Source organism: Mustela lutreola, chromosome 2 (genome assembly GCF_030435805.1).
Source record: "Mustela lutreola isolate mMusLut2 chromosome 2, mMusLut2.pri, whole genome shotgun sequence".
Classification (NCBI taxonomy): domain Eukaryota; kingdom Metazoa; phylum Chordata; class Mammalia; order Carnivora; family Mustelidae; genus Mustela; species Mustela lutreola.
The window spans coordinates 62,243,679-62,304,626 of record NC_081291.1 but is presented as its reverse complement, the minus strand read 5'-3'; the positions used below and the strand labels follow the sequence as shown (position 1 = coordinate 62,304,626).

General features: G+C 40.8%; 2 pseudogenes; both read left to right on the top strand.

Annotated features, from left to right (window-relative positions):
• Window positions 1-6,066: 6,066 nt before the first annotated feature.
• LOC131826184 (U6 spliceosomal RNA) lies at window positions 6,067-6,158 on the top strand (annotated as a pseudogene).
• A 21,085-nt stretch (window positions 6,159-27,243) lies between these two features.
• On the top strand, window positions 27,244-27,335 carry LOC131826183 (U6 spliceosomal RNA; annotated as a pseudogene).
• The last annotated feature ends 33,613 nt before the right edge of the window (window positions 27,336-60,948 follow it).

The following is a 60,948-nucleotide window of genomic DNA, read 5'->3' as shown; positions in this document are numbered from 1 at the left end:
CCCGGAGAAGAGAAGGAGCCGTTGGCCTTACGGTCGGGAAACGCTCAGGAAGCAGGATAGCCTGCCCTGCCACGAACAGCAGGCCGGTGGCAAGACAAGAGTCACCCGCTCCCTGTGCGGTGAGATAGAAGTCTGGCTGCTAAGGAGACATGAGGGGACGACTAGGGCAGAGGCGCGTGCTCCACTCTTAGGAAGGAGTCTGGGCAGTAAGCATGCCTGTCCTGAGCCTCTCGGCCCAAGGAGACAGCAGCTCCTTGGCCACCTGTCTCTTGGGCAGACTTGCGCTAGCCACCAGTTGCCTACGCTGAACTCGCAGAAACAGCTCCCAAAATTACGGGCAGTCAGATGCCATCTTCCTCCAGGATGTGGAAGCTTGGAGGAGGGACGGGGTTTAAGGGGAAGGAGTGGGCACAGTCCCCCAAATCTCCCTAATCTGTGCACGGGCCGTGTGCAGGGATCCTGTCTCCTCCTCTCTCCTGTGGTGAAGGCACTGGCCTGGACGCCGAGTCTGCCTGAGAGCCGGAGCAAAAAGGAAAGCCTAACCTAGCCCAGGAGATGGTAATAGGCAGAGAGTGCCATGCTAGGCCAAGCACGCTGCTGCAGGGTTGTGACTGTGTCTGCTTAGTTCTGAATAGCAAGGTGAATCCACGGCGTAAACTCGGAGACCAGGATAGCAAGTCCCGCGGCTCTTCTTCCCTGTCGCGCAGAGTGAACACCCAAAGCCTTTCTGAGGAAGCAGCAGCGAAGTGCGGTTCGTGCCAAGCTGAAAACATCTGCGAAAGCATAGCAGTCGCTGGGAAATCAGAGTCGGTTCTGAGGGCTGCTGTTGCTGCTTGCCTTAGCCTAGTATTGGCAGCACAATGGGAGAAACCCGCATAGAGCGAAAGCCTCTTTGCCCTGGCATCCCCTCTGGGAAATCACAGCATTCTTTGGGAAATCAGAGTCCGGTATGAGGGATGCTCCTGTTTGCCTGAGCTAGTCCCCTCAGCACGGTGTAAAAAACCCGCATGGAGCGAAATCCTCTATGCCTGGGCATCTCCTCTGCCTGAGAGAGAAGCGCTGTGGCGCTTTTGAAAAGAGCCTTAAAAAAAGGGACACGTTTTCACTGCGGTCCCCAGGAGCATGTCTGTGGAAGGTGCAGCTCGCTGCCGGGGGTGGGGGGGAAGGTGAGCAGGAGCCGTTGGCCTTCTGGTCTGGAAACGGTTGCGAAGCAGGAGAGCCGGCAATACAAGTATCACCCGCTCCCTGTGCAGAGAGACAGAAGCCTGGCTGCTAAGGAGACAGGAGGGGATGAGTAGGGCAGGCCTCGTGCTCCACTCTTAAACATGCCTGTCCTGAGTCTCTGGGCCCAAAGAGACAGCAGCTCCTTGGCCACCTGTCCCTGGGGCAGACATGCGCTAGCCACCAGGCGCCTACGCTTACCTCGCGGAAACAGCTCCCTGAAATAACGGGGAGTCAGATGCCATCTTCCTCCAGGATGTGGAAGCTTGGGGGAGGCATGGAGTTTAAGGGGAAGGAGTGGGGACAGTCCCCCAAAGCTCCCTATTCAGTTCACGGGCGGTGTGCAGGGATCCTGTCACCTCTCCTTTCCTGTGGGGAAAGCACTGGCCTAGTCTGAGAATCCGCCTGAGCGCCAGAGTAAAAGGCCAAGCGATGCCTACACTGGGAGATGGTAGTGTGCATAGAGTGCCATCCTAGGCTACACACGCTACTGCAGGGTTGTGGCTATGTCTGCTTAGTTCGGCCTGGCAGGGTGAACCCAGGACGCGAACATGGAGCCCGGGAAAGCAAGGCCCAAGAGGCACCAGCTCTCCCGCAGCTCTTCTTCCCTGACGCTACTGAAGCCTTGCTGAGGAAGCGGCAGCGAAGTGCTGTTGGCTCCCAGCCAAAGCCTCTGCGAAAGCACAGCATTCGCTGAGAAATGTTCTGCGGGCTGCTGCTGCTTGCCTGAGCCCAGTCTCGCGGTGGTGGAAACCCGCATACATCGAAGGCCTCTTTGCCTGTGCATCTCTCCTGGGAAAGCACAGCGTTCCTTGGGAAATCAGAGTTGGGTTTGGGGATGCTGCTGTTGCTTGCCTGAGCTAGTCTCCGCAGCTCGGTGGAAGATACCCGCATGGAGCTAGCTAGCTAGCTAGATAGATGATAGATAGACAGATATCCCAGAAGCTGCAATGCTAGGCTAAGACCAGGCTTTAAAGGCTTTTCTATGCTCTACTAAATACTTTAAACCGTTCATTATATCATAGCTAAGTGTTCAAATCTCCATTTGTTTCCTCAGTTTCCTAATATTTATCTTAAGGTGACCTGATCTAGACTTTTGATCACCTTTGTCTAAATATTTCTATTTTAACAAAGTCCTTTGGAACACTCAGAGACTAAAACTTAGAAAAATACTCTGATTGTTATCTCATTCGCGTGGAAAATATATAGTTACCCATTAACTAATGATATCCATGACATTTTTAATTCTTGGGAGCTTTTGGTTAAATGAATTTTTTAAGCTACCTTTAAATGAAGCTTTAAGCCATCACCACATGAATAAAATTAAAGAACTAAATGAAAACAAGCCAAGTATTTACAGAGGAATAGAATGTGCAGTGGAAAGAGTACAATTCTGAAATCATAAAGCCTAAATTAGTGTGATGCATCTTTACTAGCCATGTAATCATAAACCAGTTATCTAAATGTGTTAGCCTCAGTTTTTTCACCCATGAAATGGTGATGATAATACTTATTATGCAGAGTTGTTGTGTGGATGTAATGAAGCATGGAGCATGAGAGTCTCATATTCCATGCGAAAATGATAGCTATTTTTATACTTATAATAATTCTAATAGTAGAAATTAAATTGTTCAAAATGATAATATTCATTTATATTGAGGCATTGTATTGACTATTCATAGACACATTTACCAAAATAAATTTCATTTTACTTTACCCTCTCTGAGGATATATATTTCCTAATTCAATATGAATCTCATTATGAATAATAATTATCATAATAAATATGCTGATTTTTCTTCTTTTGAGGGAAGTATCCTTTACTGTTGAACATAAAGAAACTTAAGCAAGTCTGTCTCATTCAAAATTTGCATGCTGCTTTCTTATGAAACTAGACTTTAGAGTTGTATGAAATAAATTCATGCAGTTAAGACATTTATGTTTGGAAAAATGGGTGGTCAGTTTAGTATTTCAAAAGAAGATTTTAAATTTAAACCTTAAAACTGAGCTCTTTCAGCCTTATTTATAGACCATCCTTCATGCTTCCTAAGTACTCCTTCATTGTAAACTAAGTAATAGTTTTTGTCACAGTGTCGATAACTAAAATGGATTTTATATTCTATTATTTCAGAGTTAGTTGCAGTTTCTACTTCCTTACTTCCTTTTTTGAAAAATAGATTAATTCTACAAAAAGCTTTTGTTATCTTTATTGAAAAATAATCGACACATTATAATTTGTAAATATAAGAAATGATTTCTTATAACATTGCAAACTTTTAACATTGTGTAAATTTTGTACAATTTGATAAATTGGCATACATCTGTATTGCAATATAATCTACATAAAAATGTGAATACATCTACTATCTCATATAGTTGCCACTGTTTTTTATGCATGTATGGTAAGGGATTTTAAGAACTACTCTCTTTGCAACTTTTATGTATATAGTACAGTAGAGATGAACTTCAGAGGTCTTGTGGGTTTTGTTCCAGACCGCCTCAATAACGTGATTATCTCCATAAACTAAGTCAAATTATTATTATTTTTTTTGGTTTCGCAGTGCAAATAAAAAATTATGTTTCCCAGTGCATATAAAAAATAAACACTATACTGTACTGTTCAAAAGCATTATGCCTTTAAGGAAAAACAATGTATATACCTTAAGTAAACGAGTTCTGAGTTTTCAGTGGGTCATAATTACTGATCACAGATCACCATAACAAATACAATAATAATGAAAAAACTTGAAATATTGCAAGAATTACCAACATGTGACAGAGAGACACAAAATGAACAAATGTTGTTAGAAAAATGGTGGCAGCAGACCTCTTTTATACAAGATTGCTATAAACTTTCAACTTGTAAGAATGTGATATATGCAAAGTTTAATAAAGGGAAGCACAATAAAAATGGATGTATATATTATTAACTATGATCATCATGCTGTACATTAGATCCCCAGAACTTTTTCATATTGAGGTTGCAAATTTGTACCCTTTGACCACCTTATTCCACCCCCGGTTCACCTCTTGTCAACTCAACTCTAAGTTTCCATTAGTTTGCTTTTTCTTCAGATTCTGTATGTAAGGGATATCATAATACATAAATTAAAATATATATAAAATCTTTGAAATATTTCACTCAGTATAATACCTTCAAGATCCATCCATGCTGTTGTAAATGGCAGTATTTCTTAATTTTTCATGGTTCAGTAGTATTCCATAGTGTATATTTACCATACTTATTTTATCCATTCATCCATTAATGGATACTGAAGTTATTTCCATCTCTTGCTTAGAGTTAATAATTTTATAATGAACATAAGAGTGGAGATATGTCTTTGAATAGTGACTGCGTTTCCTTTAGATATATACCTAGAGGTGGGATTACTGAATCATATGGTAATTTTACTTTCAATAATATGAATAATCTCCATACTGTTTTCCATACAAATTTATATCCCTATCACAGTGCATAAGTTCCCCATTTTCCACAATATTTAACAAAATTTGTTAGTTTTAATTTTTTGGTAGTATATATTCTAATAGGTAGTAATATCTTGTTGTGTTTTTCAGAGGTAAACAACAACAACAACATAATGACTTTGCCCTGAGTTTCTACGTTGAGCACTTTTTAATGCTCCTGTTGGTCATTTATATAACTTTTTTGAAAAAAACGTCTATTGAGATCCTTTTGCTATTTTTTAAATTATATATATTTTTCTATTTGTATCTGTTGGTTATTAACCTCTTTTCAGATATAAGATTTGTAAGTATTTTCTTCCATTCTGTGAATTGTGTTTTCATTCCCTTTTTTTTTTGGCAATGCAGAAACTTTAGTTTGATGTAATACCATTTATTTATTTTTGCTTCTTTTGCTTGTGTTTTTGGCCTGGTATCCAAAAAACTATTGGCAAACCAATGTCAAGGAGAATTTTTCCTATGTTTTCCTTTAGGAAATTTAGTTTCATGCATCACATTTATGTCTTTAATCTATTTCAAGTTAAGATTTATGAGTGATATAAGGTTCCAGTTTCATGCTGGTTTATGTGACTATTCAGTTTTAAATATCATTTATTGAACAGACTATCTACCCATTATATATGTTGGCCCCTGTCAAATATTAGGTGACTGTATCAAAGGATTTATTTCTGGACTCTCAATTCTGTTCAACTTGTTTATTGGTCTGTTTTTATGCCAGTATACTTTATTGTTTTGAGCACGAGGGCTTTGTAGTATAGTTTCAAATCAAGAAGTGTAATTTCGCTTCTTCATTCTTTCTCAGAACTGCTTTAATTATTTGTTGTCTTTTATGGTCTCATATAAATTTTAGGATTCTTTACTTACTTCTGTAAAAAAAAATATTGGATTTTTAAAAAATATTTTTTATTTATTTATTTGACAGAGAGAGATGACAAGCAGGCAGAGAGGCAGGCAGAGAGAGAAGAGTTAGCAGCTTCCTGCTGAGCTGAGAGCCTGATGCAGTTCTCGATCCCAGGACCCTGGGATCATGACCTGAGCCGAAGGCAGCGGCTTAACCCACTGAGCCACCCAGGCGCCCCTAACATTGGATTTTTGATAGGAATTGAATTTACAGATGGTTTTCGGTAGTATGGACATTTTAACAATGTTAATTCTTACCATTCATAAATATGAGCTATCTTTCCATTTATGTCTCCTTCAAATTCTTTATCAATGTCATAGTTTATGGGGTACAGATCTTTCATCTTGTTAGTTAAATCTTTTCCGAAGTATTTTATTATTTTTGATGCTATTGAGAATTAGATTGTTCTCTTTATTTTTTTCAGATAGTTCATCATTACAGTGTTAAAATGCTCCTGTCTTGTGCTTACTTTGGCAGCACATATACTAAAATTGGAATGATGCAGAGAAGATTAGCATGATCACTGAGCAAGGATGACATGAAAAACTATTTTAAAAAAACGAAACAAAACAAAATTCCTGTCTTTTATATATTGATCTTGTATTTGGCAGCTATATTAAATTTGTTTATTCAAAATTTTCTGTGAAGTTTTTAGGATTTTTTTTACATGTAAGTTCATGTTATCCAAAAAAAGAAAATTTTACTTCTTCCTTTTTTTTTTTTTTTGTTTTTGGAGTCTTTTATTTCTTTGTGTTCCTTGTTTCTCTGGCTAGGACATCCAGTACTATGTCAAATGAGAGTAGTGAAAGTGGACACACTTGTCTTTTTTCTGATCTTTAAGGGGAAAACTTTCAAACTTTTTTGATTGAATATGAGATTAGCTCTGGGCTTGCAATATGTGTTTTTTCTTTAATGGACTTTTTAAATTATTTTTTAAAATTTTTTATAAACATATAATGTGTTTTTATCCCTGGGGGTACAGGTCTGTGAATCACCAGGTTTACACATTTCACAGCACTCACCATCACTCACCATAGCACCTGCCCTCCCCAATGTCCATACCCCCACCATCCTCTCCCAACACACCTCCCCCCAGCAACCCTCAGTCTGTTTTGTGAGATTCAGTCTTTGTTGGTTTGTCTCCCTCCCAATCCTATCTTCTTTTATTTTTCTTTTCGTACGCCCGAAAGCTCCTGTGTTGCATCTCCACTTCATCATAGCAGGGAGATCATATGATAGTTGTCTTTCTCAGATTGATTTATTTTGCCAAGCATAATACCCTCTAGTTCCATCCATGTCATCACAAATAGCAGGATTTCATTTCTTTTGATGGCTGCACAGTATCCCATTGTACATATATACCATATCTTATTTATTGATTGATCCGTTGAAGGACATTTAGGTTCTTTCCATAGTTTAACTATTGTGGACATTGCTGCTATAAACATTTGGGTGCATGTGCCCCTTCAGAATGCCCCGTTTGTATCTTCAGGGTATATATCCAGTACTACGATCACTGGGTCATAGGGTAGTTCTATTTTCAGCTTTTTGAGGCACCTCCACGCTGTTTTCCAGAGTGGTTGCACCAGCTTGCATTCCCACGTACAGTGTAGGAGGGTTGCCCTTTCTCCACATCCTCGCCAGCATCTGTCATTGACTGACTTGTTCATTTTAGCCATTCTGAAAGGTGTGAGGTGGTATCTCATTCTGGTTTTGATTTGTATTTCCCTGATGCCGAGTGATGTGGAGCATTTTTTCATGTGTCTGTTGGCCATTTGGATGTATTCTTTTCAGAAATGTCTGTTCATGTCCTCTGCCCATTTTTTCATTCGATTATTTGTTCTTAGGGTGTTGAGTTTGATAAGCTCTTTATAGATTTTGGATAGATACTGGCCCTTTATCTGGTATGTCATTTGCAAATATCTTCTCCCAGATAACTTCTGACAGTCATCTTTTGGCTTTGTTAACTGTTTCCTTTGCTGTGCAAAAGCTTTTTGATCTGATGAAATCCCAGGAGTTCATTCTTGCCCTTGCTTCCCTTGCCTTTGGCGATGTTCCTAGGAAGAAGTTGCTGCTGCTGAGGTCAAAGAGGTTGCTACCTGTTCTCTCCTCAAGGATTTTGATGGATTCCTTTCTCACATTATGCTTCTTCATCCATTTCCAGTCTATTTTCATGTGTGGTGTAAGGAAACGGCCCAATTTCATTTTTCTGCATGTGGCTGTTCAATTTTCCCAACACCATTTGTTGAAGAGGCTGTCTTTTTTCCATAGGACATTCCTTCCTGCTTTGTTGAAGATTAGTTGACCATAGAGTTGAGGGTGTATTTCTGGGCTCTCTATTCTGTTCCATTGATCTATGTCTGTTTTGGGGACAGTTCCCTACTATCTTGATGATGACAACTTTGTAATAGAGCTTGAAGTCTGGAATTGTGATGCCAACAACTTTGGCTTTCTTTTTCAATATTCCTCTGGATATTCGAGGTATTTTCTGGTTCCTTATATATATAAGGATGATTTGTCCCATTTCTTTGAAAAAAAAAATGGATGGGATTTTGATAGGGATTGCATTAAATGTGTAGATTGCTTTAGGTAGCATAGACATTTTCACAATATTTGTTCTTCCAATACAGGAGCATGGAACATTTTTCCATTTCTTTGTGTCTTCTTCAATTTCTTTCATGAGTACTTTAGAGTTTTCTGAGTATAGATTCTTTGTTAGGTTTATTCCTAGGTATCTTAGGGTTTTGGGTGCAATTGTAAATGGGATTCACTCCTTAGTTTCTATTTCTTCAGTTTTGTTGGTATAAAAAAAAATGCAACCAATTTCTGTTCATTGATTTATATCCTGACACTTTACAGAATTTCTATACAAGTTATAGCAGATTTGGAGTGGAGTCCTTTAAGTTTTCCACATACAGTATCATATCATCTGCAAACAGGGATAGTTTGACTTCTCTTCTGCCAATTTGGCAAAATTTGGGTGCCTTTAATTTCTTTTTGTTGTCTGATTGCTGAGGCTAGGACTTCTAGTACAATGTTGAATAGCAGTGGTGATAACGGACATCCCTGCCATGTTCCTGACCTCAGCGGAAAAGTATTCAGTTTTTTTCCATTGAGAATGATATTTGCAGTGGGTTTTTCATAGATGGCTTTGATAATATTGATAATATGTGCCCTCTATCGCTACACTTTGAAGAGTTTTTTTTTAAAGATTTTATTTATTTATTTGACAGAGAGAGAGATCACAAATAGGCAGAGAGACAGACAGAGAGAGAGATGAGGAGAAGCAGGCTCCCTGCTGAGCAGAAAGCCCAATGCAGGACTCGATCCCAGGCCCCTGGGATCATGACCTGAGCCGAAGGTAGAGGCTTAACCCACTGAGCCACCCAGGCGCCCCACTTTGAAGAGTTTTAAGCAGGAAGGGATACTGCACTTTGCCAAATGCTTTTTCAGCATCTATGGGGAGTATCATATGGTTCTTGTTCTTTCTTTTATTGATGTGTTGTATCACATTGATTGATTTGCAGATGTTGAACCAGCCTTGTAGCCCTGGAATAAATCCCAGTTGGTCGTGGTGAATAATCCTTTTAATTTACTGTTGAATCTTATTGGCTAGTATTTTGGTGAGAATTTTCGCATCTGTGTTCATCAAGGATATTGGTCTGTAGTTCTCTTTTTTGATGGGATCCTTGTCTGGTTTTGGGATCAAGGTGATGCTGGCCTCAGAAAAAAAAAGAGATTGGGAGTTTTCCTTCCATTTCTATTTTTTTGGAACAGTATCATGAGAATAGGAATTAATTCTTCTTTAAATGTTTGGTAGAATTCCCCTGGGAAGCCATCTGGCCCGGGGCTTTTGTTTGTTTGGAGATTTTTGATGACTGTTTCAATCTCCGTACTGGTTATGGGTCTGTTCAGGTTTTCTATTTCTTCCTGGTTCAGTTGTGGTAGTTTATATGTCTCTAGGAATGTATCCATTTCTTCCAGATTGCTGAATTTGTTGGCGTAGAGTTGCTCATAGTATGTTCTTATAATTGTTTGTATTTCTTTGGTGTTGGTTGTGATCTCTCCTCTTGCATTCATGATTTTATTTATTTGGGTTCTTTCTCTTTTCTTTTTGATAAGTCTGGAAAGGGGTTTATCAATCTTATTAATTCTTTCAAAGAACCAGCTCCTAGTTTCGTTGATTTGTTCTATTGTTTTGTTGTTGTTGTTGTTGTTGTTTTGTGGTTTTTGTTTATTTGTTTCTATTTCATTGATTTCTGCTCTGATCTTTATTATTCCTCTTCTCCTGCTGGGTTTAGGCTTCCTTTGTTGTTCTTTCTCCAACTCCTTTAGGTGTAGGGTTATGTTGTGTATTTGAGATCTGAGAGAGAAGCGTGATTGCACACGTCTGTCACTGCACTCCCCAGGAGCAAGTCTGGGGAAGGCGCAGCACGCCGCCCCCAGAGAAGAGAAGGAGCCGTTGGCCTTGTGGTCGGGAAAAGGACGGGAAGCAGGGTAGCCTGCCATGGCAGGAAGAGCAGGCCGGTGGCAAGACAAGTGTCACCCGCCCTCTGTGCGGAGAGACAAAGCCTGGTTCCTAAGTAGACATGAGGGGACGATTAAGGCAGGGACGCGTGCTCCACACTGAGGAAGGAGTGTGGGCAGAAGGCAGGCCTGTCCTGTGCCTCTGGTCCCAAGGGGACAGCATCTCCTTCACCATCTGTCCATAGGGCAGACTTGGGCTAGCTACCAGGCGCCATACCCGGAACTCGCAGAAACAGCTCCCTCGAGAAACGGGCAGTCAGATGCCATCTTCCTCCAATATGTGACAGCGTTTTAGGTTGCAGGGGGTTTGCAGGGCAAGGAGTGGGGACAATCCCCCAAAGCTCCCCATTCCAGTGAACGGGCGGTGTTCAGGGAACCTGTCGCCTCTCCTCTCCTGTGGGGAAGGCACTGGCCTTGTCCGCGAATCCGCCTGAGGTCCAGTGCCAAAGGCCAAGCGTTGCCTACACCGGGAGATGGTAGTGTGCATAGAGTGCCATCTTAGGCCACGCACGCTGCTGCAGGGTTGTGACTGTGTCTGCTTAGTTCGGCCTGGCAGGGTGAACCCAGGGCGCCATCACGGAGCCCGGGAAAGCCAGGTCCAAGAGACACCAGCTCTCACGCGACTCTCCTTCCCTGATGCGACAGAGCGAACACCCAAAGCCTGGCTGAGAAAGCAGCAGAGAAGTGCGCTTCCCGCCAAGCTGAAAACCTCTTCAAAAGCATCGCAGTCGCTGGGAAATCAGAGTCAGTCCTGGGGAATGCTTTTGTTGCTTGCTTTAGCCTAGTATTCGCAACACTATGGGAGAAACCCGCATAGAGAGAAAGCCTCTTTGCCCCTCAGTAAAAGCACAGCATTCTTTGGGAAATCAGAGTCCAGTCTGAGGGATGCTCCTGTTGCCTGAGCTGGTCTTCGCAGCACGGTGTAATAAACACGCATGGAGCTAAATCCTCTATTCCTGGGCATCCCCTCTGCCTGAGAGAGAAGCGCGGTGGCGCCTGTGGAAAGAGCCTTAAGGAAAGGGAAATGATTTTCACTGCACTCCCCAGGAGCATGTCAGTGGACGGTGCAGCCCGCTGCCCGGGGAGAAGAGCAGGAGCCGTTGGCCTTCTGGTCTGGAAACGGTTGCGATAAAGGAGAGCTGGCAATACAAGTATCACCCGCTCCCAGTGCAGAGAGACAAAAGCCTTGTTGCTAAGGAGACAGGAGAGGATGAGTAGGGCAGGGCGCATGCTCCCCTCTTAGGAAGGAGTCTGGGCCGAAAGCATGCCTGTCCTGAGCCTCTGGGCCCAAGGAGACAGCAGCTCCTTGGCCACCTGTCCCTGGGGCAGACATGCGCTAGCCACCAGGCGCCTACGCTGACCTCGCGGAAACAGCTCCCTGAAATAACGTGGTGTCAGATGCCATCTTCCTCCATGATGTGGAAGCTTGGTAGAGGCACGGGGTTTAAGGGGAAGAAGTGGGCACAGTCCCCCTTCGCTCCCTATTCAGTTCACGGGCGGTGTGCAGGGATCCTGTCACCTCTTCTTTCCTGTGGGGAAAGCACTGGCCTAGTCTGAGAATCCGCCTGAGCGCCAGAGCAAAAGGCCAAGCGATGCCTACACTGGGAGATGGTAGTGTGCATAGAGTGCCATCCTAGGCTACGCACGCTACACAGGGTTGTGGCTGTGTCTGCTTAGTTCGGCCTGGCAGGGTGAACCCAGGGCGCCAACATGGAGCTCGGGAAAGCAAGGTCCAAGAGATACCAGCACTCCCGCGACTCTCCTTCCCTGATGCGACAGAGCGAACACCTCCCGCAGCTCTTCTTCCCTGTCGCGACTGAAGCCTTGCTGAGGAAGCAGCAGCAAAGTGCACTTTGCTCCAAGCCAAAGCCTCTGGGAAAGCACAGCATTCGCTGAGAAATGTTCTGCGGGCTGCTGCTGCTTGCCTGAGCCCAGTCTCGCGGTGGGAGAAACCCGCATACAGCGAAAGCCTCTTTGCCTGGGCAACTCCCCTGGGAAAGCACAGCGTTCCTTGGGAAATCAGAGTTGGTTTTGGGGCTGCTGCGGCTGCTTGGCTGAGCTAGTCTCCGCAGCTCGGTGGAAGATACGCGCATGGAGCGAAATACTCTTTGGCCTAGCATCCTCTCTGCCTGAGAGAGAAGCCAAGGGTGGGGAAGGCGCAGCACACCGCACCCGGAGAAGAGAAGGAGCCGTTGGCCTTACGGTCGGGAAACGCTCAGGAAGCAGGATAGCCTGCCCTGCCACGAACAGCAGGCCGGTGGCAAGACAAGAGTCACCCGCTCCCTGTGCGGTGAGATAGAAGTCTGGCTGCTAAGGAGACATGAGGGGACGACTAGGGCAGAGGCGCGTGCTCCACTCTTAGGAAGGAGTCTGGGCAGTAAGCATGCCTGTCCTGAGCCTCTCGGCCCAAGGAGACAGCAGCTCCTTGGCCACCTGTCTCTTGGGCAGACTTGCGCTAGCCACCAGTTGCCTACGCTGAACTCGCAGAAACAGCTCCCAAAATTACGGGCAGTCAGATGCCATCTTCCTCCAGGATGTGGAAGCTTGGAGGAGGGACGGGGTTTAAGGGGAAGGAGTGGGCACAGTCCCCCAAATCTCCCTAATCTGTGCACGGGCCGTGTGCAGGGATCCTGTCTCCTCCTCTCTCCTGTGGTGAAGGCACTGGCCTGGACGCCGAGTCTGCCTGAGAGCCGGAGCAAAAAGGAAAGCCTAACCTAGCCCAGGAGATGGTAATAGGCAGAGAGTGCCATGCTAGGCCAAGCACGCTGCTGCAGGGTTGTGACTGTGTCTGCTTAGTTCTGAATAGCAAGGTGAATCCACGGCGTAAACTCGGAGACCAGGATAGCAAGTCCCGCGGCTCTTCTTCCCTGTCGCGCAGAGTGAACACCCAAAGCCTTTCTGAGGAAGCAGCAGCGAAGTGCGGTTCGTGCCAAGCTGAAAACATCTGCGAAAGCATAGCAGTCGCTGGGAAATCAGAGTCGGTTCTGAGGGCTGCTGTTGCTGCTTGCCTTAGCCTAGTATTGGCAGCACAATGGGAGAAACCCGCATAGAGCGAAAGCCTCTTTGCCCTGGCATCCCCTCTGGGAAATCACAGCATTCTTTGGGAAATCAGAGTCCGGTATGAGGGATGCTCCTGTTTGCCTGAGCTAGTCCCCTCAGCACGGTGTAAAAAACCCGCATGGAGCGAAATCCTCTATGCCTGGGCATCTCCTCTGCCTGAGAGAGAAGCGCTGTGGCGCTTTTGAAAAGAGCCTTAAAAAAAGGGACACGTTTTCACTGCGGTCCCCAGGAGCATGTCTGTGGAAGGTGCAGCTCGCTGCCGGGGGTGGGGGGGAAGGTGAGCAGGAGCCGTTGGCCTTCTGGTCTGGAAACGGTTGCGAAGCAGGAGAGCCGGCAATACAAGTATCACCCGCTCCCTGTGCAGAGAGACAGAAGCCTGGCTGCTAAGGAGACAGGAGGGGATGAGTAGGGCAGGCCTCGTGCTCCACTCTTAAACATGCCTGTCCTGAGTCTCTGGGCCCAAAGAGACAGCAGCTCCTTGGCCACCTGTCCCTGGGGCAGACATGCGCTAGCCACCAGGCGCCTACGCTTACCTCGCGGAAACAGCTCCCTGAAATAACGGGGAGTCAGATGCCATCTTCCTCCAGGATGTGGAAGCTTGGGGGAGGCATGGAGTTTAAGGGGAAGGAGTGGGGACAGTCCCCCAAAGCTCCCTATTCAGTTCACGGGCGGTGTGCAGGGATCCTGTCACCTCTCCTTTCCTGTGGGGAAAGCACTGGCCTAGTCTGAGAATCCGCCTGAGCGCCAGAGTAAAAGGCCAAGCGATGCCTACACTGGGAGATGGTAGTGTGCATAGAGTGCCATCCTAGGCTACACACGCTACTGCAGGGTTGTGGCTATGTCTGCTTAGTTCGGCCTGGCAGGGTGAACCCAGGACGCGAACATGGAGCCCGGGAAAGCAAGGCCCAAGAGGCACCAGCTCTCCCGCAGCTCTTCTTCCCTGACGCTACTGAAGCCTTGCTGAGGAAGCAGCAGCGAAGTGCTGTTGGCTCCCAGCCAAAGCCTCTGCGAAAGCACAGCATTCGCTGAGAAATGTTCTGCGGGCTGCTGCTGCTTGCCTGAGCCCAGTCTCGCGGTGGTGGAAACCCGCATACATCGAAGGCCTCTTTGCCTGTGCATCTCTCCTGGGAAAGCACAGCGTTCCTTGGGAAATCAGAGTTGGGTTTGGGGATGCTGCTGTTGCTTGCCTGAGCTAGTCTCCGCAGCTCGGTGGAAGATACCCGCATGGAGCTAGATAGATAGATAGATGATAGATAGACAGATATCCCAGAAGCTGCAATGCTAGGCTAAGACCAGGCTTTAAAGGCTTTTCTATGCTCTACTAAATACTTTAAACCGTTCATTATATCATAGCTAAGTGTTCAAATCTCCATTTGTTTCCTCAGTTTCCTAATATTTATCTTAAGGTGACCTGATCTAGACTTTTGATCACCTTTGTCTAAATATTTCTATTTTAACAAAGTCCTTTGGAACACTCAGAGACTAAAACTTAGAAAAATACTCTGATTGTTATCTCATTCGCGTGGAAAATATATAGTTACCCATTAACTAATGATATCCATGACATTTTTAATTCTTGGGAGCTTTTGGTTAAATGAATTTTTTAAGCTACCTTTAAATGAAGCTTTAAGCCATCACCACATGAATAAAATTAAAGAACTAAATGAAAACAAGCCAAGTATTTACAGAGGAATAGAATGTGCAGTGGAAAGAGTACAATTCTGAAATCATAAACCCTAAATTAGTGTGATGCATCTTTACTAGCCATGTAATCATAAACCAGTTATCTAAATGTGTTAGCCTCAGTTTTTTCACCCATGAAATGGTGATGATAATACTTATTATGCAGAGTTGTTGTGTGGATGTAATGAAGCATGGAGCATGAGAGTCTCATATTCCATGCGAAAATGATAGCTATTTTTATACTTATAATAATTCTAATAGTAGAAATTAAATTGTTCAAAATGATAATATTCATTTATATTGAGGCATTGTATTGACTATTCATAGACACATTTACCAAAATAAATTTCATTTTACTTTACCTTCTCTGAGGATATATATTTCCTAATTCAATATGAATCTCATTATGAATAATAATTATCATAATAAATATGCTGATTTTTCTTCTTTTGAGGGACGTATCCTTTACTGTTGAACATAAAGAAACTTAAGCAAGTCTGTCTTATTCAAAATTTGCATGCTGCTTTCTTATGAAACTAGACTTTAGAGTTGTATGAAATAAATTCATGCAGTTAAGACATTTATGTTTGGAAAAATGGGTGGTCAGTTTAGTATTTCAAAAGAAGATTTTAAATTTAAACCTTAAAACTGAGCTCTTTCAGCCTTATTTATAGACCATCCTTCATGCTTCCTAAGTACTCCTTCATTGTAAACTAAGTAATAGTTTTTGTCACAGTGTCGATAACTAAAATGGATTTTATATTCTATTATTTCAGAGTTAGTTGCAGTTTCTACTTCCTTACTTCCTTTTTTGAAAAATAGATTAATTCTACAAAAAGCTTTTGTTATCTTTATTGAAAAATAATCGACACATTATAATTTGTAAATATAAGAAATGATTTCTTATAACATTGCAAACTTTTAACATTGTGTAAATTTTGTACAATTTGATAAATTGGCATACATCTGTATTGCAATATAATCTACATAAAAATGTGAATACATCTACTATCTCATATAGTTGCCACTGTTTTTTATGCATGTATGGTAAGGGATTTTAAGAACTACTCTCTTTGCAACTTTTATGTATATAGTACAGTAGAGATGAACTTCAGAGGTCTTGTGGGTTTTGTTCCAGACCGCCTCAATAACGTGATTATCTCCATAAACTAAGTCAAATTATTATTATTTTTTTTGGTTTCGCAGTGCAAATAAAAAATTATGTTTCCCAGTGCATATAAAAAATAAACACTATACTGTACTGTTCAAAAGCATTATGCCTTTAAGGAAAAACAATGTATATACCTTAAGTAAACTAGTTCTGAGTTTTCAGTGGGTCATAGTTACTGATCACAGATCACCATAACAAATACAATAATAATGAAAAAACTTGAAATATTGCAAGAATTACCAACATGTGACAGAGAGACACAAAATGAACAAATGTTGTTAGAAAAATGGTGGCAGCAGACCTCTTTTATACAAGATTGCTATAAACTTTCAACTTGTAAGAATGTGATATATGCAAAGTTTAATAAAGGGAAGCACAATAAAAATGGATGTATATATTATTAACTATGATCATCATGCTGTACATTAGATCCCCAGAACTTTTTCATATTGAGGTTGCAAATTTGTACCCTTTGACCACCTTATTCCACCCCCGGTTCACCTCTTGTCAACTCAACTCTAAGTTTCCATTAGTTTGCTTTTTCTTCAGATTCTGTATGTAAGGGATATCATAATACATAAATTAAAATATATATAAAATCTTTGAAATATTTCACTCAGTATAATACCTTCAAGATCCATCCATGCTGTTGTAAATGGCAGTATTTCTTAATTTTTCATGGTTCAGTAGTATTCCATAGTGTATATTTACCATACTTATTTTATCCATTCATCCATTAATGGATACTGAAGTTATTTCCATCTCTTGCTTAGAGTTAATAATTTTATAATGAACATAAGAGTGGAGATATGTCTTCGAATAGTGACTGCGTTTCCTTTAGATATATACCTAGAGGTGGGATTACTGAATCATATGGTAATTTTACTTTCAATAATATGAATAATCTCCATACTGTTTTCCATACAAATTTATATCCCTATCACAGTGCATAAGTTCCCCATTTTCCACAATATTTAACAAAATTTGTTAGTTTTAATTTTTTGCTAGTATATATTCTAATAGGTAGTAATATCTTGTTGTGTTTTTCAGAGGTAAACAACAACAACAACATAATGACTTTGCCCTGAGTTTCTACGTTGAGCACTTTTTAATGCTCCTGTTGGTCATTTATATAACTTTTTTGAAAAAAACGTCTATTGAGATCCTTTTGCTATTTTTTAAATTATATATATTTTTCTATTTGTATCTGTTGGTTATTAACCTCTTTTCAGATATAAGATTTGTAAGTATTTTCTTCCATTCTGTGAATTGTGTTTTCATTCCCTTTTTTTTTTGGCAATGCAGAAACTTTAGTTTGATGTAATACCATTTATTTATTTTTGCTTCTTTTGCTTGTGTTTTTGGCCTGGTATCCAAAAAACTATTGGTAAACCAATGTCAAGGAGAATTTTTCCTATGTTTTCCTTTAGGAAATTTAGTTTCATGCATCACATTTATGTCTTTAATCTATTTCAAGTTAAGATTTATGAGTGATATAAGGTTCCAGTTTCATGCTGGTTTATGTGACTATTCAGTTTTAAATATCATTTATTGAACAGACTATCTACCCATTATATATGTTGGCCCCTGTCAAATATTAGGTGACTGTATCAAAGGATTTATTTCTGGACTCTCAATTCTGTTCAACTTGTTTATTGGTCTGTTTTTATGCCAGTATACTTTATTGTTTTGAGCACGAGGGCTTTGTAGTATAGTTTCAAATCAAGAAGTGTAATTTCGCTTCTTCATTCTTTCTCAGAACTGCTTTAATTATTTGTTGTCTTTTATGGTCTCATATAAATTTTAGGATTCTTTACTTACTTCTGTAAAAAAAAATATTGGATTTTTTAAAAATATTTTTTATTTATTTATTTGACAGACAGAGATCACAAGTAGGCAGAGAGGCAGGCAGAGAGAGAGGAGGAAGCAGGCCCCCTGCTGAGCAGAGAGCCCGATGCGGGGCTCGATCCCAGGACCCTGGGATCATGATCTGAGCCGAAGGCAGAGGCTTTAACCCACTGAGCCACCCAGGCGCCCCAATTATTGGCTAGTATTTTGGTGAGAATTTTCGCATCTGTGTTCATCAAGGATATTGGTCTGTAGTTCTCTTTTTTGATGGGATCCTTGTCTGGTTTTGGGATCAAGGTGATGCTGGCCTCAGAAAAAAAAGAGAGTGGGAGTTTTCCTTCCATTTCTATTTTTTTGGAACAGTATCATGAGAATAGGAATTAATTCTTCTTTAAATGTTTGGTAGAATTCCCCTGGGAAGCCATCTGGCCCGGGGCTTTTGTTTGTTTGGAGATTTTTGATGACTGTTTCAATCTCCGTACTGGTTATGGGTCTGTTCAGGTTTTCTATTTCTTCCTGGTTCAGTTGTGGTAGTTTATATGTCTCTAGGAATGTATCCATTTCTTCCAGATTGTTGAATTTGTTGGCGTAGAGTTGCTCATAGTATGTTCTTATAATTGTTTGTATTTCTTTGGTGTTGGTTGTGATCTCTCCTCTTGCATTCATGATTTTATTTATTTGGGTTCTTTCTCTTTTCTTTTTGATAAGTCTGGATAGGGGTTTATCAATCTTATTAATTCTTTGAAAGAACCAGCTCCTAGTTTCGTTGATTTGTTCTATTGTTTTGTTGTTGTTGTTGTTGTTGTTTTGTGGTTGTTGTTTATTTGTTTCTATTTCATTGATTTCTGCTCTGATCTTTATTATTCCTCTTCTCCTGCTGGGTTTAGGCTTCCTTTGTTGTTCTTTCTCCAACTCCTTTAGGTGTAGGGTTATGTTGTGTATTTGAGATCTGAGAGAGAAGCGTGATTGCACACGTCTGTCACTGCACTCCCCAGGAGCAAGTCTGGGGAAGGCGCAGCACGCCGCCCCCAGAGAAGAGAAGGAGCCGTTGGCCTTGTGGTCGGGAAAAGGACGGGAAGCAGGGTAGCCTGCCATGGCAGGAAGAGCAGGCCGGTGGCAAGACAAGTGTCACCCGCCCTCTGTGCGGAGAGACAAAGCCTGGTTCCTAAGTAGACATGAGGGGACGATTAAGGCAGGGACGCGTGCTCCACACTGAGGAAGGAGTGTGGGCAGAAGGCAGGCCTGTCCTGTGCCTCTGGTCCCAAGGGGACAGCATCTCCTTCACCATCTGTCCATAGGGCAGACTTGGGCTAGCTACCAGGCGCCATACCCGGAACTCGCAGAAACAGCTCCCTCGAGAAACGGGCAGTCAGATGCCATCTTCCTCCAATATGTGACAGCGTTTTAGGTTGCAGGGGGTTTGCAGGGCAAGGAGTGGGGACAATCCCCCAAAGCTCCCCATTCCAGTGAACGGGCGGTGTTCAGGGAACCTGTCGCCTCTCCTCTCCTGTGGGGAAGGCACTGGCCTTGTCCGCGAATCCGCCTGAGGTCCAGTGCCAAAGGCCAAGCGTTGCCTACACCGGGAGATGGTAGTGTGCATAGAGTGCCATCTTAGGCCACGCACGCTGCTGCAGGGTTGTGACTGTGTCTGCTTAGTTCGGCCTGGCAGGGTGAACCCAGGGCGCCATCACGGAGCCCGGGAAAGCCAGGTCCAAGAGACACCAGCTCTCACGCGACTCTCCTTCCCTGATGCGACAGAGCGAACACCCAAAGCCTGGCTGAGAAAGCAGCAGAGAAGTGCGCTTCCCGCCAAGCTGAAAACCTCTTCAAAAGCATCGCAGTCGCTGGGAAATCAGAGTCAGTCCTGGGGAATGCTTTTGTTGCTTGCTTTAGCCTAGTATTCGCAACACTATGGGAGAAACCCGCATAGAGAGAAAGCCTCTTTGCCCCTCAGTAAAAGCACAGCATTCTTTGGGAAATCAGAGTCCAGTCTGAGGGATGCTCCTGTTGCCTGAGCTGGTCTTCGCAGCACGGTGTAATAAACACGCATGGAGCTAAATCCTCTATTCCTGGGCATCCCCTCTGCCTGAGAGAGAAGCGCGGTGGCGCCTGTGGAAAGAGCCTTAAGGAAAGGGAAATGATTTTCACTGCACTCCCCAGGAGCATGTCAGTGGACGGTGCAGCCCGCTGCCCGGGGAGAAGAGCAGGAGCCGTTGGCCTTCTGGTCTGGAAACGGTTGCGATAAAGGAGAGCTGGCAATACAAGTATCACCCGCTCCCAGTGCAGAGAGACAAAAGCCTTGTTGCTAAGGAGACAGGAGAGGATGAGTAGGGCAGGGCGCATGCTCCCCTCTTAGGAAGGAGTCTGGGCCGAAAGCATGCCTGTCCTGAGCCTCTGGGCCCAAGGAGACAGCAGCTCCTTGGCCACCTGTCCCTGGGGCAGACATGCGCTAGCCACCAGGCGCCTACGCTGACCTCGCGGAAACAGCTCCCTGAAATAACGTGGTGTCAGATGCCATCTTCCTCCATGATGTGGAAGCTTGGTAGAGGCACGGGGTTTAAGGGGAAGAAGTGGGCACAGTCCCCCTTCGCTCCCTATTCAGTTCACGGGCGGTGTGCAGGGATCCTGTCACCTCTTCTTTCCTGTGGGGAAAGCACTGGCCTAGTCTGAGAATCCGCCTGAGCGCCAGAGCAAAAGGCCAAGCGATGCCTACACTGGGAGATGGTAGTGTGCATAGAGTGCCATCCTAGGCTACGCACGCTACACAGGGTTGTGGCTGTGTCTGCTTAGTTCGGCCTGGCAGGGTGAACCCAGGGCGCCAACATGGAGCTCGGGAAAGCAAGGTCCAAGAGATACCAGCACTCCCGCGACTCTCCTTCCCTGATGCGACAGAGCGAACACCTCCCGCAGCTCTTCTTCCCTGTCGCGACTGAAGCCTTGCTGAGGAAGCAGCAGCAAAGTGCACTTCGCTCCAAGCCAAAGCCTCTGGGAAAGCACAGCATTCGCTGAGAAATGTTCTGCGGGCTGCTGCTGCTTGCCTGAGCCCAGTCTCGCGGTGGGAGAAACCCGCATACAGCGAAAGCCTCTTTGCCTGGGCAACTCCCCTGGGAAAGCACAGCGTTCCTTGGGAAATCAGAGTTGGTTTTGGGGCTGCTGCGGCTGCTTGGCTGAGCTAGTCTCCGCAGCTCGGTGGAAGATACGCGCATGGAGCGAAATACTCTTTGGCCTAGCATCCTCTCTGCCTGAGAGAGAAGCCAAGGGTGGGGAAGGCGCAGCACACCGCACCCGGAGAAGAGAAGGAGCCGTTGGCCTTACGGTCGGGAAACGCTCAGGAAGCAGGATAGCCTGCCCTGCCACGAACAGCAGGCCGGTGGCAAGACAAGAGTCACCCGCTCCCTGTGCGGTGAGATAGAAGTCTGGCTGCTAAGGAGACATGAGGGGACGACTAGGGCAGAGGCGCGTGCTCCACTCTTAGGAAGGAGTCTGGGCAGTAAGCATGCCTGTCCTGAGCCTCTCGGCCCAAGGAGACAGCAGCTCCTTGGCCACCTGTCTCTTGGGCAGACTTGCGCTAGCCACCAGTTGCCTACGCTGAACTCGCAGAAACAGCTCCCAAAATAACGGGCAGTCAGATGCCATCTTCCTCCAGGATGTGGAAGCTTGGAGGAGGGACGGGGTTTAAGGGGAAGGAGTGGGCACAGTCCCCCAAATCTCCCTAATCTGTGCACGGGCCGTGTGCAGGGATCCTGTCTCCTCCTCTCTCCTGTGGTGAAGGCACTGGCCTGGACGCCGAGTCTGCCTGAGAGCCGGAGCAAAAAGGAAAGCCTAACCTAGCCCAGGAGATGGTAATAGGCAGAGAGTGCCATGCTAGGCCAAGCACGCTGCTGCAGGGTTGTGACTGTGTCTGCTTAGTTCTGAATAGCAAGGTGAATCCACGGCGTAAACTCGGAGACCAGGATAGCAAGTCCCGCGGCTCTTCTTCCCTGTCGCGCAGAGTGAACACCCAAAGCCTTTCTGAGGAAGCAGCAGCGAAGTGCGGTTCGTGCCAAGCTGAAAACATCTGCGAAAGCATAGCAGTCGCTGGGAAATCAGAGTCGGTTCTGAGGGCTGCTGTTGCTGCTTGCCTTAGCCTAGTATTGGCAGCACAATGGGAGAAACCCGCATAGAGCGAAAGCCTCTTTGCCCTGGCATCCCCTCTGGGAAATCACAGCATTCTTTTGGAAATCTGAGTCCGGTATGAGGGATGCTCCTGTTTGCCTGAGCTAGTCCCCTCAGCACGGTGTAAAAAACCCGCATGGAGCGAAATCCTCTATGCCTGGGCATCTCCTCTGCCTGAGAGAGAAGCGCTGTGGCGCTTTTGAAAAGAGCCTTAAAAAAAGGGACACGTTTTCACTGCGGTCCCCAGGAGCATGTCTGTGGAAGGTGCAGCTCGCTGCCGGGGGTGGGGGGGAAGGTGAGCAGGAGCCGTTGGCCTTCTGGTCTGGAAACGGTTGCGAAGCAGGAGAGCCGGCAATACAAGTATCACCCGCTCCCTGTGCAGAGAGACAGAAGCCTGGCTGCTAAGGAGACAGGAGGGGATGAGTAGGGCAGGCCTCGTGCTCCACTCTTAAACATGCCTGTCCTGAGTCTCTGGGCCCAAAGAGACAGCAGCTCCTTGGCCACCTGTCCCTGGGGCAGACATGCGCTAGCCACCAGGCGCCTACGCTTACCTCGCGGAAACAGCTCCCTGAAATAACGGGGAGTCAGATGCCATCTTCCTCCAGGATGTGGAAGCTTGGGGGAGGCATGGAGTTTAAGGGGAAGGAGTGGGGACAGTCCCCCAAAGCTCCCTATTCAGTTCACGGGCGGTGTGCAGGGATCCTGTCACCTCTCCTTTCCTGTGGGGAAAGCACTGGCCTAGTCTGAGAATCCGCCTGAGCGCCAGAGTAAAAGGCCAAGCGATGCCTACACTGGGAGATGGTAGTGTGCATAGAGTGCCATCCTAGGCTACACACGCTACTGCAGGGTTGTGGCTATGTCTGCTTAGTTCGGCCTGGCAGGGTGAACCCAGGACGCGAACATGGAGCCCGGGAAAGCAAGGCCCAAGAGGCACCAGCTCTCCCGCAGCTCTTCTTCCCTGACGCTACTGAAGCCTTGCTGAGGAAGCAGCAGCGAAGTGCTGTTGGCTCCCAGCCAAAGCCTCTGAGAAAGCACAGCATTCGCTGAGAAATGTTCTGCGGGCTGCTGCTGCTTGCCTGAGCCCAGTCTCGCGGTGGTGGAAACCCGCATACATCGAAGGCCTCTTTGCCTGTGCATCTCTCCTGGGAAAGCACAGCGTTCCTTGGGAAATCAGAGTTGGGTTTGGGGATGCTGCTGTTGCTTGCCTGAGCTAGTCTCCGCAGCTCGGTGGAAGATACCCGCATGGAGCTAGATAGATAGATAGATAGATGATAGATAGACAGATATCCCAGAAGCTGCAATGCTAGGCTAAGACCAGGCTTTAAAGGCTTTTCTATGCTCTACTAAATACTTTAAACCGTTCATTATATCATAGCTCAGTGTTCAAATCTCCATTTGTTTCCTCAGTTTCCTAATATTTATCTTAAGGTGACCTGATCTAGACTTTTGATCACCTTTGTCTAAATATTTCTATTTTAACAAAGTCCTTTGGAACACTCAGAGACTAAAACTTAGAAAAATACTCTGATTGTTATCTCATTCGCGTGGAAAATATATAGTTACCCATTAATTAATGATATCCATGACATTTTTAATTCTTGGGAGCTTTTGGTTAAATGAATTTTTTAAGCTACCTTTAAATGAAGCTTTAAGCCATCACCACATGAATAAAATTAAAGAACTAAATGAAAACAAGCCAAGTATTTACAGAGGAATAGAATGTGCAGTGGAAAGAGTACAATTCTGAAATCATAAAGCCTAAATTAGTGTGATGCATCTTTACTAGCCATGTAATCATAAACCAGTTATCTAAATGTGTTAGCCTCAGTTTTTTCACCCATGAAATGGTGATGATAATACTTATTATGCAGAGTTGTTGTGTGGATGTAATGAAGCATGGAGCATGAGAGTCTCATATTCCATGCGAAAATGATAGCTATTTTTATACTTATAATAATTCTAATAGTAGAAATTAAATTGTTCAAAATGATAATATTCATTTATATTGTGGCATTGTATTGACTATTCATAGACACATTTACCAAAATAAATTTCATTTTACTTTACCTTCTCTGAGGATATATATTTCCTAATTCAATATGAATCTCATTATGAATAATAATTATCATAATAAATATGTTGATTTTTCTTCTTTTGAGGGAAGTATCCTTTACTGTTGAACATAAAGAAACTTAAGCAAGTCTGTCTTATTCAAAATTTGCATGCTGCTTTCTTATGAAACTAGACTTTAGAGTTGTATGAAATAAATTCATGCAGTTAAGACATTTATGTTTGGAAAAATGGGTGGTCAGTTTAGTATTTCAAAAGAAGATTTTAAATTTAAACCTTAAAACTGAGCTCTTTCAGCCTTATTTATAGACCATCCTTCATGCTTCCTAAGTACTCCTTCATTGTAAACTAAGTAATAGTTTTTGTCACAGTGTCGATAACTAAAATGGATTTTATATTCTATTATTTCAGAGTTAGTTGCAGTTTCTACTTCCTTACTTCCTTTTTTGAAAAATAGATTAATTCTACAAAAAGCTTTTGTTATCTTTATTGAAAAATAATCGACACATTATAATTTGTAAATATAAGAAATGATTTCTTATAACATTGCAAACTTTTAACATTGTGTAAATTTTGTACAATTTGATAAATTGGCATACATCTGTATTGCAATATAATCTACATAAAAATGTGAATACATCTACTATCTCATATAGTTGCCACTGTTTTTTATGCATGTATGGTAAGGGATTTTAAGAACTACTCTCTTTGCAACTTTTATGTATATAGTACAGTAGAGATGAACTTCAGAGGTCTTGTGGGTTTTGTTCCAGACCGCCTCAATAACGTGATTATCTCCATAAACTAAGTCAAATTATTATTATTTTTTTTGGTTTCGCAGTGCAAATAAAAAATTATGTTTCCCAGTGCATATAAAAAATAAACACTATACTGTACTGTTCAAAAGCATTATGCCTTTAAGGAAAAACAATGTATATACCTTAAGTAAACTAGTTCTGAGTTTTCAGTGGGTCATAGTTACTGATCACAGATCACCATAACAAATACAATAATAATGAAAAAACTTGAAATATTGCAAGAATTACCAACATGTGACAGAGAGACACAAAATGAACAAATGTTGTTAGAAAAATGGTGGCAGCAGACCTCTTTTATACAAGATTGCTATAAACTTTCAACTTGTAAGAATGTGATATATGCAAAGTTTAATAAAGGGAAGCACAATAAAAATGGATGTATATATTATTAACTATGATCATCATGCTGTACATTAGATCCCCAGAACTTTTTCATATTGAGGTTGCAAATTTGTACCCTTTGACCACCTTATTCCACCCCCGGTTCACCTCTTGTCAACTCAACTCTAAGTTTCCATTAGTTTGCTTTTTCTTCAGATTCTGTATGTAAGGGATATCATAATACATAAATTAAAATATATATAAAATCTTTGAAATATTTCACTCAGTATAATACCTTCAAGATCCATCCATGCTGTTGTAAATGGCAGTATTTCTTAATTTTTCATGGTTCAGTAGTATTCCATAGTGTATATTTACCATACTTATTTTATCCATTCATCCATTAATGGATACTGAAGTTATTTCCATCTCTTGCTTAGAGTTAATAATTTTATAATGAACATAAGAGTGGAGATATGTCTTCGAATAGTGACTTCGTTTCCTTTAGATATATACCTAGAGGTGGGATTACTGAATCATATGGTAATTTTACTTTCAATAATATGAATAATCTCCATACTGTTTTCCATACAAATTTATATCCCTATCACAGTGCATAAGTTCCCCATTTTCCACAATATTTAACAAAATTTGTTAGTTTTAATTTTTTGCTAGTATATATTCTAATAGGTAGTAATATCTTGTTGTGTTTTTCAGAGGTAAACAACAACAACAACATAATGACTTTGCCCTGAGTTTCTACGTTGAGCACTTTTTAATGCTCCTGTTGGTCATTTATATAACTTTTTTGAAAAAAACGTCTATTGAGATCCTTTTGCTATTTTTTAAATTATATATATTTTTCTATTTGTATCTGTTGGTTATTAACCTCTTTTCAGATATAAGATTTGTAAGTATTTTCTTCCATTCTGTGAATTGTGTTTTCATTCCCTTTTTTTTTTGGCAATGCAGAAACTTTAGTTTGATGTAATACCATTTATTTATTTTTGCTTCTTTTGCTTGTGTTTTTGGCCTGGTATCCAAAAAACTATTGGCAAACCAATGTCAAGGAGAATTTTTCCTATGTTTTCCTTTAGGAAATTTAGTTTCATGCATCACATTTATGTCTTTAATCTATTTCAAGTTAAGATTTATGAGTGATATAAGGTTCCAGTTTCATGCTGGTTTATGTGACTATTCAGTTTTAAATATCATTTATTGAACAGACTATCTACCCATTATATATGTTGGCCCCTGTCAAATATTAGGTGACTGTATCAAAGGATTTATTTCTGGACTCTCAATTCTGTTCAACTTGTTTATTGGTCTGTTTTTATGCCAGTATACTTTATTGTTTTGAGCACGAGGGCTTTGTAGTATAGTTTCAAATCAAGAAGTGTAATTTCGCTTCTTCATTCTTTCTCAGAACTGCTTTAATTATTTGTTGTCTTTTATGGTCTCATATAAATTTTAGGATTCTTTACTTACTTCTGTAAAAAAAAATATTGGATTTTTAAAAAATATTTTTTATTTATTTATTTGACAGAGAGAGATGACAAGAAGGCAGAGAGGCAGGCAGAGAGAGAAGAGTTAGCAGCTTCCTGCTGAGCTGAGAGCCTGATGCAGTTCTCGATCCCAGGACCCTGGGATCATGACCTGAGCCGAAGGCAGCGGCTTAACCCACTGAGCCACCCAGGCGCCCCTAACATTGGATTTTTGATAGGAATTGAATTTACAGATGGTTTTCGGTAGTATGGACATTTTAACAATGTTAATTCTTACCATTCATAAATATGAGCTATCTTTCCATTTATGTCTCCTTCAAATTCTTTATCAATGTCATAGTTTATGGGGTACAGATCTTTCATCTTGTTAGTTAAATCTTTTCCGAAGTATTTTATTATTTTTGATGCTATTGAGAATTAGATTGTTCTCTTTATTTTTTCAGATAGTTCATCATTACAGTGTTAAAATGCTCCTGTCTTGTGCTTACTTTGGCAGCACATATACTAAAATTGGAATGATGCAGAGAAGATTAGCATGATCACTGAGCAAGGATGACATGAAAAACTATTTTAAAAAAACGAAACAAAACAAAATTCCTGTCTTTTATATATTGATCTTGTATTTGGCAGCTATATTAAATTTGTTTATTCAAAATTTTCTGTGAAGTTTTTAGGATTTTTTTTACATGTAAGTTCATGTTATCCAAAAAAAGAAAATTTTACTTCTTCCTTTTTTTTTTTTTTTTTTTTGTTTTTGGAGTCTTTTATTTCTTTGTGTTCCTTGTTTCTCTGGCTAGGACATCCAGTACTATGTCAAATGAGAGTAGTGAAAGTGGACACACTTGTCTTTTTTCTGATCTTTAAGGGGAAAACATTCAAACTTTTTTGATTGAATATGAGATTAGCTCTGGGCTTGCAATATGTGTATTTTCTTTAATGGACTTTTTAAATTATTTTTTAAAATTTTTTATAAACATATAATGTGTTTTTATCCCTGGGGGTACAGGTCTGTGAATCACCAGGTTTACACATTTCACAGCACTCACCATCACTCACCATAGCACCTGCCCTCCCCAGTGTCCATACCCCCACCATCCTCTCCCAACATACCTCCCCCCAGCAACCCTCAGTCTGTTTTGTGAGATTCAGTCTTTGTTGGTTTGTCTCCCTCCCAATCCTATCTTCTTTTACTTTTCTTTTCGTACGCCCGAAAGCGCCTGTGTTGCATCTCCACTTCATCATAGCAGGGAGATCATATGATAGTTGTCTTTCTCAGATTGATTTATTTCGCCAAGCATAATACCCTCTAGTTCCATCCATGTCATCACAAATAGCAGGATTTCATTTCTTTTGATGGCTGCACAGTATCCCCTTGTACATATATACTATATCTTATTTATTGATTGATCTGTTGAAGGACATTTAGGTTCTTTCCATAGTTTAACTATTGTGGACATTGCTGCTATAAACATTTGGGTGCATGTGCCCCTTCAGAATGCCACGTTTGTATCTTTAGGGTATATATCCAGTACTACAATCACTGGGTCATAGGGTAGTTCTATTTTCAGCTTTTTGAGGCACCTCCACGCTGTTTTCCAGAGTGGTTGCACCAGCTTGCATTCCCACGTACAGTGTAGGAGGGTTGCCCTTTCTCCACATCCTCGCCAGCATCTGTCATTGACTGACTTGTTCATTTTAGCCATTCTGAAAGGTGTGAGGTGGTATCTCATTCTGGTTTTGATTTGTATTTCCCTGATGCCGAGTGATGTGGAGCATTTTTTCATGTGTCTGTTGGCCATTTGGATGTATTCTTTTCAGAAATGTCTGTTCATGTCCTCTGCCCATTTTTACATTCGATTATTTGTTCTTAGGGTGTTGAGTTTGATAAGCTCTTTATAGATTTTGGATAGATACTGGCCCTTTATCTGGTATGTCATTTGCAAATATCTTCTCCCAGATAACTTCTGACAGTCATCTTTTGGCTTTGTTAACTGTTTCCTTTGCTGTGCAAAAGCTTTTTGATCTGATGAAATCCCAGTCGTTCATTCTTGCCCTTGCTTCCCTTGCCTTTGGCGATGTTCCTAGGAAGAAGTTGCTGCTGCTGAGGTCAAAGAGGTTGCTACCTGTTCTCTCCTCAAGGATTTTGATGGATTCCTTTCTCACATTATGCTTCTTCATCCATTTCCAGTCTATTTTCATGTGTGATGTAAGGAAATGGTCCAATTTCATTTTTCTACATGTGGCTGTTCAATTTTCCCAACACCATTTGTTGAAGAGGCTGTCTTTTTTCCATAGGACATTCCTTCCTGCTTTGTTGAAGATTAGTTGACCATAGAGTTGAGGGTGTATTTCTGGGCTCTCTATTCTGTTCCATTGATCTATGTCTGTTTTGGGGACAGTTCCCTACTATCTTGATGATGACAACTTTGTAATAGAGCTTGAAGTCTGGAATTGTGATGCCAACAACTTTGGCTTTCTTTTTCAATATTCCTCTGGATATTCGAGGTATTTTCTGGTTCCTTATATATATAAGGATGATTTGTCCCATTTCTTTGAAAAAAAAATTGGATGGGATTTTGATAGGGATTGCTTTAGGTAGCATAGACATTTTCACAATATTTGTTCTTCCAATACAGGAGCATGGAACATTTTTCCATTTCATTGTGTCTTCTTCAATTTCTTTCATGAGTACTTTAGAGTTTTCTGAGTATAGATTCTTTGTTAGGTTTATTCCTAGGTATCTTAGGGTTTTGGGTGCAATTGTAAATGGGATTCACTCCTTAGTTTCTATTTCTTCAGTTTTGTTGGTATAAAAAAAAATGCAACCAATTTCTGTTCATTGATTTATATCCTGACACTTTACAGAATTTCTATAAAAGCTATAGCAGATTTGGAGTGGAGTCCTTTAAGTTTTCCACATACAGTATCATATCATCTGCAAACAGGGATAGTTTGACTTCTCTTCTGCCAATTTGGCAAAATTTGGATGCCTTTAATTTCTTTTTGTTGTCTGATTGCTGAGGCTAGGACTTCTAGTACAATGTTGAATAGCAGTGGTGATAACGGACATCCCTGCCGTGTTCCTGACCTCAGCGGAAAAGTATTCAGTTTTTTTCCATTGAGAATGATATTTGCAGTGGGTTTTTCATAGATGGCTTTGATAATATTGATAATATGTGCCCTCTATCGCTACACTTTGAAGAGTTTTTTTTTAAAGATTTTATTTATTTATTTGACAGAGAGAGAGATCACAAATAGGCAGAGAGACAGACAGAGAGAGAGATGAGGAGAAGCAGGCTCCCTGCTGAGCAGAAAGCCCAATGCAGGACTCGATCTCAGGCCCCTGGGATCATGACCTGAGCCGAAGGTAGAGGCTTAATCCACTGAGCCACCCAGGCGCCCCACTTTGAAGAGTTTTAAGCAGGAAGGGATACTGCACTTTGCCAAATGCTTTTTCAGCATCTATAGAGAGTATCATATGGTTCTTGTTCTTTCTTTTATTGATGTGTTGTATCACATTAATTGATTTGCAGATGTTGAACCAACCTTGTAGCCCTGGAATAAATCCCAGTTGGTCGTGGTGAATAATCCTTTTAATGTACTGTTGAATCTTATTGGCTAGTATTTTGGTGAGAATTTTCGCATCTGTGTTCATCAAGGATATTGGTCTGTAGTTCCCTTTTTTTATGGGATCCTTGTCTGGTTTTGGGATCAAGGTGATGCTGGCCTCAGGAAAAAAAAAGAGATTGGGAGTTTTCCTTCCATTTCTATTTTTTTGGAACAGTATCATGAGAATAGGAATTAATTCTTCTTTAAATGTTTGGTAGAATTCCCCTGGGAAGCCATCTGGCCCGGAGCTTTTGTTTGTTTGGAGAATTTTGATGACTGTTTCAATCTCCGTACTGGTTATGGGTCTGTTCAGGTTTTCTATCTCTTCCTGGTTCAGTTGTGGTAGTTTATATGTCTCTAGGAATGTATCCATTTCTTCCAGATTGTTGAATTTTTTGGCGTAGAGTTGCTCATAGTATGTTCTTATAATTGTTTGTATTTCTTTGGTGTTGGTTGTGATCTCTCCTCTTGCATTCATGATTTTATTTATTTGGGTTCTTTCTCTTTTCTTTTTGATAAGTCTGGAAAGGGGTTTATCAATCTTATTAATTCTTTCAAAGAACCAGCTCCTAGTTTCGTTGATTTGTTCTATTGTTTTTTTGTTGTTGTTGTTGTTGTTGTTGTGTGGTTTTTGTTTGTGTCTATTTCATTGATTTCTGCTCTGATCTTTATTATTCCTCTTCTCCTGCTGGGTTTAGGCTTCCTTTGTTGTTCTTTCTCCAACTCCTTTAGGTGTAGGGTTATGTTGTGTATTTGAGATCTGAGAGAGAAGCGTGATTGCACACGTCTGTCACTGCACTCCCCAGGAGCAAGTCTGGGGAAGGCGCAGCACGCCGCCCCCAGAGAAGAGAAGGAGCCGTTGGCCTTGTGGTCGGGAAAAGGACGGGAAGCAGGGTAGCCTGCCATGGCAGGAAGAGCAGGCCGGTGGCAAGACAAGTGTCACCCGCCCTCTGTGCGGAGAGACAAAGCCTGGTTCCTAAGGAGACATGAGGGGACGATTAAGGCAGGGACGCGTGCTCCACACTGAGGAAGGAGTGTGGGCAGAGGCAGGCCTGTCCTGTGCCTCTGGTCCCAAGGGGACAGCATCTCCTTCACCATCTGTCCTTAGGGCAGACTTGGGCTAGCTACCAGGCACCATACCCGGAACTCGCAGAAACAGCTCCCTCGAGAAACGTGCAGTCAGATGCCATCTTCCTCCAACATGTGACAGCGTTTTAGGTTGCAGGGGGTTTGCAGGGCAAGGAGTGGGGACAATCCCCCAAAGCTCCCCATTCCTGTGAACGGGCGGTGTTCAGGGAACCTGTCGCCTCTCCTCTCCTGTGGGGAAGGCACTGGCCTTGTCCGTGAATCCGCCTGAGGTCCAGTGCCAAAGGCCAAGCGTTGCCTACACCGGGAGATGGTAGTGTGCATAGAGTGCCATCTTAGGCCACGCACGCTGCTGCAGGGTTGTGACTGTGTCTGCTTAGTTCGGCCTGGCAGGGTGAACCCAGGGCGCCAACATGGATCCCGGGAAAGCAAGGTCCAAGAGACACCAGCTCTCCCGCGACTCTCCTTCCCTGATGCGACAGAGCAAACACCCAAAGCCTTGCTGAGAAAGCAGCAGAGAAGTGCGCTTCCCGCCAAGCTGAAAACCTATGCAAAAGCATAGCAGTCGCTGGTAAATCAGAGTCAGTCCTGGGGAATGCTTTTGTTGCTTGCTTTAGCCTAGTATTCGCAACACTATGGGAGAAACCCGCATAGAGAGAAAGCCTCTTTGCCCCTCAGTAAAAGCACAGCATTCTTTGGGAAATCAGAGTCCAGTCTGAGGGATGCTCCTGTTGCCTGAGCTGGTCTTCGCAGCACGGTGTAATAAACACGCATGGAGCTAAATCCTCTATTCCTGGGCATCCCCTCTGCCTGAGAGAGAAGCGCGGTGGCGCCTGTGGAAAGAGCCTTAAGGAAAGGGACACAATTTTCACTGCGGTCCCCTGGAGCATGTCAGTGGAAGGTGCAGCCCGCTGCCCGGGGAGAAGAGCAGGAGCCGTTGGCCTTCTGGTCTGGAAACGGTTGCGAAAAGGAGAGCCGGCAATACAAGTATCACCCGCTCCCTGTGCAGAGAGACAGAAGCCTGGCTGCTAAGGAGACAGGAGGGGATGAGTAGGGCAGGGCGCGTGCTCCACTCTAGGAAGGAGTCTGGGCAGAAAGCATGCCTGTCCTGAGCCTCTGGGCCCAAGGAGACAGCAGCTCCTTGGCCACCTGTCCCTGGGGCAGACATGCGCTAGCCACCAGGCGCCTACGCTGACCTCGTGGAAACAGCTCCCTGAAATAACGGGGTGTCAGATTCCATCTTCCTCCATGATGTGGAAGCTTGGTAGAGGCACGGGGTTTAAGGGGAAGGAGTGGGCACTGTCCCCCTTCGCTCCCTATTCAGTTCACGGGCGGTGTGCAGGGATCCTGTCACCTCTTCTTTCCTGTGGGGAAAGCACTGGCCTAGTCTGAGAATCCGCCTGAGCGCCAGAGTAAAAGGCCAAGCGATGCCTACACTGGGAGATGGTAGTGTGCATAGAGTGCCATCCTAGGCTACGCACGCTACTGCAGGGTTGTGGCTGTGTCTGCTTAGTTTGGCCTGGCAGGGTGAACCCAGGGCGCCAACATGGAGCTCGGGAAAGCAAGGTCCAAGAGATACCAGCTCTCCTGCGACTCTCCTTCCCTGATGCGAAAGAGCGAACACCTCCCGCAGCTCTTCTTCCCTGTCGCGACTGAAGCCTTGCTGAGGAAGCAGCAGCAAAGTGCACTTCGCTCCAAGCCAAAGCCTCTGGGAAAGCACAGCATTCGCTGAGAAATGTTCTGCGGGCTGCTGCTGCTTGCCTGAGCCCAGTCTCGCGGTGGGAGAAATCCGCATACAGCGAAAGCCTCTTTGCCTGGGCAACTCCCCTGGGAAAGCACAGCGTTCCTTGGGAAATCAGAGTTGGTTTTGGGGCTGCTGCGGCTGCTTGGCTGAGCTAGTCTCGGCAGCTCGGTGGAAGATACGCGCATGGAGCGAAATACTCTTTGACCTAGCATCCACTATGCCTGAGAGAGAAGCCAAGGGTGGGGAAGGCGCAGCACACCGCACCCGGAGAAGAGAAGGAGCCGTTGGCCTTAGGGTCGGCAAACGCTCGGGAAGCCGGATAGCCAGCCCTGCCACGAACAGCAGGCCGGTGGCAAGACAAGAGTCACCCGCTCCCTGTGCTGTGAGATAGAAGCCTGGTTGCTAAGGAGACATGAGGGGACGACTAGGGCAGAGGTGCGTGCTCCACTCTTAGGAAGGAGTCTGGGCAGAAAGCATGCCTGTCCTGAGCCTCTCGGCCCAAGGAGACAGCAGCTCCTTGGCCACCTGTCCCTGGGGCACACATGCGCTAGCCACCAGTTGCCTACGCTGAACTCGCAGAAACAGCTCCCAAAATAACGGGCAGTCAGATGCCATCTTCCTCCAGGATGTGGAAGCTTGGAGGAGGGACGGGGTTTAAGGGGAAGGAGTGGGCACAGTCCCCCAAATCTCCCTAATCTGTGCACGGGCCGTGTGCAGGGATCCTGTCTCCTCCTCTCTCCTGTGGTGAAGGCACTGGCCTAGACCCCGAGTCTGCCTGAGAGCTGGAGCAAAAAGCAAAGCCTAACCTACCCCAGGAGATGGTAATAGGCATAGAGTGCCATGCTAGGCCAAGCACGCTGCTGCAGGGTTGTGACTGTGTCTGCTTAGTTCTGAATAGCAAGGTGAATCCCGGGCGTAAACTCGGAGGCCAGGAAAGCAAGTCCCAAGAGGCACAAGCTCTCCCGCGGCTCTTCTTCCCTGCCACGCAGAGTGAACACCCAAAGCCTTTCTGAGGAAGCAGCAGCGAAGTGCGTTTCGTGCCAAGCTGAAAATCTCTGCGAAAGCATAGCAGTCGCTGGAAAATCAGAGTCGGTTCTGAGGGCTGCTGTTGCTGTTTGCCTTAGCCTAGTTTTCGCAGCACGATTGGCGAAACCCGCATAGAGCGAAAGCCTCTTTGTCCTGGCATCTCCTCTGGAAAAGCACAGCATTCTTTGGGAAATCAGTGTCCGGTCTGAGGCATGCTCCTGTTTGCCTGAGCTGGTCTCTTCAGCACCTACAAAGCCCTCATGCTCTAAACAATAAAGTATACTGGCATAAAAACAGACCAATAAACTAGTTGAACAGAATTGAGATCCAGAAATAAATCCTTTCATACAGTCACCTAATATTTGACAGGTGCCTACATATATAAAGGGTAAAGGAAGTCTGTTCAATAAATGATATTTAAAACTGAATAGTCACATAAACCAGCATGAAACTGGAACCTTATATCACTCATAAATCTTAACTTGAAATAGATTAAAGACATAAATGTGATGCATGAAACTAAATTTCCTAAAGGAAAACATAGGGAAAATTCTCCTTGACATTGGTCTTGCCAATAGTTTTTTGGATACTAGGCCGAAAACAGAAGCAAAAGAAGCAAAAATAAATAAATGCTATTACATCAAACTAAAGTTTCTGCATTGCCAAAAAAAAAAAAGGGGGGGGAATGAAAACACAATTCACAGAATGGAAGAAAATACTTACAAATCTTATATCTGAAAAGAGTTTAATAACCAACAGATACAAATAGAAAAATATATATAATTTAAAAAATAGCAAAAGGATCTCAATAGATTTTTTTTTCAAAAAAGTTATATAAATGACCAACAGGAGCATTAAAAAGTGCTCAACGTAAAAACTCAGGGCAAAGTCATTATGTTGTTGTTTTTGTTGTTTACCTCTAAAAAACACAACAAGATATTACTACCTATTAGAATATATACTACCAAAAAAATTAAAACTAACAAATTTTGGTAAATATTGGGGAAAATGGGGAACTTATGCACTGTGATAGGGATATAAATTTGTATGGAAAACAGTATGGAGATTATTCATATTATTAAAAGTAAAATTACCATATGATTCAGTAATCCCACCTCTAGGTATATATCTAAAGGAAACGAAGTCACTATTCGAAGACATATCTCCACTCTTATGTTCATTATAAAATTATTAACTCTAATCAAGAGATGGAAATAACTTCAGTATCCATTAATGGATGAATGGATAAAATAACTATGGTAAATATACACTATGGAATAGTACTGAACCATGAAAAATTAAGAAATACTGCCATTTACAACAGCATGAATGGATCTTGAAGGTATTATACTGAGTGAAATATTTCAAAGATTTTATATATATTTTAATTTATGTATTATGATATCCCTTACATACAGAATCTGAAGAAAAAGCAAACTAATGGAAACTTAGAGTTGAGTTGACAAGAGGTGAACCTGGGGTGGAATAAGGTGGTCAAAGGGTACAAACTTGCAACCTTAATATGAAAAAGTTCTGGGGATCTAATGTACAGCATGATGATCATAGTTAATAAAATATACATCCATTTTTATTGTGCTTCCCTTTATTAAACTTTGCATATATTACATTCTTACAAGTTGAAAGTTTATAGCAATCTTGTATAAAAGAGGTCTGCTGCCACCATTTTTCTAACAACATTTGTTCATTTTGTGTCTCTCTGTCACATGTTGGTAATTCTTGCAATATTTCAAGTTTTTTCATTATTATTGTATTTGTTATGGTGATCTGTGATCAGTAATTATGACCCACTGAAAACTCAGAACTCGTTTACTTAAGGTATATACATTGTTTTTCCTTAAAGGCATAATGCTTTTGAACAGTACAGTATAGTGTTTATTTTTTATATGCACTGGGAAACATAAGTTTTTATTTGCACTGGGAAACCAAAAAAAAAAAAAAATAATTTGACTTAGTTTATTGAGATAATCACTTTATTGAGGCGGTCTGGAACAAAACCCACAAGACCTCTGAAGTTCATCTCTACTGTACCATATACATAAAATTTGCTAAGAGAGTAGATCTTAAAATTCCTTACCATACATGCATAAAAAACAGTGGCAACTATATGAGATAGTAGATGTATTCACATTTTTATGTAGATTATATTGCAATACAGATGTATGCCAATTAATCAAATTGTACAAAATTTACACAATGTTAAAAGTTTGCAATGTTATAAGAAATCATTTCTTATATTTACAAATTATAATATGTCGATTATTTTTCAATAAAGCTGGAAAAAGCTTTTTGTAGAATTAATCTATTTTTCAAAAAAGGAAGTAAGGAAGTAGAAACTGCAACTAACTCTGAAATAATAGAATATAAAATCCATTTTAGTTATCGACACTGTGACAAAAACTATTACTTAGTTTACAATGAAGGAGTACTTAGGAAGCATGAAGGATGGTCTATAAATAAGGCTGAAAGAGCTCAGTTTTAAGGTTTAAATTTAAAATCTTCTTTTGAAATACTAAACTGACCACCCATTTTTCCAAACATAAATGTCTTAACTGCATGAATTTATTTCATACAACTCTATAATCTAGTTTCATAAGAAAGCAGCATGCAAATTTTGAATAAGACAGACTTGCTTAAGTTTCTTTATGTTCAACAGTAAAGGATACATCCCTCAAAAGAAGATAAATCAGCATATTTATTATGATAATTATTATTCTTAATGAGATTCATATTCAATTAGGGAATATATATCCTCAGAGGGGGTAAAGTAAAATGAAATTTATTTTGGTAAATGTGTCTATGAATAGTCAATACAATGCCTCAATATAAATGAATATTATCATTTTGAACAATTTAATTTCTACTATTAGAATTATTATAAGTATAAAAATAGCTATCATTTTCGCATGGAATATGAGACTCTCATGCTCCATGCTTCATTACATCCACACAACAACTCTGCATAATAAGTATTATCATCACCATTTCATGGGTGAAAAAACTGAGGCTAACACATTTAGATAACTGGTTTATGATTACATGGCTAGTAAAGATGCATCACACTAATTTAGGCTTTATGATTTCAGAATTGTACTCTTTCCACTGCACATTCTATTCCTCTGTAAATACTTGGCTTGTTTTCATTTAGTTCTTTAATTTTATTCATGTGGTGATGGCTTAAAGCTTCATTTAAAGGTAGCTTAAAAAATTCATTTAACCAAAAGCTCCCAAGAATTAAAAATGTCATGGATATCATTAGTTAATGGGTAACTATATATTTTCCACACGAATGAGATAACAATCAGAATATTTTTCTAAGTTTTAGTCTCTGAGTGTTCCAAAGGACTTTGTTAAAACAGAAATATTTAGACAAAGGTGATCAAAAGTCTGGATCAGGTCACCCTAAGATAAATATTAGGAAACTGAGGAAACAAATGGAGATTTGAACACTGAGCTATGATATAATGAATGGTTTAAAGTATTTATTAGAGCATAGAAAATCCCTTTAAAGCCTTGTCATAGCAGAGCATTGCAGCTTCTGGGATATCTGTCTATCTATCATCTACCTATCTATCTATCTATCTATCTAGATATAAATTTGAAAACTTTTTCAACTTAAAGATTTTGAGAAATAGAACATAATTAGCACCATAGAAGATCTGTTTATGATAACAACCTAGCCCCTCCTCCCAGTTTGTTAATATTCTCTCTTATTTAATGTAACATTGTGCAAATATACCACTACTGATCTGCCGTTGTGAATGAAATAACTATAATCATGTTTGCATATCCTGGTGAAAATATTCATTCAGTTCCATGATGTATTTCTAGAAATGGACCAAATTTTTTTTTAATTTTTAAGTTTTCTAAATATTGTCCAACTTACCTCATATGTTTTTATTATGTGCACTGTCATTCCTTCACATTCTTGCAAGACATTTTCACTGTTGCCCAATATGGTAAGTGTGTAATAGTATGTCATTCTAGGTTTTAATTTATTTTTAATTTAATTTAGTTCCAGATTCATAATAAAGATAAACAGTTTTTATATATGAGTGGCCATTTGGATTACCCTTTCTGTAAAGTACATGCTCAAATCTTTTGATATCTTAACATTGTGTCATACTGACTTCTTGAATAGTAGATTTTCTGAATGAACTTTTAGCTTTGTAGGTCTTCTCTATTTTGTTTTGAACCTGTTTTCATTTCAAAGTCTGTATATTTATTTTCATAATCTGCTTTTATCTTGCTTTGTCTATTATCTATCTATCTATCTATTTATTTGCAAGCAAGAGAGAGCGAGCAAGTGAGAGCGCAGGGAGGGATAGAAAAAGAAGGGAAAGGAATCTTAAGCAGGCTCCAGGCTCAGCACAGAGCCCAACTCTGGGCTCTATTTCACATCCCTGACATCGTGACCTGAGCCAAAATGAAAGAAATAAAATAAAATTAAGGTGTTAAAAAAAAAAAAAAGGAAAAAGAATTGGAGGTTTAATTAAGTGAGCCACCCAAGCACCCCTGTGGTATCTTAAATTAGCTGTCAAATCTTTAAAGTTCTAGAGTATCCATTTAATACATTTATAAAATCTTTCTCAATATCATTTTTAGTTTCAGTTTTTTTTCAATTTGCTTCCCCTCTCATTTCTTTGCTCAGAGTAATCAAGCCATTTTACAATCTTTATTGATCATATTAACATCATACTTAATCCCATTTTGTCTATCAAATCTTGTTAATGGTTTTTCTTTATGTGCTTTGTTACATTTTGCTATGTTCAAGGCATTATATTTGAAACTCTTAATGAGTAGGGATAATTAAGAGCTATAATAATGGTATGGTCCTCCTTGGCAGGATTTTCTCTTATATCTGAGAATCTGCAAGACAATCATATTCCAAATTCAGTGATTGACTTTCTCAGTTTACACAGAAGGCAAGGTAGGCTATAGTCTTATATCTGCTTCTCCTTTTGCTTTGGGGATCTCAACTTAAATTTGGGTTGTACCAAAGTTTTCAAATTTGAGTGCTGCTGGATTTTGAATTTTGTTTCTCTAGTATCAAGTGTCTATTAAAAACACAGCTCAGTGTGTTTTAGCAGTTTCAAATGCTCTCATAGCTAAAATGGCTTCAGGCATATATCTCTAGACTCTCATTGTGTTTCGTATTTTGGCCCAGTAATCCCTCACTTATTTTTATAATCATTCTGATATTTTTAACTTTAAAAGCTATTTTGTCTGGATTTTTAAGTTGTCTTAAGTAGGAGTTTTTAGATCACCATTACTAGAAGCAACAACAAATATACATGAAAATATCTCCAGTAGTTTATCACTTTGAACTTCCATAAGCTGAGGCATCCTTCTCTAATCATTAGGCAAACTCCAATTTACCCTTTAAAACAACACAAGAATTGCTTCATTTAAGAACATGTTCAGGGATGACTCTTCCCCACTGTTCTTACCAACATTCCCACACACTCTTTGCTACCCGCACCTTGTTTATGAACTTTCATTAGGTATATCAGCGTCACCAGAATTTTGCTCTATTGTATTTTTGTCCTTTAGAGCTTTAATTAAATATTAATTCCATAGAAAGTCTGTCCCTTTTCTTTCAAACCTGGGTTAGTTATTTCTTCTCATTCTTTGTCAGAAGCTACTTTATTAGAGAAACTTACTGCTGTATTGTGACTTTGGGGCCTTTACAGTTTTTTGACTGGAAAAATCACCCATCCCTGAGATTTTTATGCAGCTTCCTAGCTGATATTATTCAGAAATCTGTTCAACACAGACTTTTTCAGGGAGGCCCTTTCGGACCACTCAGTTACAAAACCTCTTCTCAATCACTGCTCTTTCTAAAGTGTGCTTATTTAGTTCAAATATGCATCACTATTAAAGAAAAACCAGTACGATTTTTTTCTTTTTAAAGTTGGCTTACCTATTATCTATCTCTCCCATTAAAATGATTCCTCTGGGCTGGGGTTTTGTTGTGCTCATCTTAGGCCAGGCACTCAATAAATTGTCTCTGAATGATTGAATTGTTTGACTCCCTTGCTAGATTCTCAACTTCATGAGGCCAAGGATTGTTCTATTCAGTCCTTCTTTATCCTCAATGTCTGTTATATTGCAGTCACTTACGTGACTAATGGGAAAAATCACAGAAAGAAAGAGTTAAAACTACAGAAAACTCCCGTAGGTTCAATAACACAAAGCTTTCTAAAATTATTTAGCCCAAGAATTGAATACTGGCTGCACTTTTGATTTTTTTTAAATGGTATTGAATTTAATTTAAATGGAAATACTTGAATGGTAGAATAATAAAAATAAAATTATAAAAGCAACTTGCTCCTTAAAGTAAGAATTATATAGGGCATCTCTTCTAGAAGCAAAATTTTCAAATGTCAACCATCTGAAAGCATAGAAGGAGAAGTAAGAGTGTGAATTTTGTACTTCAATGCTCTTTTCTTTATATTCAGCAAACAGCTTCATTCACACCTTTCCAGTTTTTTCAACTCTTTTGACAAAGCCTTCAGAGCAGTTACTGCTGATGACCACCATCACAGCCTGACAGGAGAAATTTTATAAGGAAAAATAATAGCATGCTTTTCCCAAATTGTTAAGGATATGGTGAAGCTCTGTCGGATTCAAAGGAGGAATGTGCAATTCCATGCTATATATAATAATAACTTATTATAATAGTGGCTTTGCAATTTTTCAGATATATCCATTTACTGAAACCACTATCAAATAAACAAAAACAAACAAATTAACAGGGGTTCGAGACAGGAATTATCTAACCTAAAAATAGCACATGTTCACAGAATACACAACACATATCCCAAGTACTACTATAGGTTTCAAGTAATAGTCAAAACAATAGTAAACATGATTCAGACCCTACCAGTCAAATCATAAATGGAACCTTAACTGTAAATCCTTATCTTTAGATCAAAGCGGGTAATTGGGTGCTGAAGATACATTATAGAAACAATATGTTATAGAACTCCTCTGAAATGAGTCATTTATTCCATCACTTTTCCTGCACAGCTGCTGACCCATGTTTTGGTTCCTGGAAATAGCTGCTACCCTGTCATACTTCTTCAAAGCACATATATAGATAACTCTACTCATTCCTCCATTCCTCTGTGACTGTCACTGTGTTAAAATGTGGAGTCAGCTGACTCACTTGTGGTGGTAATAAAGTAGATGAGTTTGCAAAGTATTTTGCTATTTCTAAAAATGCAAAAACCAAATTACATTAAAATCATAAGGGGTGTTTCAGGGAGAGCTGTAGGATGTGGTTTCTTGTGTCATCCACAGAGATTAGCTCCAACACATATTTAAACTCTCCTCTAGGAGCAACCTTAGTGGTAAAACAAGAAGATAAACAGATGTATACACACCCTGGCACAAAATTATCACTTATGTTTGGCTTCCTAGTCTCCTCATGTTACTTATTTATGTTAACTTCTCTCTGAAATCAGGGAACACAGAATCTCAATCAGTTGACATTTTTCTACTGAATTACCCAATAGTCTGATCATACCCCTAAGACTTTTTAAAATTATTTCACTCATAATCCCAAATCTGCTTTGCTTCCTCATCTTAGTACACTGTAATTTGATTTCAAAATGAGGACAGTTGTCAGTAATGCCACATTTATTAATCTATTTTACAATTCCATGTACTTAGAACTATGAAAATATGTTAATTACATCCATTCCAATAAGCCACCCTAAATTTATTCTCATGAAACAAGACCTCAAGAAAGAGAATTCAAAATCATCCATGTATTTGCAATTTATTGCAATAAAGCCTTTATCAATAGACTTCCCTGTGCACATGGTGGTCAAATTGCTGGTGAAAACCAGCCAGATCTATTACAAGCTTTCTCATGGCTTCTAGGTAACCCAAGTGAGCCTTTATTGATACTGGGAAGGGATAAAGCAGGGAAGGGATAAACAGTGATGTAAGAATTGGCTAGACAAAAGTAATGACTCTCATTACAAAGTGAGTATTTTAAATCAAAAGAGCCTGTTGGGAATATATTGTTTTATAAAATAGTGGGTTTTTTTAATTAACTTTTTAAAATTCAATTAGTTAACGTATAGTGTACCATTAGTTTCAAATGTAGATTTCAGTTATTCATCCATAGCATATAATAGCTAATGCTCAGTACTTACTGTTATAGCTTCTTGAAAGCAGAATTTTAACCCCCTGAGCCACCCAGGCGCCCTTGAAAGCAGAATTTTAGATCATATTTTCTGATTACTTCCATGTAGTACAAGACTTTGCTGCTAGCAACCTTCAAAACATACTGTTTGTTAGAGGAATTTCTTTAATAATAAATAAATAGGAATTTATTTAAATTTCTAAATATATAAAATAAATAGGAATTTATTTAAATTTATTTAAATATTGCACACTGTTTCATTGTTCATAAATAAGGTGATGATATTATAGCCATTAGTTGGTAGCACTGATATATCACTTTCTTTTTACTTCTCAGTGCATTCTCTTTGCACAAAATAGATACATATTTTAAAAGAATCTGAATCTGTGGCAAACTTTAAAAAAACCCTATACAGTAAAGTTTATCATTTTAAGTAATCTCAATTATCTTCCTCAATTGTGATAGTATATCCTTCTATCCAGGCCAGATATTGTATGAGGGATTAGAAGAGACATACTTTTCTAAATTTCACTTTTCTCATCTGCAAAATGCTGATCATGATCCTACAATAAAATACACTTACAATTTTTTGATGAAAATTAATTTATTTATTTTAAGATTTTATTTATTTATCCGAGAGAGTGGGCGAGAGAGCAAGCACAGGCAGACAGAATGGCAGGCAGAGGCAGAGGGAGAATCAAGCTCCCGGCCGAGCAAGGAGCCCGAAGCGGGACTCGATCCCAGGACGCTGGGATCATAACCTGAGCCAAAGGCAGCTGCTTAACCAACTGAGCCACCCAGGCGTCCCTTTTGATGAAAATTTAATCTGTATAAACAATATATTTGCTGTAATGCGTGGTTCATGGAAAACATCTTATTTAATTATAAGCAACAACAGTATTAGAAATTAAGTAAATGTGTCTATAATATTTAAAGTTTTAACACATAATTCCAGTGCTTTGCCTTATTTTCTCAAATCCCTTGACCACTTTCACTGACAGAGTCAAATGTACTTTTTCTACTAGTAGCCAGCTCTTTGTCTTTTGTCAGAAAGATGCCCTTGTGAATTATTTATAATAGAGATATTAGCAATAATAATAATAAAAAATAGCAATGAAAATGTTAAAAAAAGTTTTCTTAACTAATTAGGGTTCTTAGACATCAATTAGAGGAACCACCTCTGGAAAGCAAATTAATCTGCAAGACATTCCCAGAATTAACAAGTCAGTCAGATACAGGGTTGTCCGTAGACTGAAAGGTGAAGCAAAAGGACTAGGTTTGGAAAATAGGTAAGGACAGTGAAAAAAATGATCAAAGTTTTGGGCAAAATAAATTCTTAGGTGTCCTTTCAATGGAGTCCTGGGCATTATGTAGCAGAAACTCTGGAGATTATCTCAATCCATTGGAGTCACCCCGTTTATTAGCTTGCTATTGACAAAGTTATTTACAAACTGTAGAGCAAGAGGTTATAATGTAGAAAACTGATGGTAATGCACAAGATTCTTGTTAACAATAATGCAAGTTAGTGATTTTTCATTAGGAAACATAAATTCTATATCCCAAATCATGGTCCCAGAGCACTTCTGCTGCACAACTCTGCTTATATCCTAAATAACCGTGTGAACTAGTTTTAATATCTGCTTCTCTTATTACTTTTTGAATAAAAATTTCTGACACAAGTATTTTATAATTGTGTGATAATCATGCATTTAATTTCCTGGAGAAAAAAACACCTTAGAAGAGAAATGGAAAAAAATTTCAACACCTTTATTTTAAGATTATATAGACAAATGGTCATCAAATTGGTAAGATATGTAAGACTTGAACAAAATTATCAACTAGCTAGATATGCTTGATATTACAGAACACTCCCAACTACCGCAGACTACATATATCTTAAACCATGATTTTCTTTGCAAAGGTCAACATTGATAATGTTCTAGTCATACCTCTGCGTACCAGGAAAGAAGTAGCATATTTCTTGAAAGACACAGCTATCAAAGCTCCATTGAGAAACCATAAAGATGGAGAAGGGATTTGCAAATTATATATCTGATCATGGACATCAACTCTGATTATTAAAAAATGCATAAAAATAAAATACCTTACTAATAACCAAACAGAGTATCCAATTTTACATGTGAAGAAAATTATTGAAGATACATGTCAACGAAAGGATATGGATGGCTAATAAGCACATGACAAATTTCTCAACATTTAGACATTAAAGAAATACAAATTAAAATCATAATGAGACATGCTTACATATCTATTAGAATGGCTAAAATTATAAAGGCTAATTGTACTTCGTCTGAGCTAGATTGAGAAATGACAAAAAAACTAAACTGTTGTTGGCATATATCATGATACCACCACTTTAGAAAATAGAGAAAATATTTTAAATGCAAAATATGTTGCAGTTACACGAATAGCCATTTTACTACTAGGCATTTAACCAAGAGAAACAAACCCTATGTTCATACAAGGACTTGTATATGAATTTCATAGCAGCTTTATTTTTAAGAATTGAAAACAGTGAAATGTTCATCAATGTCCATCAATAGAGCAAAGACAAATTATGATCTATTCATTAAAGAGATTACTATTCAACATCAAAATGAACTATTTACAATTGGAGATTCTCAAAGTAATGATGCTGAGAAAAGAAAAGCCAGGCAATGAATACTATATACTGTGTGATTCCATGACTATAAAAAAATCTAGAAAATACAAATTTATATATAGTCACAGTCATCAAATATATTGGTGTGATTTTAGTGCCTTCTTCTGTGCTCCCATAGCTTCCTACACTTGGATCTCCGAGCATTTGTTACACCATGTGAAAATATGAAAATTCTCTTTATTCTGTCTTACAAGAAAAAGAATCCTTGAAATTTTATGGACATTTGAACTCTCAGTTATTAGAAGAAATTCTATCACACAGTAAATTTCCAAATATAAAAGCCAGAGTTTTACAATGACTTCTAAGCTTTTACATGATCTGGGCACTCATTTAAACTCTGTGACCTCTTTCCCTGCTACTCTTCAGTCCCTCACAGTGGCCTCCTTGCTATTCCTCAGATATGCCAGGCACGATCCACCTTATGGCCTTCAAGATAGCCAATTCCTTTGTCTGGAGTGACCTGATTGCTGATAGTTCTGGGCAAATTCATCACCTTTCCATACCTTTGTTCAATTGTCAGCTTCATTGTAACTACCCTGATCTTCCTATTAAAATTTTTAACTCCCCATCCCCTGCCTAGCAACCTTGATTTTTCTCACCCTGATCGAATTTTTCTTTTTCCCCATTGTACTCATCATTTTTGAATGCACTATGCAATTTTTATTAAGGTTTATAGCTTTTAATTGTCTCACCCATTAAAATAAAAGTTCTACAAAGCCAAGTATTTCATTTACCAGTGTAGTCTGAAGTAATATCTGCCATATAATAGGCTCAGTAGATAATCGGTGAATTACAGAAAAAAATTAATGTTGAGAGTATACTGAATTTCATAAGTCATTTCAATATATTTTCCAAAAATAGACTATGTAAAACGTACCTTAAATTTACTTTCAAAATATTTTATAGCATATAATGGACAAAATAAGACAAAATAAGACAAAAAAAATAAGCAAAAGCCTTAAAGAAACAACCATATAAACAACCATATAAATAAACCTACCTAAAAATTGCATAATATGACACTCCTATATCCTCTCTGAGTGCTCTAAAATAACCCTTCAAAGGAAAAACGTTTTTAAAAATAACAGATTTTTTGGCAAATAATTTAATAAAATAAAATTTTCATTCATCTATGTAGATCATAATAAATGTTTTTAATAAGCATGAAATTATAACTCTGAAGTGTGCTAAAATGAAACCACCTGCTAAGGGTGAGAGAACAAAAATAAACATCATTTTTCCAAATAAGAGGAATTTATTACCTTTGAATCAAAGCATGTGGATTTGTTCAAACTGGCAATAAAGAAATATGGAAACACAATCCTTAGAAAGTCATATTTTAGATTTCTGAAAGACTTCATAGTAAAGAGTATACATTTTTTAAATGCTACATAATGCTACATAATGACAAGATGACAGGTTGTGACAAATAGCATTTTAAAAGCTCTACTCATAATGGAACGGAAGGTGTCATTTCCCTATAATTTTATATATATCATTAATTTTCTATATCTGGATACAACACATTACCAAACAGATGTTCATCAAAGACTAAATCATTTTTAATGGAACATAATAATTTGAACCTACATCTATTAATCATTTTTTTCGATCTAACATTTATAGTCTACTAAACAATTTATCAGTTGTCGACAAAATTTAAAAAAATAAGATAAAAAGTCGTGTTTGGAAAAGTAGCTTTTCATTGAAATTTGCATTTAAATGAAAATATTTGTTGATATTTTTAAAACTTTAAGTGCAATTTTATATATATCTGACCTATCAGATGATATAAAATTATTGGAGAAAATATGACATATTTTTTTGATCTTGGTATTAATAAAGAGCAACAGTTTGTATTATTTGTATTGTGGTATCTTAGTTAATAAACATGAATAACTGGTATAAAATATGTTTTTTTAAAAATTTTATTTATTTCTTTGACAGAGATCACAGGAAGGCAAAGAGGCAGGTAGAGAGAGAGGAATGGAAGCAGGCTCCCTGCTGGGAAGAGAGCCCACTGTGGGACTCAATCCCAGGAACCTGGAATCATGACCTGAGACGAAGGCAGAGATTTTAACCCACTGAGCCACCCAGGCGCCCTAAATTATGTTTTTTTTTTAATAGAATTATAGTTCTTGCCAAAATATGGAACTAGCTGGAACTGAATGCCTCCTTCAAAGTCAGTTCTGGAGAAATTTTGCAAGTGTACTATGGAACTATTTCAGATATGAACCAAAAACAAAGAAATGATGATAAATTCCTTAAAAGACTCAAAGTTGCTCTTGACTGGTATGTTTCAAGCTCTATTCCTGGTTTGAGGACAGTTTTTAACAGGCCTGTCACTGTAGAAATCAGCTGGATGTTTAGAGGCTATCAGAACTGTACAAAAACCTTGAAGGGGTAAAGACTTGAAAATTCTTAAGAGAGATTAGCTCCCTAAGGCATTATTCATCCACACATTTTCCTCCAAACAATTAAGGCTGATGGATGAGGGGCACCTGAGGGGCTCTCTCATCACGTGGGGGATGGGTTAAGCCTCTGCCTTCATCTCAAGTCATGGTCTCTGGGTCCTGGGATCCAGCCCCACATCGGGCTCTGCTCAAAAGGAAGCCTGCTTCCATCCCTGCTTGCCTGCCTCTCAGCTTACTTGTAATCTCTCTCTCCCTCTCTCTCTCGGTGTCCAATAAATAAATAAAATCTTTAAAAAAAGGCTGATGGATGCTAAATTATGAAAACTGCTCCCTCCAAATGATGCTTCTTCATAAGGATTTAAGAATTTAAAATTGTAACAATTTAAAATTGAAACTTGATCGTAGGATTTATCTTATAGAATAACATCAAGTGATGGCAGTTATTATTAATTCTGAAATATTTGTGATTCTGAATTCTTGGCCTCATTAGTAAATTTATTTTTAATAAAGTATTATTTAATATATAATAATATATATAATATACTATATATAACATATATAATATATATAATAAATACATTCATTCATTTTTAATTTATTTATTTATTAATTTGTATTTATTTATTAACGCAAACAAGGAAACTCAAAGAAACTCAAACTCAAAGAAAATGAATGACCTGATTGAAAAATTGGCAAATACTGGAACAGACACCTCACTGAAGAAGATACTGACATGGCAATAATGATATGAAAAGATGCTGTGATGATCCACAGCATGTCTAATTAAGGAATTGTAAATTAAAAGAACAATGAGGGGTGCCTGGATGGCTCAGTGGGTTAAGCCGCTGCCTTTGGATCAGGTCATGATCTCAGGGTCCTGGGATCAAGTTCCACGTTGGGCTCTCTGCTCAGCAGGAGCCTGCTTCCCTTTCTCTCTCTCTCCGACTGCCTCTCTGTGTTCTTGTGATCTCTCTCTGTCAAATAAATAAATAGAATCTTTTTAAAAAATAAATAAATAAATAAATAAAACAATGATATATCACTACACATCTATTAGAATGGCTAAAATCCAAAATGCTGACAACATGAAATGCTTTTGACGATGAGGAACAAGAGAAACCCTCATTCATTCTGGTGAGAACACCAAAATGGTGCTACCCCTTTGGAAGACAGTTGGGCAGTTTCTTACAAAACTAAACATATTCTTACCATATGATCCAGCAATCGTGCTCCTTTGTACTCAACCAAAAGAGCGAAAACTTTGTGTACACAGAATCCTGCATATAAACCTGTGTTTGTAACAGCTTTACCCATCAGTGCCAAGAGTTGGAAGTAACTAAGATGTCCTTCAGGAGGAGAATGGATAGATAAACTGTGGTCCATTGAAACAATGGGATATGATTCAGCGATAAAGAGAAATGGCTATCAAGCAATGAAAAGGCATGGAACAAACTTAAAATCCGTCATATTAAGTGAAAGAAGTCAATTTGAAAAAGCTTCATGTTGCAAGGATCCAACTATATGACCTTCTAGAAAAGGCAGAAGTATGCAAATGGTATAAAGGTCAGCAGTTTGTAGCAGTTAGGAGAGGAGGAGGATGAACAGGCAGAGCACAGAGGATTTTTAGGCCAGTGAAAATGTTCTGTATGATATGTATGATATTTTAGATATATATCGCTACACAGTTGTCAAAATGCATAAGATACTATACCAAGAGTGAACTCTAGGAGAAAAGTTTTTTTTTTTTAAGATTTTATTAATTTATTTGACAGGCATCAAAGCAGGCAGAGAGGCAGGCGGGGAAAGCAAGGGTTGGGGGAAAGCAGGCTCCCTGCCAAGCAGAGAGTCTGGTCTGGGGCTCGATCGCAGGACCGTGAGATTATGACCTGAGCTGAAGGCAGAAGCCTTAACCAATGAGCCACCCTGGTGCCCCACCAAGAGTGAACTCTAATGTAAACTGTGGACTTTGGGGTGATAATGATGTGTCAGTGTATGGTCAGTGAGCGTGAAAAATTATCACCGTGGTACAGGATGTTGATAATGGGGAAGACTGTGTGTATGTGGGGAAAGGGAATTTTACTTTGATCCCTAAACTACTCTAAAAAATGCAGTCTGTTAAAAAAAAACTTTATAATGCAATATAATACAAAACGAGAATGCATATCAAGAGAGAAATACTGTTTAAAGGGAACGAAGAACTTTAGTAATGTGTACCTAGGGATTTTGATTGCACATTTGTAGGAAGTTCACATTGTCATTAGCAATTGTTTATCTGTGAAGTAGAAGTAACATAAAGAGTGATGAAAACTCAAAAACGCAACACTAAAAAAAATGCCATCTATGGGCTCTTAAAAAATGGAACAAAATTTGCTTGGCTTTTTAAGCGTTGTGGGGAATGAAGGGACAGAATGTAAATTCAGCTTTAAAAAATTGGATAATATGTTTCTACAAAGAAGGCTCCTCTGGTTAACATAGAAAGAACATGGTAGCAGAAAGTGGAAAAAAGTTTACATCTCTTGTGAGCTCACGTTCTCTGAAACCCTGTCACATAGTGGAGACAGTAACTGTTCGATGAATAGCAAATGGTAGTCTGTTAGATTCCCGGGATTTTCACTAAGAATTGTGAATGGATTTATAAAAAAATATGTAAAGAATGTCTACAGTGCAAGTACATGCAAATAACTGACATTTTGGAGAGAATATTTTAATCAGCAGAGAAGGTAAAAATGAAAAAAGTTCACGATCAGAATAAACCTATGGGATTAAACAAAAATTTTTTTAAAGGACTTTTTTTTTTAATGACGTTAAACAAAAGTCCTTTTTAAGAGACAGTTGGCTGTTTAAACCAAAAGTACAACTCACTAAGAGAATCACCGCATTATTTATTGGGGTAGAGGACCTGGAATGTGGAAAGGCCCATTCTGCAGACGAAAAAATAGAATCACTAACAGGCCTCATGCCTTGCACAGCCAGTGGCTACAATCCCTGCCTCATGAGACCCTGTGCTAGAAGGCCGCTAGAACCATCTCAACTATGTTAGTCTTTCTTGGAAGCCAACAAGTGTTTGCCCCCTTCAGAGTACGGTACAAAAAGTCACGTTAAGTTATAATGATTGTTGATATCTTTAAAAGCCTTGTCAAGTTCCTTTTTGAGTAACCCTCACCCCACCCTTAGCGAAATTTATCTGTGGTTCACCTCTTTGAAATACCTCATTGTTGTTCCACATTTACATAGCCAAAAAAAAAAAAGCTTTTTATTAACAAAGTGTTCAGAAGGGGGTGCCCCAGTAAACAATGAGAGTTTTCGCTGCCGGTACAGTTTTGTTGCAGAAACAGCTGAAAGCACTCAGGTCAGACAGAGCGAAGGGCTGGAGGGAATTTTAAAATTACAAAAACCGAACCAAATCAAACCAAAACAAAAATCAAAACCAATAGCCAAGATTTCAAGTTTGCTTCTAAAGATGTGACATTCTCCTAAGTCATGCGAGTGACTTGATCAATATATTTATATATTTATATTTGAAGAAGAAGGAACTATTTGATGCAGCAAATCCTCTTGATTAAAAATTACCAGATATGGAGGCTCCTGGGTGCCTCAGGGGTTTAGGCCTCTGCCTTCGGCTCAGGACATGATTTCAGAGTCCTGAGATGGAGGCCCACATCTGGCTCTCTGCTCAGCGGGGAGCCTGCTTCCCCCCCCTTTCTCTGCCTGCCTCTCTACCTACTTGTGATCTGTCAAATGGGTAAATAATATCTTTAAAAATAGAATTACTAGGTGTGAAATATTCGCGAGTATGGGAAGGAAAATGATTTCACCTGATCTGACTAGAAAGTGTTTGAAGCCTGAATTAAAGTGGAATAAAAAGAGTAAAGACCTGGGAAATGTGGGGGAAAAAATCCCAACAAAAGCAGCAATAATAACTGGCTGCTCTTTATTGATCCAGATCCTGCGGTATGCAAAGAAGAGCTGGCTTTAGCCAGAGGATGATCTCCGTTGGTCTTCATGATCTGGCATTTCCTGCAAGCCAGGCATGGGGCTCTGCACTAGAGCCGCAAATGCTGGGGGGCCCTCACTGTCCCTTTTCTCTTCTCAGCGGGACAACGGGCATGTCCATGGTGCAGTGTGACAGGCTTTACCACAGGGAGATAAAAGACTGCCAAGGGTAGGTTGGAGCTGGCAAAAGCCACGTAGGAACAGATTTTCAGGGGAGGTGATAGCCAAGGGCAAAGCGAAGAATGAGGATGAGTGTGTCAAGTTTCAAAGTGCCAGGAGGCAGCACAGTGCATTCGGGAAACTACAGCAAGTTCATGACAACGGACAGCTGATCTGGCAGCATCACATGGGGATGGAGGCTGAGCCCCGGGGTTAACACTGGGGTTGAGATGGTTTGTATACTATGCCGAGGAGGTGAGGTACTACACTGTGGGGGCACAGGGAGCTACCGGAGGATTTCAAATATCAGAATCGTAACCATAATAGAGTATTTAATTGCATCCCAGCTTTCATCAAGGGTAAGATGCACTACAGTTTATGATCGACTAAGAGAGTAATGCTCTCAGTTAGGGTGGGATATGTCATCAAGTGCAAGGTGAGTGCCACCGTAAGAGATATTAAAATGGGCGGGAGGACAAATCTTAGACAAGTAAATTGTGGTATTAGAATAATTTAAAAAAGGTCGAACACTTGGATCAACTAAAAAAGTGATTATAGCTTACCATGTGCCCCAAACTATATTAAGTCTTAGAAGAAGAGACGTTCACATCTTCATGCCCCGCAGCTGTTACACCCAAGGTACAGAGGGCAGTAGCCAACGACCAGCATGCCCCAAGTGCCATGTGCAGACTCTAAGAGCAACTGATTTTGAGAGAGGAAACGGTTGAGACTGGGCTTTCTGAGGTAGAGAATTACTAGTTGGGAAAGTAGGAAAATTGACACAGAATCGGAATTGATGCCCCTACATGACAGAGTGGGTGAAACTTCCCTTCTCAGAGATCGTGAGGCTCCTCAGAAATGTATTTTTCATTTTGGACGGAACATTCAGGATAAATATGATCTGTTCGAGTTCCTGGTTCTCTCATTAGGAGTGTTTCTTAGGCTTCACTGGCACAAGAAAAGGGTTTTGATAGTCCAGGGTAAATCCTGACAGAAGCAAAACACGGTATCTATGAAAACTAACCACTCAGAAGAGAGCAACAGATAAAAGGCCAGGCCGACCTGACCCTGCAGGATAGGTAAGGGTGGTCCGGCAACAGGGGTAGTGGGGAAGTGCCCATCTCCTGCTAGAAGAGCTAGAGAAGACCCCTTCCGGAGATACCACCAGGAGAAAACAGCAGTAGGTGCAGATGATGAAGATTATTTTAATCAGCAGAGAAGGTCAAAATGACAAAGTTCAAGGATTAGAGTAAATATATGGGATTAAAAAATTTTAAAAAAAGATTTTTTGAAAGGACTTTTTTTTTAAAAGGACTTCAAACAAAAGTCCTTTTTAAGAGACAGTTAGCTGTTTAAACCAAAAGTACAACTTACTAAGAGAATCACCGCATTATTTATTGGGGTAGAAGGACCTGGAATGTGGAAAGGCCCATTCTGCAGAGGAAAAAATAGAATCAATAACAGGCCTCATGCCTTGCACAGCCAGTGGCTAGAATCACTGCCTCATGAGACCCTGTGCTAGAAGGCCGCTAGAACCATCTGAACTCTGTTGGTCTTTCTTGGAAGCCAACAAGTGTTTGCCCAGTAAAGAGCACGGTAACAATAAGTCATGTTAAGTTATAATAATTGTCGATATCTTTAAAAGCCTTGTCAAGTTCCTTTTTGAGTAAACCTCACCCCACCCTTAGAGAAATTTATCTGTGGTTCACCTCTTTGAAATACCTCATTGTTGTTCCACATTTACCATAGCCAAAAAAAAAAAAAAAAAAGCTTTTTATTAACAAAGTGTTCAGAAGGGGGCGCCACTGTAAACAATGAGAGTTTTCCCAGCTGGCACAGATTTGTTGCAGAAACAGCTGAAAGCACTCAGGTCAGACAGAGCCAAGGGCTGCAGGGATTTTTAAAATTACAAAAACCGAACCAAATCAAACCAAAACAAAAATCGAAACCAATGGCCAAGACTTCAAGTTTGCTACTAAAGGTATGACATTCTCCTAAGACATGCGAGTGACTTGATCAATATATTTATATATTTATATTTGAAAAAGAAGGCACTACTTGATGCAGCAAATCCTCCTTGATTCAAAATTACCAGATATGTGGGCTCCTGGGTGGCTCAGTGGTTTAGGCCTCTGCCCTCGGCTCAGGTCATGATTTCAGTGTCCTGGGATGGAGCCCCACATGGGGATCTCTGCTCGGCGGGGAGCTTGCTTCCCCACCCCCTCTGCCTGCCTCTCTACCTACTTGTGATCTGTCAAATGGGTAAATAAGATCGTGAAAAAAAAATTACTAGGTGTGTATATTCGAGGGTATGGGAAGGAAAATGATTTCACCTGATCTGACTAGGAAGTGGTTGAAGCCTGAATTAAAGTGCTATAAAAAGAGTAAAGCCCTGGGAAAAATAATGGGGAAAAAATCCCAAAAAAACAGCAATAATAACTGGCTGCTCTTTATTGATCCAGATCCTGCGGTAGGCAAAGAAGAGCTGGTTTTAGCCAGAGGATGATCTCCGTTAGTCTTCATGATCTGGCATTTCCTGCAAGCCAGGCATGGGGCTATGCACTAGAGCCGCAAATGCTGGGGGGCCCTCACTGTCCCTTTTCTCTTCTCAGCGGGACAACGGGCATGTCCATGGTGCAGTGTGACAGGCTTTACCACAGGGAGATAAAAGACTGCCAAGGGTAGGTTGGAGCTGGCAAAAGCCACGTAGGAACAGATTTTCAGGGGAGGTGATAGCCAAGGGCAAAGCGAAAAATGAGGATGAGTGTGTCAAGTTTCAAAGTGCCAGGAGGCAGCACAGTGCATTCGGGAAAATACAGTAAGTTCATGACAAAGGACAGCTGATCTGGCAGCATCACCTGGGGATGGAGGCTGAGCCCCGGGGTTAATACAGGGGTTGAGATGGTTTGTATACTATGCCGAGGAGGTGAGGTACTACACTGTGGGGGCACAGGGAGCTACCGGAGGATTTCAAATATCAGAATCGTAACCATAATAGAGTATTTAATTGCATCCTAGCTTTCATCAAGGGTAAGATGCACTACAGTTTATGATCGACTAAGAGAGTAATGCGCTCAGTTAGGGTGGGATATGTCATCAAGTGCAAGGTGAGTGCCACCGTAAGAGATATTAAAATGGGCGGGAGGACAAATCTTAGACAAGTAAATTGTGGTATTAGAATAATTTAAAAAAGGTCGAACACTTGGATCAACTAAAAAAGTGATTATAGCTTACCATGTGCCCCAAACTATATTAAGTCTTAGAAGAAGAGACGTTCTCATCTTCATGCCCCGCAGCTGTTAGACCCAAGGTACAGAGGGCAGTAGCCAACGACCAGCAGGCCCCAAGTGCCATGTGCAGACTCTAAGAGTAACTGATTTTGAGAGAGGAAACGGTTGAGACTGGGCTTTCTGAGGTAGAGAATTATTAGCTGGGAAAGTAGGAAAATTGACACAGAATCGGAATTGATGCCCCTACATGACAGAGTGGGTGAAACTCCCTTCTCAGAGATCGTGAGGCTCCTCAGAAATGTATTATTCATTTTGGACGGAACATTCAGGATAAATATGATCTGTTCGAGTTCCTGGTTCTCTCATTAGGAGTGTTTCTTAGGCTTCACTGGCACAAGAAAAGGGTTTTGATAGTCCAGTGTAAATCCTGACAGAAGCAAAACACGGTATCTATGAAAACTAACCACTCAGAAGAGAACAACAGATAAAAGGCCATGCCGACCTGACCCTGCAGGATAGGTAAGGTTGGTCCGGCAACAGGGGTAGTGGGGAAGTGCCCATCTCCTGCTAGAAGAGCTAGAGAAGACCCCTTCCGGAGATACCACCAGGAGAAAACAGCAGTAGGTGCTGATGATGAAGAATATTTTAATCAGCAGAGAAGGTCAAAATGACAAAGTTCAAGGATCAGAGTAAATATATGGGATTAAAAAATTTTAAAAAAAAATTTTTTGAAAGGACTTTTTTTTTTTTAAAGGACTTCAAACAAAAGTCCTTTTTAAGAGACAGTTAGCTGTTTAAACCAAAAGTAAAACTTACTAAGAGAATCACCGCATTATTTATTGGGGTAGAACGACCTGGAATGTGGAAAGGCCCATTCTGCAGAGGAAAAAATAGAATCACTAACAGGCCTCATGCCTTGCACAGCCAGTGGCTAGAATCACTGCCTCATGAGACCCTGTGCTAGAAGGCCGCTAGAACCATCTGAACTATGTTGATTTTCTTGGAAGCCAACAAGTGTTTGCCCAGTTAAGAACAGGGTAAAAATCAGTCACGTTATGTTATAATGATTATAGATATCTTTAAAAGCCTTTTCAAGTTCCTTATTGGGTAACCCTCACCCCACCCTTAGAGAAATTTATCTGAGGTTCACCTCTTTGAAATACCTCATTGTTTTTCCACATTTACCATAGCCAAAAAAAAAAAAAAAAAAAAAAAAGCTTTTTATTAATAAAGTGTTCAGAAGGGGGCGCCACTGTAAACAATGAGAGTTTTCCCAGCTGGCACAGATTTGTTGCAGAAACAGCTGAAAGCACTCAGGTCAGACAGAGCCAAGGGCTGCAGGGATTTTTAAAATTACAAAAACCGAACCAAATCAAACCAAAACAAAAATCAAAACCAATGGCCAAAACTTCAAGTTTGCTACTAAAGGTATGACATTCTCATAAGACATGCGAGTGACTTGATCAATATATTTATATATTTATATTTGAAAAAGAAGGCACTACTTGATGCAGCCAATCCTCCTTGATTCAAAATTACCAGATATGGGGGCTCCTGGGTGGCTCAGTGGTTTAGGCCTCTGCCTTCCGCTCAGGTCATGATTTCAGTGTCCTGGGATGGAGCCCCACATGGGGATCTCTGCTCAGCGGGGAGCTTGCTGCCCCACCCCCTCTGCCTGCCTCAGTACCTACTTGTGATCTGTCAAATGGGTAAATAAGATCGTGAAAAAAAAATTACTAGGTGTGTATATTCGAGGGTATGGGAAGGAAAATGATTTCACCTGATCTGACTAGGAAGTGGTTGAAGCCTGAATTAAAGTGCTATAAAAAGAGAAAAGCCCTGGGAAATATATGGGGAAAAAATCCCTAGAGAAACAGCAATAATAACTGGCTGCTCTTTATTGATCCAGATCCTGCGCTAGGCAAAGAAGAGATGGTTTTAGCCAGAGGATGATCTCTGTTTGTCTCATGATCTGGCATTTCCTGCAAGCCAGGCATGGGGCTCTGCACTAGAGCCACAAATGCTGGGGGGGCCCTCACTGTCCCTTTTCTCTTCTCAGCGGGACAACGGGCATGTATATGGTGCAGTGTGACAAGCTTTACCACAGGGAGATATAAGACTGCCAAGGGTAGGTTGGAGCTGGCAAAAGCCACGTAGGAACAGATTTTCAAGGGAGGTGATAGACAAGGGCAAAGCGAGAATGAGGATGAGTGTGTCAAGTTTCAAAGTGCCAGGAGGCAGCACAGTGCATTCGGGAAACTACAGCAAGTTCATAACAACGGACAGCTGATCTGGCAGCATCACCTGTGGATGGAGGCTGAGCCCCGGGGTTAACACTGGGGGTGAGATGGTTTGTATACTATGCTGAGGAGGTGAGGTACTACACTGTGGGGGCACAGGGAGCTACCGGAGGATTTCAAATATCAGAATCGTAACCATAATAGAGTATTTAATTGCATCCTAGCTTTCATCAAGGGTAAGATGCACTACAGTTTATGATCGACTAAGAGAGTAATGCGCTCTGTTAGGGTGTGATAAGTCATCAAGTGCAAGGTGAGTGCCACCGTAAGAGATATTTATTGGGCGGGAGGACAAATCTTAGACAAGTAAATTGTGGTACTAGAATAATTAAAAAAGGTCGAACACTTGGATCAACTAAAAAAGTGATTATTGCTTACCATGTGCCCCAAAATATATTAAGTCTTAGAAGAAGAGACGTTCTCATCTTGATGCCCCGCAGCTGTTAGACCCAAGGTACAGAGGGCAGTAGCCAACGACCAGCAGGCCCCAAGTGCCATGTGCAGACTCTAAGAGCAACTGCCTTTGAGAGAGGAAACGGTTGAGACTGGGCTTTCTGAGGTAGAGAATTATTAGCTGGGAAAGTAGGAAAATTGACACAGAATCGGAATTGATGCCCCTACATGACAGAGTGGGTGAAACTTCCCTTCTCAGAGATCGTGAGGCTCCTCAGAAATGTATTTTTCATTTAGGACGGAACATTCAGGATAAATATGATCTGTTCGAGTTCCTGGTTCTCTCATTAGGACTGTTTCTTAGGCTTCACTGGCACAAGAAAAGGGTTTTGATAGTCCAGGGTAAATCCTGACAAAAGCAAAGCACGGTATCTATGAAAAACTAACCACTCAGAAGAGAACAACAGATAAAAGGCCAGGCCGACCTGACCCTGCAGGATAGGTAAGGTTGGTCCGGCAACAGGGGTAGAGGGCAAGTACCCATCTCCTGCTAGAAGAGCTGGAGAAGACCCCTTCCGGAGAGACCACCAGGAGAAAAGAGCAGTAGGTGCTGATGATGAAGAATATTTTCATCAGCAGAGAAGGTCAAAATGACAAAGTTCAAGGATCAGAGTAAACATATGGGATTAAAATATTTAAAAAAAATATTTTTCTGAAAGGACTTTTATTTTTTAAGGGACTTAAAACAAAAGTCCTTTTTAAGAGACAGTTGGCTCTTTAAACCAAAAGTACAACTCACTGAGAGAATCACCGCATTATTTATTGGAGTAGAAAGGACCTGGAATGTAGAAAAACCCATTCTGCAGAGGAAAAAATAGAATCAATAACAGGCCTCATGCCTTGCAAAGACAGTGGCTAGAATCACTGCCTCATGAGACCCTGTGCTAGAAGGCCGCTAGAACCATCTCAACTATGATAGTCTTTCTTGGAAGCCAACAAGTGTTTGCCCAGTTAAGAACAGGGTAACAATCAGTCACGTTATGTTATAATGATTATAGATATCTTTAAAAGCCTTGTCAAGTTCCTTTTTGAGTAACCCCGACCCCACCCTTAGAGAAATTTATCTGAGGTTCACCTCTTTGAAATACCTCATTGTTTTTCCACTTTTACCTTAGCCAAAAAAAAAAAAAAAAGCTTTTTATTAACAAAGTGTTCAGAAGGGGGCGCCACTGTAAACAATGAGAGTTTTCCCAGCTGGCACAGATTTGTTGCAGAAACAGCTGAAAGCACTCAGGTCAGACAGAACCAAGGGCTGCAGGGATTTTTAAAATTACAAAAACCGAACCGAATCAAACCAAAACAAAACTCAAAACCAATGGCCAAGACTTCAAGTTTGCTACTAAAGGTATGATATTCTCCTAAGACATGCGAGTGACTTGATCAATATATTTATATATTTATATTTGAAAAAGAAGGAACTACTTGATGCAGCCAATCCTCCTTGATTCAAAATTACCAGATATGGGGGCTCCTGGGTGGCTCAGTGGTTTAGGCCTCTGCCTTCGGCTCAGGTCATGATTTCAGTGTCCTGGGATGGAGCACCACATGGAGATCTCTGCTCAGCGGGGAGCTTGCTTCCCCACCCCCTCTGCCTGCCTCTCTACCTACTTGTGATCTGTCAAATGGGTAAATAAGATCGTGAAAAAAAAATTACTAGGTGTGTATATTCGAGGGTATGGGAAGGAAAATGATTTCACCTGATCTGACTAGGAAGTGGTTGAAGCCTGAATTAAAGTGCTATAAAAAGAGAAAAGCCCTGGGAAATATATGGGGAAAAAATCCCTAGAGAAACAGCAATAATAACTGGCTGCTCTTTATTGATCCAGATCCTGCGCTAGGCAAAGAAGAGATGGTTTTAGCCAGAGGATGATCTCTGTTTGTCTCATGATCTGGCATTTCCTGCAAGCCAGGCATGGGGCTCTGCACTAGAGCCACAAATGCTGGGGGGCCCTCACTGTCCGTTTTCTCTTCTCAGCGGGACAACGGGCATGTCCATGGTGCAGTGTGACAGGCTTTACCACAGGGAGATAAAAGACTGCCAAGGGTAGGTTGGAGCTGGCAAAAGCCACGTGGGAACAGATTTTCAAGGGAGGTGATAGACAAGGGCAAAGCGAAGAATGAGTATGAGTATGTCAAGTTTCAAAGTGCCAGGAGGCAGCACAATGCATTCGGGAAACTACAGTAAGTTCATGACAACGGACAGCTGATCTGGCAGCATCACCTGTGGATGGAGGCTGAGCCCCGGGGTTAACACTGGGGGTGAGATGGTTTGTATACTATGCCGAGGAGGTGAGGTACTACACTGTGGGCGCACAGGGAGCTACCGGAGGATTTCAAATATCAGAATCGTAACCATAATAGAGTATTTAATTGCATCCTAGCTTTCATCAAGGGTAAGATGCACTACAGTTTATGATCGACTAAGAGAGTAATGCTCTCAGTTAGGGTGGGATAAGTCATCAAGCGCAAGGTGAGTGCCACCGTAAGAGATATTAAAACGGGCAGGAGGACAAATATTAGACAAGTAAATTGTGGTAATAGAATAATTTAAAAAAGGTCAAACACTTGGATCACCTAAAAAAGTGATTATAGCTTACCATGTGCCCCAAACTATATTAAGTCTTAGAAGAAGAGACGTTCTCATCTTGATGCCCCGCAGCTGTTAGACCCAAGGTACAGAGGGCAGTAGCCAACGACCAGCAGGCCCCAAGTGCCATGTGCAGACTCTAAGAGCAACTGCCTTTGAGAGAGGAAACGGTTGAGACTGGGATTTCTGAGGTAGAGAATTATTAGCTGGGAAAGTAGGAAAATTGACACAGAATCGGAATTGATGCCCCTACATGACAGAGTGGGTGAAACTTCCCTTCTCAGAGATCGTGAGGCTCCTCAGAAATGTATTTTTCATTTAGGACGGAACATTCAGGATAAATATGATCTGTTCGAGTTCCTGGTTCTCTCATTAGGACTGTTTCTTAGGCTTCACTGGCACAAGAAAAGGGTTTTGATAGTCCAGGGTAAATCCTGACAAAAGCAAAGCACGGTATCTATGAAAAACTAACCACTCAGAAGAGAACAACAGATAAAAGGCCAGGCCGACCTGACCCTGCAGGATAGGTAAGGTTGGTCCGGCAACTGGGGTAGAGGGAAAATGCCCATCTCCTGCTAGAAGAGCTGGAGAAGACCCCTTCCGGAGAGACCACCAGGAGAAAAGAGCAGTAGGTGCTGATGATGAAGAATATTTTCATCAGCAGAGAAGGTCAAAATGACAAAGTTCAAGGATCAGAGTAAACATATGGGATTAAAATATTTAAA